The sequence below is a fragment of the Odocoileus virginianus genome, chromosome 31 (assembly GCF_023699985.2).
Source record: "Odocoileus virginianus isolate 20LAN1187 ecotype Illinois chromosome 31, Ovbor_1.2, whole genome shotgun sequence".
NCBI classification, from domain to species: domain Eukaryota; kingdom Metazoa; phylum Chordata; class Mammalia; order Artiodactyla; family Cervidae; genus Odocoileus; species Odocoileus virginianus.
Genome location: NC_069704.1, coordinates 30,598,737 through 30,670,825, shown reverse-complemented (window position 1 = coordinate 30,670,825; position 72,089 = coordinate 30,598,737).

The following is a 72,089-nucleotide window of genomic DNA, read 5'->3' as shown; positions in this document are numbered from 1 at the left end:
AGTAGTCTACTAATATTTAACCTGAGAGTTATAGAGGTACAACTGCTATTTTTCAAATCTTAATGTTCACACGTAACTGCTGTGGGTCTTGTTCAAAGGCAGATTCTGAAAGGTCTGGAGTGAGACTCAAGAATCTGTATTTCAAACAAGCTTCCAGATGATGCTGATGCTGCTGGTCCATAATCTACCACTTTTTAGAGTTGCCAAGTGGATCTGGTAATACTTGTGTGGAAAGGTATTAAAAGCAAATTTCAGTGTACATTATATCCCTCCTCTTATAAAGCCACCCTCCATTGTAATGTTGGCAAACTTTAAAGGGTCAGTTAACAACTATTTTAGGCTTTGCAAGCCATCTAGTCATTGTTGTAACTACTTTACTTTGCCATTATAACATGGAAGCAGCCATTGATAATATGTAAGCAAATTGATATAGCTATATACCAATAAAACTTTATTTATAAAAACAAGTCAAGGCCAGATTTGGCCCATGGACTGTATGTAGTGTGCCAGCTCCTTTTCTATTAAAAATGGCTTCCAAAACTTTGTAACTGTATACTCAGAAATATGCCTCTGTGATACTAGTACATTTATTTATAAGTTCTATACACATTCTTTTGCACTAATGCCAAATTGAAATGCAAAAGAAAGAAAATTGATGTAAAGACTCTAATATTTCTTTGTTCATCCAAGCAGAGTATCTTTACTACCCCCTGCATATGCACAATCACCTTAGAAATCAGTGATATGGAGAACTTTAAAATGTGTTTTTTCTCTGGAAACATGATCATAAAGATAATGGTAATATTTGGAGTCTTGACTGTCTTTGGAGTTCTAGGACATAGAACAACCATAATATATTGAGATCTTTACAGTAAGCAAAGTGAAGGAAAGCACTGTAAAGAATTATTTATGCAAATCAATAGAGTTAACAGTCACTCTGTCTTCTTTGAGGCTCATCTGTGAAGTCCTACATGCTAGGTGCTGAACTAATCACTCTGTACACAGTATCTCATTTAATGCTCACATCACTCTGAGGTAAGGGTGACTATTTTCCCATTTTTACAGAAAAGAATACTGAGACTCAGAGAGGCCAGTACAAGGGAATACAACTAATTAATACCTAAATTAATTCTGAATTTAGTTAGGTTGTCAGTTGGGGTGTAAAAGTCACCTCTAATTACAATACTCTTGCTCTTAACGGCTGCCATTTATAGTCTCATCAAATTATGACCATTTTCCAAAATGTTCCTATTTATTTCTGATGTGATGCACCACACTGATGGGAAATCCTGTTGGTTATACGAATGGCTTTAGCAGACCTCTCCCACCAATCCCTTTATTCTGTCAGAAGTTGCAGTTGTAGGTAGTGATAATACTAGGATTTGTGGTGAGAGAGAGGGCCAGCTAATTTCAACTCAATTGTTAGTTTCTTTAGTGAGTGCTTACTGGCTATCAAATGTACTGAGAAGTTATGTGCTGCAAACCCATTTATTTCTAAAACTCAATCAGAGATGACTAAGTTAGTTGAATGTCTATGAATGCCTATGACTCCCTTCTATGTTAGGAGGAGTTGAATTGTAAGGCTAATAATTGACTTGCTTTGCAGAGTTTATGCCAAAAGATCTGAATCAGTAAGAAAGAGGGCCTATCCAAACATTTCAGTCAAAACCAAACTATATATGAAAATGCATAGAAGTGTCTAGACGGCTACAAACCTAACTGGTAGCAGTGGCTGCCTCTGCCGAGGAACAGGGGCATGCAAGAAAACTCTAAGTGAGGGGGCTTTTTTTTTTTCCAGTTGATCTGGATTTTTTCCCATGCCAGTGTATTTTCATGAATGTTAACAAAATAAGTTAAATCAAAAAGTTTTCTTTTTGAAAATTTCTCTCTCACACACACACACACAAAAGCAAGTGAAGGAATGCACAAGGAAAGTGTAGAATTATACTATTAGAATATATATTATACATGTATTAAAACATAATACATGGCTCTGCATTTTAAGAGTGAAGATTATTGGCATACTGAGACACTTTTATTTCAAATAAATAATGATGCCTTGGGGTAAATGCATAGGAATTATATGCAGTAGCGCCAATATTCAGACTGAAGCTTCAGTCAAAAAGCTTTGGCCAGACCATCATCAATTGTAAATTAATAGTGAGGGGATGATTTGAGAGAATAGCATTGAAACATGTATATTACCATGTGTAAAATAAATGACCAGCGCAAGTCCGATGCAAGAAGCAGGGTACCCAAAGCTGGTGATCTGGCACAACCTAGAGGGATGGGGTGGGGAGGGATTTGGGAGGGGGTTCAGGATGGGGGGACACATGCCTGCTCATGGCTGATTCATGTTGATGTATGGCAAAAACCATCACAATATTGTAAGGTAATTATACTCCAATTAAAATAAATAAGTTGAAAAAAAGAGTGAGGGAACTATTTCAGTAAGAACGACATTGGGAATAAGAGTGCAGACAAATATAAAAACAATGAGATCGGAAACTAGGGCCATGAGATCCATGTTTTGAATTAAAAAATCAGGACATTATCTGCAGCAAGGTATGATACATATTACTGTTTTCAAACATTCTCTTAGTTAGATTATCCTGAGAAATCTAGGACATCTAATCACTGTTATCATTAAGAAAGCTAAACTACTTAAGACAACTCAAAAGTTGTGACACGGGCTTAGTTGCTCTGTGGCATGTGAAATCTTCCTAGACTAGGGATGAAATCCATGTCTCCTGCATTGGCAAGTAGATTCTTTATCACTGAGCCTCCAAGATAGGCTTCAAGAAAACTGGAGATATCAACGGGACATTTCATGCAAGGATGGGCACGATAAAGGACAGAAATGGTAAGGACTTCAGAGAAGCAGAAGGGATTAAAAGGAGGTGGCAAGAATACACAGAAGAACTATACAAAAAAGGTCTTAATGACCCAGATAACCATGATGGTGTGGTCGTTCACCTAGAGCCAGACATCCTGGAGTATGAAGTCAAGTGGACTTTAGGGAGCATTACTACAAACAAAGCTAGTGAAGGTGACTGAATTCCAGCTGTTTTTTCAGCTCATAAAAGATGATACTGTTAAAGTGCTACACTCAATATGTCAGCCAATTTGGAAAATCAGCAGTGGTTGCAGGACTGGAAAAAGTCAGTTTTCATTTCAATCCCGAAGAAGGGCAATGCCAAAGAATGTTCAAACTAACAAACAACTGCGCTCATTGCACATGCTAGTGAGGTTATGCTCAAAGTCCTTCAAACTAGGTCAGCAGTCTGTGAACTGAGAACTTCCGGATGTATAAACTGGTTTTAGAAAAGGCAGAGAAACCAGAGACCAAATGCCAACATTTGCTGAATCATAGAAAAAGTAAGGCAATTCCAGAAAACCACCTACTTCTGCTTCATTGACTGCACAAAAACCTTTGACTGTGTGGATCACAACAAATTGTGGAAAATTCTTAAAGAGATGGGAATACTAGACCACATTACCTGTCTCTTGAGAAAACTGTATGTGGGTCAAGAAGCAACAGTTAGAATCTTACAGGGAACAACTGGCTGGTTCAAGACTGGGAAAGGAGTACGACAAGGCTGTATAATGTCACCTAGCTTATTTAACTTACATGTAGAGTAAATCATGTGAAATGCCAGGCTGGGTGAAGCTCAAGCTGAAATCAAGATTGCTGGAGAAATATCAATAGCCTCAGACATGCAGATGACACTATCCTAGTAGCAGAAAGTGAAGAGGAACTGAAGAGCCTCTTGATGAGGGTGGAAGAGGAGAGTGAAAAAGCTGACTTGAAACTCAACATTTAAAAAACTAAGATCATGGCCTCTGGTCCCATCACTTCAATGTAAATAGAACAGAAAAAGTGGAAGTAATGACAGACTTTATTTTCTTGGACTCCAAAATCACTGTGAACAGTGACTGCAGCCATGAAATTGAAAGACACCTGTTCTTGGAAGGAAAGGTATGATAAACCTAGACAGTGTATTAAAAAACAGAGACATCACTTTACTGACTAAAAGTCCATATAGTCAAAGCTATGGTTTTTTCAGTAGCCATGTATGGATGTGAAAGATAAAGAAGGCTGAGTGCTAAAGAATTGATGCTTTCAAACTGGCACTGGACAACACTCTTGAGAGTCCCTTGGGCTGCAAGGAGATCAAACCAGTCAATCCTGGTTCAGGAAATGAACCCTGAATATTCATTGGAAGTATTGATGCTGAAGCTGAAGCTCCAATAACTTTGGTCACATGATGCAAAGAGCTGACTCATTGGAAAAGACCCTGATGCTGGAAAAGATTAAAGGCAAAAGAAGAGGGTGGCAGAAGATGAGATTGTTAGATAGCATCATTGACTTAATGGACATGAACTTGAGCAAACTCCAGGAGTAGTGGAGGATAGAGGAGCCTGTTGTGCTGTAGTCCATTGGATTGAAAAGAGTCAGACATTATTCAGCAACTGAAGAACAACCACCACCACCATCCAATAACTGGGACTTTAAGTGCCCAAGCACAATTTGTTTCATTAGCAAACCCTCTGTGTTTATGTTTGAAATGGAAGTTTTAGGTATATTGTTTCTGGAAAGAGAGAGAAGGAGAGTAGTCTCTGGAGGCCTTTCAGATTTAATTACATGTTGCAATGTGAACTCTGTTCACTGCACACAAGCCTCACAGATCACCAGACAGACCAGCTCATAGCAACATCTAGAAGATCAAAATAGAGGCCAATGAAACAAAACCTTGGTAAGTTTTTGTTTCTATTTCTAATTATACTTTATTTCAAAATTAAAAAAACAAAACAAAACACAGGGACAAATGGCAAATCAAACAAGATGCCATGAAAAGAGGCATTCATGGGGACTGTCCCCGGCTAAGAGGCACTTATGAGTAGCCCAGCCAGGTGGCAGGACTTTCCGAGGGGGGAGACTGATTAGCAGAGACTTGAGGTGAAGGTGTCAGTATCCCAGTGACCTCAGAGAGAAGCACTGCAGGCTGAGAGAACATTCAAGAGCAAAGTCCTCAGGAAGAAGACCAATGTGGCTGAGGCATGAATGGGAGAGGCACGGGTAGGAAATGAGGGTAGAGAGGCAGGTGCAACCAGGTAATACAGGGTTCAGGGGACCACTGAAAGGAGGCTCATTTTATTCTAAGTGAGTGGAAAGCCACTGGAAGAGGAGTGAGTGGTATAATGGTTTATATTTCAGAATGTTGATTCTAGTTACCTTATGGAGAGTGATCAGCAAGTGGTGGCAATTATAAGAACAAAAAAGAGAAGTCTTGGCAGTATTTGAGGCAATACTTGACGTGGCTAAGACCAGCGTGCGGTCAGCAACGAGAGGGAGAGGTGCTCAGATGTCGGTTATGTTTCAAAGGTAGGATCGAGAGACTTTGCTTATGGATTGGATGCAGGTAGGGGGGTTAGAGCAGAGAAGGCAATGGCACCCCACTCCAGTACTCTTGCCTGGAAAATCCCATGGGCAGAGGAGCCTGGTAGGCTGCAGTCCATGGGATTGCGAAGAGTAGGACACGACTGAGCGACTTCACTTTTACTTTTCCCTTTCATGCATTGGAGAAGGAAATGGCAACCCACTCCAGTGTTCTTGTCTGGAGAATCCTGGGGATAGGGGAGCCTGGTGGGCTGCCGTCTATGGGGTCGCACAGGGTTGGACACGACTGAAGTGACTTAGCAGCAGCAACAGCAGGGGGCTTAGAGAGGAGGTGAATACTCCAGGTTGTTTTGCCATGAGATTCTAGAATGCATGGTGTTGTCGTTGACTGGGAAGGGAAAGTCAGACATGGGAGCAGGGTTTATTTGCTTGCATGTTTTGTGGGAGGAAGAAATCAAGGGATTTGTCTAAGAAACTGGACAATGTCAGTAGATTCAGGCAAATGGATGTACTTGATAAAGAAGTGACAAAACCTGCCTATGATTATGATATTGAGAAAAAAGTGGAGGGAATTAAGAAAAATGCCCAGTGTTTTCTTGGGCAGATGAGTGGATAGTGACAGCATGAGAGCTTATGGCTTAAACGTCCAAATTTTCAAGCATGCCTGAGATATCCAAGTGGATAGTTTTTTAATGAAAAGACATGAAGCTCAAGGGAGATATGTTAATACACTGGAGAAATTTAGGGAGACCTCAGCATTAGGTGATGGATGGGAGAAGACTGTCTGAGAGTTTGTATGTTGAAAAGGGAAGAAGGGATGAAACATTGGGGGAAAGAGGAGAGACAGCTGATGGGTATCCAGAAGAGACTGCCTGGCAATTCAAACCGTTGTGAGGGTTAATGTAAGGCTACTTCAACGGAGAGAGAGAGAGAGAGTTAACTGCAAGCAACTGTGCTTACTTTAGTATTTTGTCAAAGCTGGTCTGAAGACTAGCAGGGATGATGGATGACAATTTATCTGTGCTTCTGAAGCTATTCTTTGCCCTCCTAGACCTACTGATTTGAGCATTACTTTACTAGCGTGTGAGATGAGTGCAGTTGTGTGGTTGAGCATTCTTTGGGATTGCCTTTCTTTGGGATTGGAATGAAAATGGACCTTTTCCAGTCCTGGGACCACTGCTGAGTTTTCCAAATTTGCTGCCATATATTGAATGCAGCACTTTCACAGCATCATCTTTTAGGATTTGAATTAGCTCAACTGGAATTCCATCACCTCCACTAGCTTTGTTCATAGTGATGCTTTCTAAGGCCCACTTGACTTCACATTCCAGGATGTCTGGCTTAGCTGAGTAATCACACCATCGTGATTATCTGGCTCATGAAGATCATTTTTGTACAGTTCTTTTGTGTTTTCTTTTTTTATTTTATTTTATTTATTTTTTTCTTCCATTTATTTTTATTTGTTGGAGGCTAATTACTTTACAACATTGCAGTGGTTTTTGTCATACATTGAAATGAATTAGCCATGGATTTACATGTATTCCCCATCCCGGTCCCCCCTCCCACCTCCCTCTCCACCCCATCCTTCTGGGTCTTCCCAGTGCACCAGCCCTGAGCACTTGTCTCATGCATCCAACCTGGGCTGGTGATCTGTTTCACCCTAGATATACATGTTTCAATGCTGTTCTCTTGAAACATCCCGCCCTCGCCTTCTCCCACAGAGTCCACAAGTCTGTTTTATACATCTGAGTCTCTTTTTCTTTTTTTGCATATAAGGTTATCATTACCATCTTTCTAAATTCCATATATATGTGTTAGTATACTGTAATGGTCTTTATCTTTCTGGCTTACTTTGCTCTGTATAATGGGTTCCAGTTTCACCCATCTCATTGGGTCATTTATTTTTCTGGATTTTGTGTTTTCTTGCCACCTCTTCTTAATATCTTCTGCTTCTGTTAGGTCCATACCATTTCTGTCCTTTATTGAACCCATCTTTGCATGAAATATTCCCTTGGTATCTAATTTTCTTGAAGAGATTTCTAGTCTTTCCCATTCTGTTGTTTTCCTCTATTTCTTTGCATTGATCACTGAGGAAGGCTTTCTTATCTCTCCTGGCTATTCTTTGGAACTCTGCATTCAAATGGGAATATCTTTCCTTTTCTCCTTTGCTTTTCACTTCTCTTCTTTTCACAGCTATTTGTAAGGCCTCCTCAGACAACCATTTTGCCTTTTTGCATTTCTTTTCCATGGGGATGGTCTTGATCCCTGTCTCCTGTACAATGTCATGAACCTCCATCCATAGTTCATCAGGCTCTCTGTCTATCAGATCTAGTTCCTTAAATCTATTTCTCACTTTCCACTGAATAGTCATAAGGGATTTGATTTAGGTCATACCTGAATGGTCTAGGGGTTTTCCCTACTTTCTTCAATTTAAGTCTGAATTTGGCAATAAGGAGCTCATGATCTGAGCCACAGTCAGCTCCCAGTCTTATTTTTGCTGAATGTATAGAGCTTCTGCATCTTTGGCTGCAAAGAATATAATCAATCTGATTTCGGTGTTGACCATCTGGTGATGTCCATGTGTAGTCTTCTCTTGTGTTGTTGAAAGACAGCAATATGTGAACTGTGAACTTCCAGATGTTCAAGCTGGTATTAGAAAAGGCAGAGGAACCAGAGATCATATTGCCAACATCTGCTGGATCATCAAAAAAGCAAGAGAGTTCCAGAAAAACATCTATTTCTGCTTTATTTCTATGCCAAGGCCTTTGACTGTATGGATCACAATAAACTGTGGGAAATTCTGAAAGAGATTGGAATACCAGACCACCTAAGCCAACTCTTGAGAAACCTATATGCAGGTCAGGAAGCAACAGTTAGAACTGGACATGGACCAACAGACTGGTTCCAAATATGAAAAGGAGTATGTCAAGGCTGTATATTGTCACCCTGCTTATTTAACTTCTATGCAGAGTATATCATGAGAAACGCTGAGCTGGAAGAAGCACAAGCTGGAATCAAGATTGCCAGGAGAAATATCAATAATCTCAGATATGCAGATGTCACCACCCTTATGGCAGAAAGGGAAGAGAAACTAAAAAGCCTCTTGATGAAAGTGAAAGAGGAGAGGGAAAAAGTTGACTTAAAGCTCAACATTCAGAAAACTAAAATCATGGCATCTGGTCCAATCACTTCATAGGAAATAGATGGGGAAACAGTGGAAACAGTGTCAGACTTTATTTTTCTGGGCTCTAAAATCACTGCAGATGGTGATTGCAGCCACGAAATTGAAAGACGCTTACTCCTTGGAAGGAAAGTTATGTCCAAACTAGATAGTATATTAAAAAGCAGAGATATTACTTTGCCAACAAGGTCCATAGTCAAGGACCATAGTCAACCATAGTCAAGGCTATGGTTTTTCCAGTGGCCATGTATGGATGTGAGAGTTGGACTCTGAAGAAAGCTGAGCACTGAAGAATTGGTGCTTTTGAACTGTGGTGTTGGAGAAGACTCTTGAGAGTACCTTGGACTGCAAGGAGATCCAACCAGTCCATCCTAAAGAAGATCAGTCCTGGGTGTTCATTGGAAGGACTGATGCTGAAGCTGAAACTCCAATACTTTGGCCACCTCATGTGAAGAATTGACTCATTGGAAAAGACCCTGATGCTGGGAGGGATTAGGGGCAGGAGGAGAAGGGGATGACAGAGGATGAGATGGTTGGATGGCATAAGCGACTCGATGGACATGAATTTGAGTAAACTCTGGGAGTTGGTGATGGACAGGGAGCCTGGCATGCTGTGATTCATGGGGTCGCAAAGAGTCGGACACTACTGAGCGACTGAACTGAACTGAGACCTACTTATTTAGAATTTTCTGGCGCAGGAGAGGAAATGGACAGCTTATTTCAATGGTGGACATTAAAGCTTATGAATGATAGTGCTAAGGTTCATGACTTTGAGGAAAGTCTCGGGTCCTTATGTGAATCACTTGAGCTGTTCATGCTTTACAGATACCGGGGACTCCGTACCATTGACTTATGGGTAGACTTGCTTTTAGATCATGTACAAAAGTCTATATCTCAATCCAGTAAGCCCTGAACTCATCTGATCGTAAGAGTCATCTGAGACCTTTGCTAAAAACACACATTTCCAAACCAATTCCCTAGAAATTCTGATTCAGTGATGCCTGGGTCTGTTCATTTAACCAGTAGTCCCCAGGCGATACTCATGATCCCGCAAGGTTGAGAAACATTGCTTTAGTTAAAGTATTTTTTGTCTCATATGTGAAAACCTAGGAGCAGATCAGAAGCAAAGGGCAAACAAGCCACCAGCTGAAGAAGCAAAATATTACCCAAAGTCTTCCAGATGTTTCCCTGTTTATGAAGTGAATTCTGGTTTCATTAGCTGCCTTGCTTTCACTTATGCCTCTAGTTGAGTCAAGCATTCAGATAATAAAATACTATACAGAGACAATGATGAGAACTGTCACTTAGATTATCAAAAATAAACAAACCTACAAACATAAAGAGGAAGCAAAAAAAGATGGGAAAGAAGGAAAGTAGGAAATTATATATTCATTTCATTAAAGAATAATTAGAAGGGATTTTTTGAACTGAACATAATATCAATGTTTCTCTGCTCTATGTAATCTCTTCCTCATTGCCACTCCCCAAGTCATTTCTCAGTTCTCTTACAGAGTGATAGATCTTTTCGTTAATTCATAATCCATTGCCTGATCACAGTTAAACAAAAATATCTACTAAGTTTTCTTAAATCTACACTGTTTTGTTCCAACCTTCCTTCTCCCCCATGAAATATGTACTTGTGAGCTGATTAAAGTATCCATCTCCTAGCAATATATTGAGTTCTGGGCCAATATGGACTACTCAGCCATCAAGTTTAGATAGCAAGAGAGGAAGTGTTATCTGAATTGATTTGATTCCTAAGTTTCAGAGAGCAAGCAGCAATTCTTTTACTAGGAAGGAATTTATCCAAAGCTGCTTTCTAATCTTTCTGGCTTTTAAGTGCAGATAGTAAAAGTTTGGAGAGCAAGAGTTGAAGGAACAAGGGATTACCATAATTTACCATCAGTGAACAGTATAGCAATGTGGTGTGAAGTATTGTTCATAAGGTAAATATTTGAGATTCGAGTCAAATTTACTTAAGTATTTGAGAGAACACTAAAATACTGTCATCTCTAAAATGTCCTTTTTTTTTTTTAAGTTGAAGCTAAAAACCACCCATTGGATTGTTATAAACATGTGTGAGCATGGAAGGAGAATACAGATGTTTGACAAATTATGGCTTAACACCTTGCCTATGGCACTTGCCTCTACCACACACAGAGATCCTGTGATCTTGAACTTCAGCTGTATTTGAAGACTGAATAAGTTGGTCTTCCATGCAAACTAATCTTAGACTTGGAGTTCTATGACATTTCTCCTTAATCTTCTTCTTTGAAATATCCTTATAAATACCCTTTCTCTCCTTCACATACAATATTACTTACACATACCCAGCTCTGATGTAAAGTATCCTTTATTTAAATGAAGTCGATGATTGATAGATTATGTAACACATACAGTGGAAAAATATTCATTTAGTGAGAGTAACAATGTAGATATATATTTATTGACATGAAATATCAAAAGCATATCATTTGGAAAAAGATACTTTATAACAATAATGAATCTATTGTTATTAACATATGTACAACTCATAATAAAGATTTTCAAATATATTTGCCTATTATTAATGTCTAGCTAGTCTAGATAGTAAGATTCTGAGCATGATAAATTTTCTCTATCCTTTTTAAAATTTATGATTTTTACCTTTTATGTAATTGCTTATTAAGAAAAATAACTATTTCTATTTAAATATTAAAATGAAGATTTCCTTGGGCTAAATTTTCATACTGACATCTATAAAAATAAGAAAAAGCTAATGATGTTGAGATAATGAACTCTTTCTGTCCCATCTCTTAGAGTATGTGCAGAAAAAGTTTAAGAAGCTCACATACTCACCATTGATTATATTACCTACACATTGGTCTGGTCTTGAAGGACAGTATTGTGAGAGACAACCAAAGATATGAAGCACAGTTTCTCCCGACACAGTTGAGTCTACAGGAATGAATAGATGCATGAGTGTTTCCTCAACTACAGAATGATAATGACAAAAAAATCTAGCTCCTGGAGTTGCTATAATGATTCAACAGGTAAATATTTTATAATATGCTCTATAAAAATTGTGAGATCAGACTTTTTTCTGTTGCTTATAACATGACTGAGAAGGAAGTCACACAGTGAATCAGACACCCACACTTATCTCAGGAAAAAAAAAGTGTGAATTACTGTGTTAATTGGTCTTAAGAGAAAAATTAGTGCATTAATTAGTCTTAAACATAAAAAAGATCAAACAAGTTTACACAAAAATTGAGAGCGTTGAAGAGAAAGCCTTGGATCAGAATGAATCAGACTTACAGTTCTAATACCTATGTCTCCAAACACATGTTTCTTTCTTTTTTTCATAATTCTTTTTCCTTTTTTAAGCTGACAAGCTATTGAAATGTTAAAAAGGAATCACAGTAAAAAGAAAATTAAAGGTAAAACCAAAGAACATTAAAAAAAGAAAGAATATGCATGCAATGTATATCCATATTTTCCTATCTAACGGACGATAGATACAGAGAGAGGCTGGAAATGAATAGAGATACAGAGATGAAGTGAGATTATGGATTGATTTGGCTTCATCTACTTGGTGACCACTAGACTGTTGGTACCTTTCCCAAATTTTATAGAACATTACACTGAATTACCACCATGAGGGCATTTTAATGCGAGATTTAAAAAATCAATACTTTTATTTTATCTCTTCATTCACGATTTTAATTCCTGAAATTTTAACTCACAGTAGGTAATATGGCTTGACCCAAACTACTTGATGTCTATTTTTCAACTTCCAGGGGTCCCATTTTTTACATTTTTGAGACCATAAACCATGAGAACCATAAACCAACATAGTAAGTATAGAATGATTGGTTAAGATATGTGAATGTTTCTCAAGGTATTCTAAAGACTTAAATGGTTTTAGAGCCACTTCCACTGATTTAGAGTTTGGAATAGTAGAGAATTATAAAATGTATTTTCATTTTTAATCCATATTGTATATTGCTAAATATAACAAAATACTTGATATGGTACAGTTATTTCCTGCTATTACTTCAAAGTTCTTTCTTTCTCCTTTTTGCAGTTTTTTATGATTTTGTCATTTTTGATGTCAGAAGGAAGCCAAGAGTTACAAGAACAATAGGTTATGTAAAGGTAGCTGATTCTGAAGAAGAGTCAGCTTATAAGTTCAAAGAAGAAAATAAGGTTAACCCTTTAGTGTTCCCACTGGTAATATTTTAATTATTTTGTATGCTATTGCCAATTTTTAATTTTTCTTACTGTTTGAAACTCTAGATCTCTGCTATTTATTTCCAGGTTCTTCATGTATTTATTTCTAGATTCTTCGTGATTTGAAATCAGATTTGTTTTTGTGTGTACATGCATGCTAAGTTGCTTCACTAGTGTCCAACTCTGCAACATCAAGGACTATAGCCTGCCAGGCTCCTCTGTCCATGAGATTCTCCAGGCAAGAATAATGGAGTGGGTTGCCATGCCCTTCTCCAAGGGATCTTCATGACCCAGGGATCAAACCTTTGTCTCTTACATCTCTTGCATTAGCAGGCAGGTTCTTTACCACTGAGCCACCTGGGAAGCCCATCTCTTTTTGTAGTTATGTTCAAACTACCATACAATCGCACTCATTTCACATCCTAGGAAGATAATGCTCAAAATCCTTCAAGCTAGGCTTCAATAGGACATGAACTGAGAAATTCCAGACGTTCAAGTTGGATTTAGAAAAGGGAGAGGAGCCAGAGGCCAAATTGCCAACATCCGCTGGATCGTAGAAAAAGTAGGGAAGTTCGAGAAAGACATCTGCTTCATTAACTAGGCTAGAGCCTTGACTGTGTGGATCACAACAAACTGTGGAGAATTCTTAAACAGATGGAAATACCAGACCACCTTATCTGTCTCCTGAGAAACCTGTATGCATGTCAAGAAGCAACAGTTAGAACTGGGCATGGAGCAACAGACTGGTTCAAAATTGGGAAAAGAGTATGTCAAGGCTATATATTGTCACCCTGCTTATATAACTTCTGTGCAGAGTACATCATATAAAATGCCAGGCTGGATGAATCACAAGCTGGAATCAAGATTGCTGGGAGAAATATCAACAACCTCAGATATACAAACGTTATCAGTCTAACGGCAAAATGTGAAGAGGAAATAAAGAGCCTCTTGATGAGGCTCTTGATGAGAGTGAAAAAGCTGGCTTAAAACTCAACATTCAAAAACCTAAGATCATGACATCCAGGCCCATCACTTTATGACAAATAGAAGGGGGAAAAGTAGAAACAAAGACAGATTTTACTTTCTTGGTCTCCAAATCACTGCAGATGATGACTGCAGCCACAGGATTAAAAGATGTTTGATCCTTGGAAGAAAAGCTATGACAAACCTAGACAGCATATTAAAGGCAGAGACATCACTTTGACAACAAAGGCCTGTATAGTCAGTTATGGTTTCTCCAGTAAAGTAAGGATGTGAGAGTTGGACCATAAAGAAGACTGAGCAGCAAAGAATCGATGCTTTCAAATTGTGGTGCTGGAGAAGACCTTTAAAGTCCCTTGGTCTGCAAGGAAATCAAACCAGTGAATCCTAAAGGAAACCAACACTGAATATTCACTGGAAGGTTTGATGGTGAAGCTGAAGCTTCAATAGTTTGGCCACCTGATGTGAAGAGCCAATTTATTGGAAAGGATCCTGATGCTGGGAAAGATGGAGGGCAAGAGGAGAAGGGGATGACACAGGATGAGATGGTTGGATGGCATCATGGACTCAATGGACATGAGTTAGAGCAAACTCTGGGAGATAGTGAAGGACAGGGAAGCCTGGTGTGCTGCAGTTCATGGGGTCATGAAGAGGTGAACACAACTTAGTGACTGAATGTCTGAACAACATATAAATTTTTAAGCATTTCAAAAAGCACTGTCAAATATTACTCAGGGGCTTATAATGTGACCCCATGGGCTGTAGCCTGCCAGGATCCTCTGTCCGTGGAATTCTCCAGGCAAGAATACTGGAGTGCATAGCCATTCCCTTCTTCAGGCGATCTTCCCAATCCAGGGATCAAACCCAGGTATCCTGCATTGCAGGTGGATTCTATACCATCTGAGCCACCAGGAAAGCTCAATGTAGGCATAAATACAGGATTTAATAAAGAAGATTTTTTTCAGATGCATTATTCCAAGCCATGAAAGGTTAAGCAATATACTTAGTGAAAATGAAAAAAAAAAAAAAAAAAGAATTGACTATATTATGGGTTGAGTAGTATCCCTCAAAGATATCTGTTGTAGTCCTAACACCCAGTGTATCATGTTGTGACCTGATTTTGAAGTAGGGTCATTGTAGATACAATTAGTTCAGTTCAAACGAGGTCACAATAGCAGTAGGTCATAAAACGTAGTCCCTAATCTGATAGGACTGGTGTCCTTATAAAAAGAGAGACACAGGGTGAAGGCCAGGTGATTCCCAGGAAGAGACTGGCATGATGCAGCTGCAAGTCAGGGAGGACTGAAGATTGACAGCAAACCACCAGAAGCCAGGTGACACCAGGAAGGAATTCCTGAACTCTTTTAGAGGGAGCAAGGCCCTGCTGACCCCTTGATTTCTGCTTTTTGGTTCCCAGAACTGTGAGATGATAAATTTCTTTTGTTTGAAGCCAAAAAAAAAAAAAAAAGAAACCAAAGAGCAGAGGCAGAGAGTAATTATTTGCTATTTTAAGCCTTGCCATTCTTTGTCCATATCTGCCTGGCATCTTAGTCTTACATTCTCATTCTGGTCCCCAAACTTCCTATAGCCCTTCTCAGCAGGCTGTTTGGAGTGCATTTAGCAAAATACAGCACAGAACAATGTGTTGAGCCTACCTGATTTGATGGTGTGCCCACAACACTAAGGTTGGATAGCTATTGCTTTGGTACACAGAAAGTGGAAACCTGAGGTAAAAGGAGCACAGAAATGATGCTCTGGGGAACTACACTCAATCTTTTGTAATTATAAGGAAAAGAAATCTGAAAAAGAATATATTTGTATCTCTATATATGTCTGAATCACTTTGCTGTATACTTGAAACTAACACAATGTTGTAAATCAACTACATTTCAGGAAAAAAAATTTTTTAAATAGTATGAAATGATGCATTTCTTATTATTCAGAGAAGAGTTCTGCAGCCTGGGATCTAGTTTATAATGTTCTCCTGGTATTAAACCCATCTTTTAATGAATAATCATTTTAAGGCTTAGCTCTATGTTCACAGAATCAATCAAGACATAGCTAAGTGCATGAGGCTTGGAAATGAGTTCTGAGTTCTTGGCGAGGTGACATCAGTCAATTTACCGCACTTCTCTTAATCCCAATTCTGTCACGGGTAAAAAGGGGATAGAAATTCCTCTGACATAGGATCACTGTGATGATTGAATATGACAATATCTACAAAATATTTAGCAAAGTGTCTAGCCCATGGAAAGCACTAAATAAATAGGATCTATCATTGTCACCATTCTTATTCAGTAACCACTGCAACATCCTTAACTGTTTTTCCTAGTTTAAGAGAATCCAGTTTCTAATGGATCAAATACAATCAATTTTCCTGCAAGGTATGGCTTCTGTAATGTGAAGAAGTCCACAAACACACGGTAAATAGGAAAATGCTATCAATGTAACAGGACATTTGTGTTCACACACAAATCTTCCTATCCAATGGGAAGCAAGAAAGGAAGGATAGAATTATAACCTTTCACAGAGAAGGAAAACCCCTCAATCTGGCTGTTGTACCTGAGGAAGGAGCCCCTTCAGCTAAGTTTTAAGAAAGTTCAAGACCCAGAGGGATGGGATGGGGAGGGAGGTGGGTGGGGTGTTCAGGATAGGGAACTCATGTAAATCCATGTCTGATTCATGTCAATGTATGGCAAAAACCACTACAATATTGTAAAGTAATTAGCCTCCAACTAATAAAAATAAATGGAAAAAAAAAAGAAGAAAGTTCAACACAAATTCCTGCCTTCTGTCTTTCCTGCCTCTCCCCTACTCTCCCCCAAGATACGGCTCCCTGCTGTGGGGCTGCTGTTGGCTCAGGGCAGGTTGCCCTGCCTCCCACCTTAGCAACAGGGCCCTTCCATCAGCCTGGTCTCAGCTCCTGCAGCTGTGATCCTATCCAATGGCTTGCTGCCATGTTCGCTCTAGTGGCTTTATTCATTTTTAATGTCTGCTGCCAGGAAAGTTCATGACATCTTCCCCAGGTTCAAGTCATTGCTTTGTTAAGGCTCTAGATATGCCTTGGCATCAGCACCCCTCTCCTTTAATTCATAAGCCCAGTTATTTTAAGAGCATGATTTTGCAGAATGTAAAGTTTTCAGTAGTGCCTTATTTCAAAAACATCTCAAGTGAGGTAGACACTTACAGATGATCCGCTGAGGAGTTACTTATCAAACTCTCAAACAAAATAACTCAATAGGCAAACTACAGGCTGCAGTTGAAGATCTTCCCTCTAGATCACTGACGTGACTGGGGAGGAACAGAAAAGATTTCAAAGAGACAACAGCATGAGAAAAAAAAAAGAAAGAAAGTATATCATGGACTGTCTTTCTAAAAGGTTGTCATAAATCTTGAAAACAATTTATTCCATTTTGCAACAGCATAGCCACAGACATTTTTTCCAGTTGACTTTTTGATTTGAGGGTTTGTGGGTCATTCACAGTGTGTGTGTGTCTGTTATGAGCTTGGTTCAACTAAAAATAAAGTGGGGTCAGAGTTAGCATTCTCACCAGGCAGCCTGAGAGGCTGGGACTGGAGCTTGTGATTAGTGGTCAGAGTTGCTGTCAAAGGAAACTGACCAGGTCATCATCTCAGGAATACAGATGCCTCAGCAGAAATAAAATGCAGGGCTTTCTCTGGCCTTTGGTATTCCTACTGTGTCAGGTTTTTCCCTAACCCAAAAGATATTTAATAAGTTGACCCTTAAACAACATGGGAGACTTGGGAATGTAGGGATTGGCAGAGTGTAAGGGTACCAGCCCTTCACTTGGTTGAAAATCCTGTGTAACTTATATTCGGCCCTCCATATCCACAGTTCCACATTACCAGATTCAACCAACTTGGGACCTCATAATATTGTATTATTTACTATTGAAAAAAGACCACATGTAAGGGGTAGACCCACACAGTTCAAACACCTGCTGTTCAAGATCAACTGTATTTACAGTTACTATTATCAAAAACTTCTAAAAGATTATCTTTTAAAGAATCAGTAAACTGAAATAAAGAAATACATCAATGTGTTTCCACCTCAGGGGTTTGGTCCTCATTCTCCCAGCTGCTGAAAATCTGCTTTGCACAGACATCTATTGTACACGACTACCTGCAGGGACAGTCACTGACTATCTTTCCCCAGGTGTTTCCCATCCTTTTTCTTGACTTATTCTTTTTCAGAACATTATTGCCACTTAATGCACTCTATGGAAAATGTGCTTGTTGATTGCCAGCAGTTGATTCAGAAAAAAATTCTTTACAAACTCTGATTCTATTCAAATTACAAACCCCACCAGTTTCCTACTTGATTTGCTGCAGGTGGGAAGATACTTTTTACCAGGAGAGAGAGAAAAAAAAAATGAGAGAAGGAGAGAAAAAGAAAGAAGGAAGGAAGGAAGGAAGGAAAGAAGAGAGGTGAAATATAATTGGAGAAAATACTTCAATGTGTATCCTTGTTCAAGTCTTTCTAAATCAATCTCAGAGGACACCTTGGACCCAAGAAGACATCATGAATATTCTTAGAAGAGGGCAGAAAACATCTTCTTAAAAGCCTTGCTTCTCAGGTATTCAAAAGTCTTAATAACATTTTTCCTGCTCTGGGGTCACGTTAAGATATAATTAAACCAAAGAGCTCAGCGTGGAGGATAAGTGGTGGTCACTGCAGTGAAAAGTACAAGGTTGTGTGACTTTGGAGCAAGCATGGAGGACAGGAAAAAGAAGACATGTCTTTATAGATCGGGCATGATTCAGGTGAAGAGATGATCTAAAGAGCTGTACTTGAAAACATCCTTACTTATAAAAATGAATGCACTTCCGATATACACAACATGCGTAAAGCTCACGTACATTATGCTAGGCAAATGAAGCCAGACACCAGAGGCTATGTAGTGTAGGAGCTCATTTATCTAACACTTGGACTAGACAAAACTATAAGGACAGGGAATTCCCTGGTGGTGCAGTGGTTAATCTCTGCATTCCCAATGTAGGGGACCCGTGTTTGTTCCCTGATCAGGGAACTATTAATAGATCCCACATGCCTCAACTAAGACCTGGCACCACCAAACAAATAAATGAGTAAATATTAAAAAAAAAAAAAAAAAAGCAAACAAACTATTCTGTAATAGGTCAGCGTTTTTACCAAGGTCAAGAGAAGTTGGATGTTGCTACTGCCCAGACTAGTGGAAATCTGTAGATGATGTGGCTGCAGGACTCAAAATCAAGCAAACTCTGGAGTCACTGGTGCAAGCACTACCAAAAACTTAAGAAATCAATGGTAGATATGCAAGGGCCTAGAGAACAAGAGTGAATATGGGGCCCATGCCCTAGAGTTGGGACAAGGTTGGCAAAGCTTGGCAAGAGACAGATGCTGCCACTGATGTAAGATTGTTGGGCCTCATCTTAAGATTGCTCATGGGTTTAAAACTGTGGTCTTAAATTCATGAAAGCCCAATCAGAAAGGATATTAAATTCTGTGGATTCTTGATTACCTGGAGCTGAGTGAATCATACGTGGATTATTCAGTGAGGAGCCTCTAATCAAAGCTGTTCTGCCACTGCCTAGTTCGCATGTACCTCACTGCAGCCCATCTGCTTCTGGGTAAGGGGCAGTGGTTGTGTTTTCTGTCTGAACCACAATGCAGGCTCTCTCTGCCCACCACCCCATTCACCCAGCACCCTGGTCAGCAGAAAGCCTATGCGCAGGGGAGTAGAGAATCTGAAGCAACTTCACCCTGACTTGGGGAGATTCAAGGTACACACTTTGCAAGGTGTGACTTTTGAGTTGAAACTTGGAAAATAATGTTCTGAGATGGGGAAGATATCAACAGAAGTACCTCCGTACTAGGAAGCTGTATACTCTAGTGTGAATATGTAATTATGAAGCTAAATATGGGACATTTTGAGAGAGATATCGTGTGTGTGTGTGTGTGTGTGTGTGTGTGTGTGTGTGTGTGTTCACAATGTGATTTTTTAAGAATATAAAAGTGGTGGAGAGATAGGGTACTTGGGGAGACCACGGAGGAACTTAATTACAATCCAAAGATTGCAGCTTTCTTTTTCTTCCTTCCTCTGACACTTCTCTCCTGGAAGGCAAGTAACATAATCAAAGTTTTGCTGATGTTGCATGAGATGGCGAGCCATCAGTTGTTCAAGGGTGAGTAAACTGCTAGTCCAATGCTGAATGGCAGAAACTTGTTTATATCTATGACTGTAATGGCCAAGAATCAGGCGCACGAGGTAAAAATATGTTAACTGAGTGAAAGTTGCTCAGTCATGTCCAACTCTTTGCGACCCCATGGACCATACAGTTCATGGAATTCTCCAGCCCAAAATACTGGGGTGGGTAGCCATTCCCTTCTCCAGGGGATCTTCCCAACCCAGGAATTGAATCCAGGTCTTCTGCATTTCAGGAGAATTCTTTACTAGCTGAGCCACCAGGGAAGCCCCAAAATACATTAAGTCAATGTCATTTTTTACATGGGCCAATTCTTAACCATAGCCACATTTTAAATTCCTATGTGTCTCTTCCCCAAGTTAATTAAAATTAACAGTGACTCACTGACCATCAAAGGGATTCATAAGCTTTAAAAGATGAGCCATTAATTAAGGCTTCTCTGTATCAGCTTCAAATTGATTTTTCTAATCTTGGCTGACTCCCACATATGCAAGCATGAAACAAGAGGATCACCATTTTCCTTAAAAAAAAGAAATCCCCAAATCAGAACTGGTTTAATTCCAGCATGATTTGACAAATTAAAGAGAGTTAGAAATAAAGGAGTATCACTGAATGTGAGGATAAAAAATTAACAGCTTGACTTTATTGAGGATGATTCCAAATTGGCTTATTTTAATCTTATATTCCAACCAAGGCAACAAGTCCACGTGAAACCAGTTTCTGGTATGAAATTCCTTCATTTGGTGTTATTTCCAATTTCTAAGGGTCGTCCTGTGAAGTGTGGATGGGGAGTTTTCTGTTGAAGTGCTCTGAGTATTGCTTGTTACAAAATTATAATTTAATAAAGACTCATAGCATCCAAATTTCAAAACCAAACTTAATGCTCATTACCTGAGCCTCACCATAAACCTATAAGTTGAATCATTCCCATTTTACTGATGAAGAAACTAAGCCTTAGATTTAATTCCCAATTATCCTAGGAGGACAATGCACATTTCTCCATCATAAGAAGTCTAAGGTGCTGCTCCTTTGTTTGCTTTTTTTGGCATCTAGTCCCTAAAATGTATTTCCTAAAAGATCTGTTTACTGTCTGTCTTCCCCATTAACATAAGTTCCCCAAAAGGAGGGGACTAGGTCTGTCTTGCTCAGGGCTCCATGCCCAAAGCCTAGGACAGTGTCTGGAAAACAGAAGGTTCTCAATATCTGTTGAATAGATGTATCACAAAACGTCCTTTAAAATAAATTCGTCCTCTTCCCAGCTACTTCAGTTTTTCTTACTATTTGAAGTTTAGCATTAATCAAATGGGTCCTTATACCTAGAAACCCATTAACAGGTTTATCTCTGAAGAAAAGCAATATAAACAAAAGTTTGGATAGTTTTGCTTGCTCTCCACACTGCCGGAACGAGCAAATTGGTGTGTACATTCTAAAGTTTCCATGAGACCTGAGTTTGAGTGGAGATGTAATTACTATGGTGATACTAGGCTCACACAGCCACAGCTGGGCTTATGGGAGGAGAGACTCTGAAAGTGTTGGTTGGATTCCACTTGCCTGAAGATTGCTGGCATGGCCCCGCCATCCCCTTTAATCCTCCCTTTGAGCTGATCTGTTTTGAAGGAGGAAAACTAAGAAAGGAGTAATAGCTTTCTGTGGTTGAGTATGAGAAATAGGATCACAAGGCAATTGTGCATTTCCAAATTGCAGAGAGAGACCCTATCTCATACATTTAAGGAAACACAAGCCTGGGGTAACTAATTTTTCACTAGGAATGATCTTGAATCCTTTTATTGTCAATGAAATCCCCAATCAAATTTGTGTATGAATTTAGAAACAAACATAAGTTTTCGTTAAGTTTAGTTCTGTTTTGTTTTTTTTCAGCTTTACTTTTGAAACTATCTTCTGAAAGGTCAGAAAGGTCTATATAAGGACTTGTGTCTTGAGACAAGTTTCGTGCCTACTGGCTGAGTCCCGTAAAACACAAGAGAAGCCACTAATGGTGGGCTGAAAATATAGAACTTTGCACCTTTACTTCAGTTGGGTTGATGTATTTAATTTATTTAGCCATCTGGACAAGGGAATTTAATCTCTTCATGCGCTCACACAGGGATGTGCCATGACCTACATGTAAGGGGAATATTTCACCGATTAATTCATGTCTGAAGGCAACACTCCCCTCCTTCCTGTGGTCATCTGCCTTCACAAGTGTAGATAATACACATGATACTCTTAACCACATGCCAGGGACTTGCTAAGTGCTTTACCAGTAATGTCTCACAACCACCTTCCAAGTTTTCTATTTTTATGATCTCAGTTTTACAAATGAGACACTAAGGCCAAGAGAGATGAATTTCTCCCAAGGTCACCCACTTATTAAGTGCTAAAGCAGAAATTTTGGTGTGTTTAGCTCCAGAACTTGGGCCTATAGTCATCATTTTGCACTGCCCTGTCTTTCTAAGCACGCATTGCTCAGAAATGGGGGCTTGTCTAGTAGCTGTATCAAAAGGACACTGGAGAGACAATTCTCTTCGGACAGTGATGTTAGGGGAAGCACTGAAACCGCCCACGTCAGCCAGGCACCATAGTAAACATTTGCATGCGTTGTTTTATGACAAGAGGTCCTGGTAAGGAATACGGGACTAATAAGCCACCACCAACAGGAAGAGTTTGGGAAAGGTCGAAAGGAGACACCGCATGTCTGTCCACTTCCCAGAATCCCTCTCGCAAGCATCCATCTTGGCTGAGCGATGCGTGCGCCACCAGGAAAGACTCCGAATTAGAATGATTGGCCAAAGACCACCCGGAAATGAATCCCGTCACCATAAATCCCGAGACAGCGAGCCATGCGGCAGAGCAGTTCTCCTGGGTTCCCTCACCCTCCTGCTCTCCACACCAGCGCCCTTTCCAATAAAATCTCTTGCTTTGTCAGCACGTGTGTCTCCTCAGACAATTTCTGATTGTTAGTCAACAGCCAGTTTCGGGCCCTGGAAGGAGTCCCCCTTCCTGCAACAGTGACAACGATCTATCTGAAGATTTACTTTTGTTGGCTCATCATCATCTCTAGCTAATGAAACATGACTCCCCTCAAATTGTGCTTTGTCTCTCTGGCTCACCAAAGGGATATCTTATAAGACACAACTTATAATAACAGCAAATATGCCTTGCTAAGAAAAGTGGGGCTGTCAACACAATCAGATATACTCAAGTTGATAGCTTAATTTTACTGTAAAAATTTAGAAGCCAAAATCCCTGCATTTGGGCTCAGGATACCTGTATTCCGATTCTAGCCCTCTAACTTTGGGAACTTATCCCTCCTGAGCCTCAGCCTCAGTTTATTCATATGTGCAATGGGGAATCATACTTGTTCTGCTGGTTTTCCTTTAGTTACTATGAGGGAAAAGAAATCCCAGCAACAGCAAACACCAAAGCTTAGATCAATGGGCCATTCACGTAAGAAATACTTTCACTGAGTGTGTACCCTGTGTGGGCACCATGCTATGTCTTGAGGCTACAAAGTCTTCACTCTGAGGGAGGAATATTCTGAAGTGAAACTCAGTTTGACTTGTGGGGTGGTTAATAGCATGAACTTTGTTGGATTTCTTTCTAGGACTCAGTATGTATTAATATAAACAGAATTGAGTATTTTGGAAAGTTCTGGATCTCTCACCTTATATTTGGCCGCAGAATGCGTGGAAACTAAAACAGAAAGCCAAGCAACCAAAGAGGAATGAATGGAACCCAGCCTGGATGCGGGTCACATCACAGGAGATCTTGGCTGTCAAGAGAGCGGCAGTTTCCATGACAGCAGCACGGTTGCTCTGCGATAACAGAGGGAAAACATTACTCTGCCTGAGCTCCGTCCCAGTGCTATATGGCCCAGACGTTCTGCCCTCCATGAACACCTACTCAGATCTGAGACTAGCCAGTTGGTCCTAGTGCCTGGTGTTTATGGGGTGGTGGAGGGGCAGGGGCAGGCATAGGCTTGCTCCATGGAAGGCGTTAACTTCTGCCACCCATAGCCCTTCTGAAACCCTTCTATTTCCTCCTATTTGGAGGCATGCCTTTTTATGTGCTAGATGAGTTTTCTAATTTCTGCGAAGTTCCTGGGAAGATCACCACTACCATAAGCATGTCGGTCGGCCAACTTAATTGGAAACAGGGCCCTGCTCTCAGGAGGGTCGCTCTTAAGAGTTCACTACTCTGAGGATGCCATCTTGCAATTTGTAACATGATCCTCGACTTGGTTTTATACAAGAAGTCTGATGGGACAACGGGGCTTGTGTTGGATCTTGAAAGCTTTTTCACACAAGGAGGCTTCCTGCTTCCTCTTTGCGACACACTCAGCCTTCTCCTCTCCACTCTCTGGAGCACTGGGTCTTCCCCGGCCTCCTTCAGCTCCCACCCAGCAAGGGCCTCAAGCGAGGAACTGGGAACAAGAATGGGGAGAGCTGGGGTGTCATATGATGGCCCCGCAGGCAGAGGACTCACTGAGGTGAAGGACCAGAGGAATTCTGCAGGCAGTAGGCTGCGCATGCGCACGTGCATATGCATACTCTGCGGTCAGGTCCCTGCGGGTCCATGTGAGTCCGCCCAACTCAGGGCATTCAGGTGCCCAGGCGGCCTGCTGTTAACTAGGAAATTAACACCAAGGCAGATCGAAAGAGGCCAAAAAAGAAAGGAAACGTTTTCTATTTTAACACCTTCCACAGCCCTGTTTGCAACAGAGCCTTGTACTTTCGTTTTGTGCTGGGCCGCCTTATTAAACTATGGAGGGGCCCTGCTAGGAAGCTCAGATTCCAAGGGTAAAGGCTGACTCACTTTTTAACGCTCACAGATTAAAACAAAAGACAAAACAAAGAGCTAACCAAAAGGACCCATCTCCCCAGTGAAGGGGAAAGGGAAAAGAGAGGGAAAGTTGCATTTACTAATGCCCTTCCCAGGCTGGAATGAGGCTGATGCTTTACTGACACCATCGTTTAAATCCCCGCAGAGAATCCGGTGGGGTGGGGGAGGGATTAGCTGCATATTCAAGATGAAGGAACAGAGGCTCAGAAAAGTTAACTGACTTGCCCAAGAAACTGAGTTGGCGTCTGATGCAGGGTCAGAATGCAAACCTGGGTTGCTGGGTGCAAAAGCCCACAAACTCTTTGTTCCCAGACCTGGTTTTTTAACTTTTACAAAGTTATTGTAAAAGGAGAAAAATGCCATGAACCTCAACTCAAATCATCCTTATTATGATGTCACTTAAATGTGTAAGAACATAAACCTAGGTATTAACTTTTTAGCTTTAATATAAAGTTCTCAGGTTAAATACAAAGGCAACTACACAATCAATTAAATTTGAATTAGCAACAGTAATGTAATAGATGGTGTTTTGATCAAGGCTAATTAAATTCAAATTAAATTTGAATTCATTAGTAGTGAATTTAATTGTGGAAAGATTATTCTATATTTAATTTCTAAGGTTGACTTTAATCATCCATACATAGGGAATTCTTGAACACAAAAGCATATAGTATAAAATCATATTAATAATTCAAAGTTGTTTTTATTATTTTGTTTTATTTTATTTCATTATTATTACTGTATTTCCAGATGAAGGTTATCAGACCTTATGTTTAAAAATCACCACTCTTGATGGTGAGTTGTTTGGTCACATAAAATCATACTGTTCATTGAAAGATACATTTATCATGACAATATTAAGAAATCTATTCCAATTATTTCTGGACTAGGAATTAGAACACTTTACTGCACATTAACCACTACACTTTCTGCTAACGAAATATTATAAATAGTTGAATGGAAAGGACAATGCTACTAACCAATAGGTATGGAGATAGTTTTACATCTGGAGATGTAAATATGGAGATATTTTAACATCTGGTTATGGTTGCACCATATTAGCTCAGTATTAGCCATGACTATTACAGAAGCTTACTCTGCCCTTGGCCATGGCCTTCCCAATCATTACTTATCAGAGAAAGCGTATAAATATGTGTTGCTTATGTTTCTGTAATGTGTAGGATTGTGTATGTTGAGTGTATATGTACAGATCTATAAATATATGTTTGTGAATATGTGTGTATGTACATGTCAGGAAATTTCTGAGCCTGGAGGGAAACTATGAAGCCTCACATTTTCCCTTGTTACTGAAGATATTGCATATAATGCTGCATCATCTGCATATAATGTTTTTGTTCCGTCATGCTGACTCTGCGATCCCAGCACACCAGGACTCTGGCAGCACGCCAGGCCGCCCCGTCACCATCTCCCGGAGTTTGCTCAAACTCAGGTCCATTGAGTGAGTGATGCCATCCAACCATCTCATCCTCTGTCATCCCCTTCTCCTCCTGCCTTCAATCTTTCCTAGCATCACAGTCTTTTCCAATGAGTCAGCTGTTTGCATCATGTGGCCAAAGTGTTGGATCTTCAGCTTCGGCATAAGTCCTTCCAATGAATATTTAGGATTGATTTCCTTTAGGATTGACTGGTTTGATCTCCTTGCTGTCCAAGGGACTTTCAAGAGTCTTCTCTAGCGCCACAGTTCGAAGGCATCAATTCTTAAGAGGTACACACAAAGAGAATAGTACTGAATCTTATGTTACCAGATGCTCTCTTTCTTAGGCATTAGTTTTCCCTTGGTTGTGGGTTCCCTACCAACTCCAACTTATCTAAGGATGGGAAAATAGCTTATATATTTACTTTATTATTACTGGTATTTTTTCAGTTTGTCCAATAATTCCTTGGAGCTTACTGTGAGTAAAAAAGAGTTCTAAAGCATTTTACAATACAAATTCCTTCATAGTTGCTTTAAGTTGCATTTCCCTGTGAAGAAAGTAGTTTGTTTGGGAGGTGACTCCAAGGAGTTTTTGTCAGGTTGGAGAATGGCATGGGGACGGGAAAGAAGCCAGGTGGGTACATTCAGGAGCGGTTACCATTGTGGGAAGATGGGCTTGATTCTGTTGGGGCTCTCTGAGAGAGGATGAAGAACACCTCAGAGTCTCCCCACAGGGGCAAGCACGCTGGAGTATTTCTTACCCATCTCTTCCTTCAGTAGCTAAAGGGGCAGCTCCCAGGTGCCATTAGCTCCATGGCACTTCTGGCCTGCCTCACAGGTGGCTGAGTGGTCAGAGAACCTCTTCCGGAGAGGCCCAGGAGGCTGCAGTAAGAAGCTAGTGTTTAGGAGGCGGTGTGCCCAGGGGCCTTAGAGGGACCATCAGCACCTGCTGCCATACTTGGAGCAATACTGTTATTACACACATTTGCCAGAGAGGAAATGGAGATCCAGGGTGGCTAGGGGCGTTGCCCCAGGTCCTAGAGGCAGCGAGTGCAGGAGCTGGGGTCCTAACCCCTGGTTTGGCCATAGTCTACCCTCTTCAGTACTATAAAGGGAATCAAAATTAATTTCATCCCTCTGAGTATTTTTCCCTAAAATATTCCACCTCAAATCATAAAGAGGTCTTAGCAATGCATATTTTCTAATTTACTGGAGAAGAAATCTGTTGATGATAATATATTCTTTCCTTTTCTATCACCTTTGAACAAATATTTCTGAATGTGCTTCTCCTTTTTCTTGGATGGTTCTTGGATGATTCTCCAAGATAAAGTCTGCAATGTTTCTATTAAGAGTGAAGGCAAATTATCTAAAAGGAAACAAAGAACATTAACTCTTTGAGAGAGATAGGAATGATGTTACAGTCAAGGGTGGAGTTATATGTCCCAAGGATCAGGGGATGAGACTGGGTAGCTCACAAAAAATAAGTTGTACTATTTACTTACAACAGTTGCGTAAAAGTAAAAGGGAGAAAGGCTCAGAGTCCAGGTGATGGGCCTTGATTGGGAGACGAAGTGGTCCTCCTGGGCTTCCTAGTGTCTCCCTCTCCAAGAACAAGGCTGACATGCCTTTTAGGGAACACCATCTGGAGTCATGTGACATAGAGACTCCATGGGTCTATGACTCATGGATCAAAGTCCTGGAACTAAATCACACATTTCAACCTAACTCAGACATGCTCAGAATGGGCCTAGCTCATGCATTTCACATCTGTTTCCTGTGTTCAGTGCTATTTGTCAGATGACATGAAAAAAGGCACAAGAAATGGCTCCAACTGCAAAGAACAACCCTCTATTGCAGGAAATGTATTGCAATTTTCTCTTGAGTCTGTTCTGACTACAGTCCTTTTCCCAACATCTCCATGCTTCCAGAGGGGCTCCTTTACCTCAGGGGAGTTTTGTGGCAGAGCAGAAAACTTAGCTTCTGAAAACAAGTAATCTGCCTCTTGTGGTCTTTATAAATCCTAAATTGATAAAGAAATTTTCCTGGGTATCCTTGAGACAAAGGACTGAAAAGGGTGTATCTTTAAGAGCAAAAGGAGAGGAGCAGAGAGGTACTCCCCACCAACCAGGAAGCAAGTTGAGGTGTTGAATTCTTGGGGAAACAGGCACCTGTAGGGTCTCAGGAACTGGAATCTCAGCCTCAGAAAAGATACTGAGCCTCATGTGTGGTCCCAAAACTCAGAGCCACCGTGCTGTATCACAGTGACTGCAACCAAAGGGATGTGAGAGACCCTTCCTTCCCCCCAAACGTCAAAAACAAGTGCCTCAGATTCTTAAAAAATCTGGAGAGAAGTCACAGTTCAGTTCAGTTCAGTCACTCAGTCGTGTCCAACTGTTTGCGACCACATGAGTCACAACACACCAGGCCTCCCTCTCCATCACCAGCTCCCAGGGTTTACTCAGACTCATGTCCATCGAGTTGCTGATGCCATCCAGCCATCTCATCCTCTGTCATCCCCTTCTCCTCCTGCCCTAAATCCCTCCCAGCACCAGGGTCTTTTCCAATGAGTCAACTCTTCACATGAGGTGGCCAAAGTACTGGAGTTTCAGATTCAGCATCAGTTCTTCCAATGAACACCCAGGACTGATCTCCTTTAGGATGGACTGCTTGGATCTCCTTGCAGTCCAAGGGACTCTCAAGAGTCTTCTCCAACACCACAGTTCAAAAGCATCAATTTTTCGGCACTCAGCTTTCTTTATAGTTCAACTCTCACATCCATACATGATTACTGGAAAAAACCATAGCCTTGACTAGACAGACCTTTGTTGGCAAAGTAATGTCTCTGCTTTTAAATATGCTGTCTAGGTTGGTCATAACTTTCCTTCCAAGGAGTAAGCGTCTTTTAATTTTATGGCTCCAATCACCATCTGCAGTGATTTTGGAGCTCCCCAAAATAAAGTCTGACACTACTTCCACTGTTTCCCCATCTATTTGCCATGAGGTGATGGGACCAGATACCATGATCTTAGTTTTCTGAATGTTGGGCTTTAAGCCAACTTTTTCACTCTCCTCTTTCACTTTCATCAAGAGTCTTTTTAGTTTCTCTTCCCTTTCTGCCATAAGGGTGGTGTCATCTGCATATCTGAGGTTACTGATATTTCTCCCAGCAATCTTGGTTCCAGCCTGTGCTTCTACCAGCTCAGCGTTTCTCATGATGTACTCTGCATATAAGTTAAATAAGCAGGGTGACAATATACAGCCTTGACGTACTCCTTTTCCTATTTGGAACCAGTCTGTTGGTCCATGTCCACTTCTAACTGTTGCTTCCTGACCTGCATACAGGTTTCTCAAGAGGTGGGTCAGGTGGTCTGGTATTCCCATCTCTTCTTGCTTTTTCAATGATCCAGCAGATGTTGGCAATTTGATCTCTGGTTCCTCTGCCTTTTCTAATACCAGCTTGAACATCTGGAAGTTCACGGTTCACATATTGCTGAAGCCTGGCTTGGAGAATTTTGAGCATTACTTTACTAGTGTGTGAGATGAGTGCAATTGTGCGGTAGTTTGAGCATTTTTGGGGATTGCCTTTCTTAGGGATTGGAATGAAAACTGACCTTTTCCAGTCTTGGGGCCACTGCTGAGTTTTCCAAATTTGCTGTCATATTGAGTGCAGCACTTTCACAGCATCATCTTTCAGGATTTGAAATAGCTCAACTGGAATTCCATCACCTCCACTAGCTTTGTTCATAGTGATGCTTTCTAAGGCCCACTTGACTTCACATTCCAGGATGTCTGGCTCTAGGTGAGTGATCACACCATCATGATTATCTGGGTTGTGAAGATCTTTTTTGTACAGTTCTTCTGTGTATTCTTGCCACCTCTTCTTAATATCTTCTGCTTTTGTTGGGTCCATACCATTTCTGTCCTTTATTGAACCCATCTTTGCATGAAATGTTCCCTTGGTATCTCTAATTATCTTGAAGAGATCTCTAGTGTTTCCCATTCTGTTACTTTTCTCTATTTCTTTGCATTGATCGCTGATGAAGGCTTTCTTATCTCTCCTTGCTATTCTTTGGAACTTTGCATTCAGATTGGAATATGTTTCCTTTTCTCCTTTGCTTTTCGCTTCTTTTCACAGCTATTTGTAAGGCTTCCTCAGACAGCCATTTTGCCTTTTTGCTTTTCTTTTCCATGGGGATGGTCTTGATCCCTGTTTCCTGGACAATGTCACAAATCTCCGTCCATAATTCATCAGGCACACTGTCTATCAGATCTAGTCCCTTAAATCTATTTCTTGCTTCCACTGTATAGTCATAAGGGATTTGATTTAGGTTATACCTGAATTGTCTAGTGGTTTCCCTACTTTCTTCAATTTAAGTCTGAATTTGGCAATAAGGAGTTCATGATCTGAGCCACAGTCAGCTCCCAGTCTTGTTTTTTCTGACTGTATAGAGCTTCTCCATCTTTGGCTGCAAGGAATATAATCAGTCTAATTTCGGTGTTGGCCATCTGGTGGTCAACAGAATCTTCTTTTGTATTGTTGGAAGAGGGTGTTTGCTATGACCAGTGCGTTCTCTTGGCAGAACTCTATTAGCCTTTGCCCTGCTTTATTCCATACTCCAAGGTCAAATGTGCCTGTTACTCCAGGTGTTTCTTGACTTCCTACTTTTTCATTCCAGTCCCCTATAATGAAAAGGACATCTTTTTTGGGTGTTAGTTCTAAAAGGTCTTGTAGGTCTTCATAGAACCGTTCAGCTTCTTCAGCATTACTGGTTGGGGCATAGGCTTGGATTACTGTGATATTGAATGGTTTGCCTTGGAAACGAACAGAGATCATTCTGTCGTTTTTGACACTGCACCCAAGTACTGCATTTTGGACTCTTTTGTTGACCATGATGGCTACTCCATTTCTTCTAAGCAATTCCTGCCCACAATAGTAGATATAATGGCCATCTGAGTTAAATTCACCCATTCCAGTCCATTTTAGTTCTCTGATTCCTAGAATGTTGACATTCACTCTTGCCATCTCCTGTATGACCACTTCTAATTTGCCTTGATTCATAGACCTAACATTCCAGGTTCCTATGCAATACTGCTCTTTTCAGCATCAGACCTTGCTTCTATCACCAGTCACATCCACAACTGGGTATTATTTTTGCTTTGGCTGCATCCCTTCATTCTTTCTGGAGTTATTTCTCCACTGATCTCCAGTAACATAGTGGGCACCTACCGACCTGGGGAGTTCCTCTTTCAGTGTCCTATCACTTTGCCTTTTCATACTGTTCATGGAGTTCTCAAGGCATGAATACTGAAGTGGTTTGCCATTCCCTTCTCCAGTGGACCACATTCTGTCAGACCTCTCCACCATGACTTGTCTTGGGTGGCCCCACACGGCATGGTTTAGTTTCATGAGTTAGACAAGGCTGTGGTCCTGTGATCAGATTGGCTAGTTTTCTGTGATTATGGTTTCAATGTGTCTGCCCTCTGATGCCCTCTCACAACACCTACCGTCTTACTTGGGTTTCTTTTACCTTAGATGTGGGGTATTTCTTTACAGCTGCTCCAGCAAAGTGCAGCCGCTGCTCCTTACCTTGGACAAGGGGTATCTCCTAAAGGCCACCCTTCCTAACCTTGAATGTCGAGTAGCTCTTCTTGGCCCTCCTGCGCCCGTGCAACCGCAGCTCTTTGGAGGTTGGGTAGCTCCTCTCGGCCTCCGCTCCTGACCTCACACGTTGGGTAGCTCCTCTCTGTTCCTCCTGCGCTGTCACAGCCTGGCATTCTCGGTCACCCCCCCACCACCAACCCCGCCCCCCGACCTTGGGTGAGGGGAGCTACTCACTGCCACAGTAGCATCTAAAAATAATGCTGCTCAGTAGGGTGAGGGTGAGGGTGAGGGTGGTTTTAAAGATACTTTTTACTGCTTGAATTTGTCAAGTGTTTCAGACTCTGCACTGAATAACAGCTAATATTTAATGTGCATTTCAGTGTTCTACAAGCAGAGTTAAGTACTTTGCATGAATATCTTAAACAATCTTCCCAGCAGCTCAGTGGGTTTGATGATTTTGCTTTCCCCATTGCACACATGAGGAAAATGAGGCTGAGAAAGCCTGTGACTTAGCTCAAGCTAAGACCCTATTGAGTGAAATATGACCCAGGCCAGCTGACAAAAAGTCATCTGTGCATTTAATTCAATGCTGTAAGTCTAGATCATAAAATAATTAGGACATCATTCCTGAGAGTACATGGGTAAAGTTTAAGTTCAGTGTTTCAGCTGTAAATTTACAGTACTTTGAAAGAAAGAGAAACCAATGAAGGCTGCAGACAGGAATTTCAGCACCATGAAGGCTGAAAATTTGGTTGATTTTGTTCAACAGTGCATCCCAGGTGCCTAGAATAGCACCTGGCTCATAGTAGGAACTTAATATTTGACAAATGAATGAATGAATAAATGTATGAATGCCTTTTATGACAAGAGGGCTTTTGAGAATCCAAAGGAAAGCCATTTCTGGTGGGGTAAACCCCACTTTGCTAAATCATTTTGAAATGGTTAGGGATTTGTATGACTGAACACTTCTCCACACATTTCCAGAATGGGCTCATTATCCTTGCTTGTCTCCTCTACCAAGCCCTGATCACTTTAGTGAAGGGGAAGGAATTCTTCCTGATTCTAAAATGCAAATAGACTCCATCAGCAAAGTAGTATTTTGGGTAGAGTAGAGATAAGCCCAGGTAAATACCTGGATTAATGACAACAGATCCATATGTTTAGCATAGACTTATGTTTTGATTGTCCGTAAGCATATAACTGCTCATTATGTCTTCATTAAAGAGTTTCAAGGGATCCTGGGGTGAATTATAATGATTAAAAATAATGCAAAGCAAAGAGCTTTTTGGATCTACCTCTTAGAACACAAAGACTCTTAGAAGGAGATGGTGGCTTGACTCTAGAATTCTCATAAAACAATCTAAGACAAGAAGTCTATAATAGGGAGTTTTTAGAGTAGAAAACACAAGGATGTGAATTCAAGATTCATTTTTAAATAAAACTATAAGTCTATGTAGCAATGTGTTTCAGAGATTCTGACAAAGTGTTTATTTCTGTTTTACTACTGAGGCAAGTCAGCCCCAGAGCACTTAAGGGATTTTCCCTAGGATAGCAGATCCAAGCCTCCTAATACCATCCTCAAATCTATGGAGAGACAGATCGAAGGAGAAATCACCTATTAACATTCTGGGACAGTCTGCAGCCAAAATTAATGGTGAAATGGAAAAGTATATACATACTGCTCATTTCCTATATGAACTCAAGAGACCTTCTGGCTGCTCTAAATGAGAAGTCTGACGTTTCCCTTGGCAGTATTGCTGGGGAGATAAGATAAATTGGAATTCCTAAGATGATCTGGGATACTTATCAGTAGAAATAGCTTCAGGGGAAACGTCTGCTTTCTATCTCTTGAAAATTAAGAAACCACTGACAGGGAGAAATTTTGGTATTTGATAATAAGAAGGCAGCATGTACCATGACATTCTAGGGCATATATGCTCAGTGTAAATAGAAACCGATCTGCGTAGCGACTGAGACTCGCTGAAACATGACTGCCTGCCAGCCTTAGCCTGCAGGCCTTAGCCACCTGCAGCTTGGCTCCTCTGTCTAGCCAGAGCAGCAGTACTGTTAGGTCAAAGGCCCATTGTCCTGTTTGTGTCCACTGGGGCCACTGATGTAAAGACTGGCACTTCTCTGACATTTGCTCCAACAGCAAGTAGAGCAAGGGAAAGAAATGTTGGTAGTGACTCTCAGCATCTAGGAATATAGTTTACAATGACAGTGGATCTGTTCCACATTCTGGACTTTAGGGTAATGTCCCCAACTGCCCCCACTGAGACTGCCTATGGGAGTGACATTGGCAGTGCTCCACATAGAATATGTAAACTTTTTGGTTCTTTCCCAACATCAAATTTAATCCCCAAAGACAAACACTCATTTTACTTCCTCACTTTCTTAAGACTCTGGGCTAAAAATTCCAGCATGTTTTTCTGCTGTAAGATTTGAAACTTTTACTGGATTTGGAGGTATCAGGAAAGGTACAAAAGAACCCTTGCTTGCAGTACCAGCTTCAAAAATTTTGTGCTCAAAGCAGGAGACTCAGAAGCATCAAATACAAATGCTATTTTGATTAAGACAAATTTTTGCACTTGTGTTTGCATGTGAATTCTGATGGCAGGATTAACACTAATTACATAGAGAAAGATCTCTATGGAGGTAAGATAACTCTGCCTGTTTTCAGAGAGAATGGCCAGCATGTGCTGCACAATTGGGCAATTACAGTGGCCTCTCTGAAACACAACTCTGACTGTTTAACCTGTTTAAAACCTTGCACTGGTTCTCTTTGACATTAATGAATAGTCATCAGGATTCTATTGGTAGCAAGGCACAAAAACCTAGCTTAAAATGGTTTAGGTAAAAAGTATGTCTATTGGCTTATGTAGTTAAAAATCCCAAGGTATGGGACAGCTTCCAGAAGGATCCAGGGGTTCAAATAATACTGCCAAGAATTCATCTTTCTCAGGGCAGGGCAGCAGGGAGGGAAGCTCAGCATTTAGGTTGCAGGTTTGGAGACAACTGAGTTGTGTAAATGCTGACCTTGAGAGCCAGAGCCTGCTTACCGGGATTTGTCTTCTTATGTTCGCACCTTAGGCATCCTGCTGGTATCATCTGTCAAGGCCCTGGGACATCTCCACCTCTCAGCTCTTATTTTCACATTAACTTCTTTTTCAGGTAGTTCTCTTGCAGTGACCATAAGGTCCAGGCATGATTCTATCATTTTAGTAAACTTTTCCCTTTCCACATATGTCTCCTTCAAAGCACTTTTCTTGTAAATTCAAGAAAGAACAGTTCGAGAATTTGGCTCTGATTAACCTGGGTGTGGCAGAATCATTTAATACTATGTGGTCCCCCAATTATTTCCTTTTCTTCCTAGACATACAAGTTAGCTAACCTACATTTCCCAGGTCTCTTGCATCTCGGTTGGGTCATGTATAGTGATCTCCACATACCCTCTGTCTCCACTCATTGACTGGCTGGAACAGATGACTTAGCAGATGGCTCCAGGGTCCCAGAGGATTCCGAGGTCCCAGGATATGACAGAGCCATTGTTGAAAGGAGCCTGGATCTCTGGGTCACCAGGGATGGAAGAAACCAGCCTGATGAGACACTTGATAATGAATGCTTGTGTTGGGTTTTTTGTGAGTGAGAAGCTGAACATTGCGATTTCAGGGTGTTGGTACAAAAGTTAGTGATTCTTGTCCCATTTAATCCACTGGGTATGTGCTTGTTCATGAACATATTACCGCTGTCAGAAAGGATGGGGTATTCTGACCAGCTAAGCCTGGGTCATGCATACTTCTTTGGGGCTGTGGGTTAAATAGAGCCCTGCCCCAAACCACACAGATGTAGAGTGAGGAAGGAGCATATCTGTAGAGGACACTCAAGATGCTGTTACCAGAATAGAGAAGGGAGATGTTGGACAGACAGACAGACAGACAAGCCAGAAGTCCCCTAGAGACCTGCACAAAACCCTTAGGATTGCTTCTGTGATGTTATGCTATAAGAATGCCCAAAGTGGTGAGTCATTAATCATGTTATCAAAAACCATGAAATCCCTCAAAGCAGGGGTGGGCGTCATCATCACTTCATCCCCAGCTCTGAGCATAGTCCTTCCACCTGGAGGAAATAGGCAGATGAATGAAGAAAGGAATATAGTCCAGCTATGAACTAAACTCACCTTCCCAGAGGGTATTCATAGGATATCGAGATCAGCTTTTTCATTTATATCATTAAGTAGCAGATTTACTAATCAAAAATGGTCAGTAGCATGAATATTTCTGAAACCATTTATCTGCTTTACAAATCTTACTATGTTAATCTAAAGGATAACTTTTGAATATAAGGTACTTATAAATTTATTTCAGAATAGATGTATTATGATAACTTAGTTACATTAAGAACTTACCTGCCTTATTTATTCATGTGTGCATATGTGTATTTCAAGGGAAAAACAGGCTAAAAAACAAATTTTAAGTGAAAACTAATTTTGGAAGTAGAATTTATCCTTTGTCTTATTTTTCTTTCCTTCTCCCACTGTTTGGGGCTTTATAGAAAACCAGTATCCAACATATGGCTGATATGAGGATGAAACTGTAAGCAGTGTCTCAGATTTTATTGTGATCTTTCTTTCTCTCTTAAAGATAATGTCCTCATTGTCTGATTGAGACAGAAACTCCCCACCTCTCTATTAAAAAAAAAAAAAAAAGGCAGCCCTGACCAAGAGGTTTCTGAAGCCTCCATTGATAACACACAATGGCCTCTTCTTACAGGAACATTTCACGGCCCTTAAGTAAGTCACTGTTGGCTCATATGATGAGAGTGAAAGATGGAAAAAGAGAACCTGAGGGCTCATCAAAGCCTGGCCTTGGCAGGGGATTGTGGGTATTAGCAAGAATCCATAAATAGCTGCCTGGGCTAAGAGATGCCAATTTTGTACCTAAATGATGAGAAAAGACAAATCTTCAAAGTAAATATTTTCCTGCATCTTTTAGCTTGGGAGAGGGAAGGGAAGGGAAGGAAAAAGAGAGGACATGAAGAAGCACTGCCATGGATCAGAACCAGTGCTCTGGGTAGCCCACCCACTGTCCGCCCCGTAGGCTCTCTGATGCCAGTTGCCACTGTCCTGGGCCATAGCTGGGACCATTTCCCATTGCACAGAGGTGAAGGACACTATGCAGTTGTATTCTGCTGAGCTATATTCCCTAAGCTCCATGCTTAGTGTAAAAATAAGATTGCCACTTTTTGTCAGCTTGACCTAGTGCACATCTACTGTGATTGTCCCCACCCTAATTCCTGAAGCTTGCTGTATTACACAGTTCACCAGAGCTTTTATTAATTCTTTTTTTATATCAGAGGATATTTATTATTAAATTGGTTATGGGAGATGAGAAATCCTACAATCTGCCATCTGCAAGCTGGAGGAACAAGTAATCTGTCCTTGTTTATAGTTCAGTCTGAATCCAAAGGTCTGAGAATAAGGAACTCCGATGTCCAAGGGCAGAACACGGATGTCCCAGAAGACAGAATTCACCCCTCCTCTGCCTTTGTCTGAGCCCACAGCAGGTTGGGGAGGAAGATTTTCTTGCTCATTCTACTGGTTCATATGTCATCTCTTCTGGGCACAACCTCACAGACACATCCACAAATCATTTTTTATCAACTTTCTGACAGTCAAGTTGACATACAAAATTAACCATTGTACCTGCGAATGTTTTACCTTATATGGCACAAGGGGGTCTTCTCTGGTGGCTCAGAGGTAAAGAATTTGCCTGCAATGCAGGAGATGCAGGAGACATGAAACAAGTTCAATCCCTCAGTCAGGAAGATCCCCTGGATGAGGGCATAGCAACACACTTCAGTATTCTTATCTGGAGAATCCCATGGACCGAGGAGCCTGGGGGGGCTACAGTCCATAGGGCTGCAAAAAGTCAGACACAACTGAAGGGACTAAGCATGTATGCATGACACAAGTGGCTTTACAGGTGTGCTTAAGGGAGGTGATTCTGGGTTATCCAGATAAGCCCAATTTAATCATGTGAAAGCCTTTCCTAGTGAGTCAGAGAGAGAGATGTGACAACAGAACAATCAAAGAGATGCCACGTTTCAGACTTTGAAGACAGTGGGAGAGGCCACAAGCCAAGGACTGTGGAGAGCCTCTAGAAGCTGAAAAAAGGCAAGAAATGGAGTCCCCACCCCCTCAGTCAGAGCTCACAGAAAGGAGAACAGTCCTGCCCAAACCTTGATTTCACCCTGTTGAGACCCACGTCAAACTTCAAATTCGTGTTAAGTCTCTAAATGTGTGGTCATTTGTTATGGCAGCTGTAGAAAACTAATATATTCACTAACAACTCTTGAAAAGAACTAGTGACCAGAGTCCAAAGAAAGTTGGTAGTCTGCTTGTCTACCAAGCAGTGGTAGTCGGTAGTGGAAACTGAGAAGTAAGCATTAAATTGTGTGTTCTATGACTGACTTCTAGCCTAATTCTGTTCAGTGATAAAAATATGTAGCAAGAGAAGGGAGATTGGGAGAAACAACCTGGGTGTTTATTTACTGACTCGGAGCAGAAGAAGATGCTGAAGGTCAGTGCGAGAGGAGTTATCTCTGACCACTTAGGACAAATGCAAATCTGGATAGTCACAGAATTGTGAAAATTATATCTTAAAATCAAAGTTGGGAGGAGGGAATCAAAGTCAGATTACTTTTGTTCAAGCTCCAGGATTGTAAATTTATTAAAATGACCAAATAAGATGCATTTGAAATCTCTTTGAAGGTTATACAGTACACGGTGCAATGAGCTGGATGGTAACTACCCAAAAAGATTTATCCATGTCCTCATCCCTGGAAATTTTGCATGTTTATTTGAAAACAGTTTTTTTTTTTTTTCCTTTTCTGAAGTGATTAAGTTAAGGATCTTGATAAGAGAAGCTCATCTGGAATTATCCAGGTGAACCCTAAAGGCCATCACATGTCCTTGTAAGATAAACACACAGAGAAGAAGACATCCAACCAAAGAGGAGGTTGTGGCTATGTGACCACAGGAGCAGAGACTGAAGTGATGCGACCATGAGTCAAGGAATGCCAGCAGTCTCCAGAAGCTGGAAGTCAAAGAATAAAACCTCTCCTTGAGTTCTGGAGGAAGTGTAGCCTTACCAACACCTTGATTTTGGTCCTCTGGACTCCAGAACTCTATAAGAATACTGTTCTATTGTTTTAAGCCACTCAGGTTACGGTAATTTGTTATGACAGCTTTAGGAAACTAAAATATGTAAGCTTATAGACTAAGCTATAAAGCATAAGTATTGGTAGAGATTATAGCATATACCTTTATTAGTGCTATTAAGTTGTCCAGAGACATCCCCCTATCACAGAATGATTATCAGCATGTGAGCCCCAATCCAGTCAATTTTAAATTCTTGATTAGCTGGTAAAATCTTTAAGGATTCTTATCACCTCCTGTTGCCACGCCCCCCGCCATAGAACTGGGTGCCAGATAGGTGCCCAACAAATATTTTCTAATCTGTATCACATAAGAGGAAGTAATTCATCTAGTGAGGAACTCCTTGGGAATGCAGAGAAGTCATACTGCCAAGACCAGAAGAAGTGACTCAATAGGATCCCAGTCCCCCATTTCTCTTGGAAGCTACTGAATTCTCAGGAAAGACCTAAACCAGGTCTAGGGACTTCAGGGTCATCCGAGAAGCACAGTGAGCCCTCTGTAAATGTTTTCCTGTAACTCCTGATAAGAGGAGTTTCTGGTTGGAGGCCAAAGACAAATTGGCCTGATGAACCCACATGACAGAAATGGATGGGGGTCAAGTTACTATGGTGATGTGATCTGAAGCCTCCCTGCCTCAAGGGTGTCCTACCAGGGTCATTTCTCACTGGCCTCTACCCAAACCCGAGTCATACTGCACTGTGAATTTGAGATGACTTCTGGTCCTCTTGCTGCTGCCTCATTTCTTTCTAGGAATCTCTAGGGAGTATCTAGAAGTTCCTTGAACATTTCTAGAAATAGTTGCTTTGTATGGAAACATCCCAGGGTCCTGTTCTGGCTATCTCTGGCTCATGCCCTTCCTCCTGTCACAACACCTCCCTTCAAATCAGCGTGACAACCATCTGCCCTTGAGGCTGAGGCCAAAACAAATATGATTATCAGGCTATCTTCAAAGTGTTGACAGCACCCTTGGTGTTGGATGAACTTGCAGCTCTGGTCACTGTGCCAAGTTTGGTTCCTAGGGACTGCAGAAACTGAAAGGAGAGAGAAAGCTTTATACGTTTGAATGAGAAACATACTTCCATCAGCCCATTTCCCCACCCAGTTCAGCAGTATGAGAAGTCACTAAAGAAACCTGCATTTTTCATTACCAGTTTGGTAATCTTTCATTTATCACTATAGAGGCCCATCGTACCCAGAATATGCTCGAGTCAAACTCCCAAATCTCTTGTCTCTCTCATGGGTGAAATCCAAAATTTCTTCAAATGAGATTTTCTGTGCCGTGTGGCACAGCCACTTCCTTCCATCTTTAACATGCCACTCACCCTAGTATATGGTAAGAACCCTAATGTCTCACTCAAGAAGAAGGAACTGTTGTCCTTTCTCAGTTGAGGTCCAGGACAGTTATATTGTACCACATAGTAGCACCATGTCTGGAAGCATTTGAGCTGATCAGAACCAGAACCATGGCTAGCCTCCCACTCCCCACCACCGCCCTCCTGGGGTTTGGGGCCTTAGTAAGGAGCAAGTCGTCCCCGGACAGTTTGTTTTCAACTTTTCAGCTAGGTTTGACTTTCAGGTCGCTTTGTGTCTTGAATTCAGCATTTTTTTTTTTAACTTTTTATTTTGTTTTGGGGTATAGCCAACTAACAATGTTGTGATAGTTTAAGGCGAACATCGAAGGGACCCAGTCATACACATACATGTATCCATTCTCCCCCAAACTACCCTCCCATCCAGGCTGCCACATGACATTGAGCAGAGTTCCATATGCTATACAGTAGGTCCCTGTTGGCTATCCATTTTAAATATAGCAGTGTATACATGTCTATCCCAAACTCCCCAACAGTCCTTTCCTCACCATCCTTCCCCCCAACAACCGTAAGTTCATTCTCTATGTCTGTGAGTTTTTTTCTATTGTGTAAGTAAGTCCATTTGTATCGTTTCTTTTTAGATTCCACATATGAGGGATGTCATATAATATTTCTCCTTCTCTGCCTGACTTACTTCACTCAGTATGTCAGTCTCTAGGTCCAATGCTGAGACTCCTACACGGTGGCACTGTGGTCCCTGAATGGGGTAAGGTCTGTGTACTGTTGCCCATCTCTGCACTGTGTCGGATGACATCAGAGCACCCATGCAGTGTGCCCACACAGTTCAGCAGACCATGGAGGAAGACGGGAGCAGGCAAGACGAGCTCTTCTCTAAGATAAAAGCATCACTCCAAAATGAGTCCTGGCAAGATACCTAATCTCACTTCACCTTCCAAACAGGGCTGTGGTGAAGATGGACTAATAAGATGACATATAAAAGCACAAGAAACTTATTTATCAGTGAAAGTCAGTGTGGCCACTGTTATAAGTACTTGTCTTTATTTTACTGGTCTCTCTTTATGTTTCTGCAAAACGTGGACAAGTTGCCATATATAATGTAATATAACTGAACTAATCTGGGATATATTTGCTAATTCCCCTCTTTCAGCCAAATGGTTCGCCCAGATGGACATGGAACCAAGAGGCAGATCCCATATTGACTGTGCCAAATGAATAAATGGAAATAGATTTGAAAGGTGGGAACTTTGAATGGAAAATTTTCCCCTTTCCTAGCTTTCCAACCTGAGTTCTGCTGAGAAGTGTTAGAGAGCTCTTGAAATTCCACTGTGGGAGAGCAGGATTTCAAATGGAAAATTTTATTTTAAATGCCAAGAGCTTCTCGTCTCTAGGATAATGTTTTGTTTTTTCTTTCTTGAATTCTCTGGCTTCTTCCTTTCCTTTGATGAACTATTTCCAGCCAGCTTACTAATATTTATCTATTGTAATGGACACATTTTGGTTTGGAATTTTTACAGGTTTTGTTTTGTTTTGTGGGCATGCAAAATAAGGTTAAATCTTGTACTTTGTAAAATTTATCCACACATTCCACAAGAAGAATTTACCACCACCCTCAAGGTTGGTGGTAGGGAAAGGGAGGCTGGCCACGGTTCTGATTCTGGTCAGTTCTGATGCTTCAGGACATTCTCCTCCTCTGGGATTTGGGGCCTTGGACATTTTCTTTTCCACTTTTTGACTAGGTTTGATTTGCTGGTCATTTTGTGTCTTCAATTCAGTATTTACAGTAAGTAGTCATAGTTGGGCTGAACACTTCACATTGGAGTTCAAGTTGTAGCTATCTTGTGTAGTTAATGGATGTGTTTATGGGATAATTCATGCAGCTGAACACTATATATGCATCTGGTTTCAAATTAGCTAGCCTTACACAAAAGGGCACAGCTATGTAAATAGGAGAGAAACAGGAAATCTTTAAAGTTAGCACTGGTGGCCAACTCACAAGATTGATAAACTGAAAAGAATATCCATGCCAAAAGAATCCTTAGATCCCTGGGAGATGATCTTCTTCTCGTGGGCTCTGATATATGACCATTTGTGACTTCCCAGGGGGAATTATCTGGATGAAATGGTGGTCTTCATATAGATTACCAGGCTATTAATTATTCTGGTGATCACATAAGGAAGGGGCTTACAGACCAAATTAACATCCTTTAATCATACAATACATTAAATCAATTTAAAATATACAGACAGAAACAAGAGATGGGGTAAGAATTTAACATACTTATGGTAAGGGCAGAAGGACCACACCTCCAGAAACCTCTGTTATACAGTGTTTTTACATCCTGACTCTCTCTTCCTCTTTGCTGCATCAGCCTTCCCATGACAGCCATGTTGTAAAGACCAGAGTTAAGGCTTCAGTGAGGGGGTTCAATGAATGGAAGGGCCCAGAGCCAACAATATACACTTGATTTATTGGAGAGCTGCAAGCTATGCAGTTAGCCTGATAAGCGACTTTGGATTTTATCTACCTTTCCTGGGGACAGGACATGTGGGGTCATATTGGATGTCACTAATAGGTGGCTGATGCAAGAGTGAATAGTGAGTGCCTGTGTGTTTCATGTATATTTCAGTTCAGTTCAGTTCAGTTCAGTCGCTCAGTCGTGTCCGATTCTTTGCGACCCCTTGAATCGCAGCACGCCAGGCCTCCCTGTCCATCACAAACTCCCGGAGTTTACTCAAACTCATGCACATCGAGTTGGTGATGCCATCCAGCGATCTCATCCTCTGTCATCCCCTTCTCCTCCTGCCCTAAATCCCTCCCAGCATCAGGGTCTTTTCCAATGAGTCAACTCTTCCCATGAGGTGGCCAAAGTACTGGAGTTTCAGCTTCAGTCCTTCCAATGAACACCCAGGACTGATATTTAGGATGGACTGGTTGAACCTCCTTGCACTCCAAGGGACTCTCAAGAGTCTTCTCCAATACCACAGTTCAAAAGCATCAATATTTTGGCACTCAGCTTTCTTCACAGTCCAACTCTCACATCCATACATGACCACTGGAAAAACCATAGCCTTGACCAGACAGACCTTTGTAGGCAAAGTAATGTCTCTGCTTTTTAATATGCTGTCAAGGTTGGTCATAACTTTCCTTCCAAGGAGTAAGTGTCTTTTAATTTCATGGCTGCAGTCACCATCTGTAGTGATTTTGGTGCCCCCCCAAAAATAAAGTCTGACACTGTTCCCACTGGTTCCCCATCTATTTCCCATGAGGTGATGGGACCAGATGCCATGATCTTAGTTTTCTGAATGTTAAGCTTTAGGCCAACTTTTTTACTCTCCTCTTTATATATGTATAGTGTAATTATGCAAAATCTTATATATCTCATGAATATTTGATGTCTCTTAGTCCTATCCCTCCTTTCTGTCTTTATTTAGTACACATATACTCTTCTCATTATATATATGTATATATCCCAGATTTCCACCTTATCTATATTTAACATTTCTTGAGTTTCATATATTCTTCATGAGCCCAAACATCCATCCCATTGATTTTCTTGTCTTCTATAGTGTAGTGAAAGTTGCTCAGTCATATCCGACTCTTTCGACTCCATGGACTATACAGTACATGGAATTCTCCCGGCCAGAATACAGGAGTAAGTAGCCTTCTCCAGGGGATCCTCCCGACCAGGAATCAAACCAGGGTCTCCTGCATTGTGGGCAGATTCTTTACCAACTGAGCTATGAGAGAAGCCCTATAGTGTAGGGAAAGAGCAAATTAGCCAAGAGGGTGGTGGTCAGGCTCTCTCACTTCATATCCTCTCGCTCTCTCCCCACATTTTATAAATAATGAAGTAACAGCTGAGATCATTTATAGCACTGCACATGCGCCTCATGACCTATATATACACCACCTGAAAAACCCCTGTGGCTGTGTCTGTGGGGTCAACTACAAAAGAATGTAGCATATCTGCTGCTGTTACCTTGCTTCTGCACCAGCCAGAAGAGAATAAATATGTTTGCAGTTTCTACAGCTCCTCACATCTTCCAGCTTCCCCGCTCAGTCCTTGCCTACCGTGGGTTCAGTGAAGAGGGAGACATTTAGCAAAATCAAATATTCTCAAATACCACAGCCAACGCAAATTACAGCAACATTCAGAATTGGTTGAATGATGTAGTAGGAAAAAACAGAATTAATAGAATTAATAGACAATCAACAAAACATTTATTGGTTGGAGATATATTTTCAGACAAACACCTTCCTATTTCCCACAGAAACAATGGAATCCCAGAAATCTCTGAAACAATTCTCTCATTTCAATTAATAGTCTATTATTTTCCCAGTGGCTCAAATCCCAAATTGTTTCTGTTGCTCAGTTGCTAAGTTTTGTCTGACTCTTTGAGACCCCATGGACTGCTGCACACCAGGCTTCCCTGTCCTCCATATTCTCCCACTAACTTTGGAGTTTGCTCAAACTCATCTCCATCGAGTCGGTGATGCCATCCAACCATCTCATCCTCTGTCATCTCCTTCTTCTGCCTTCAATCTTTCCCAGCATCAGCGGACAGGCACCGTTTGAGCCAAAGCACTGGAACTTCAGCTTCAGCAACAGTTGTTCCACTGAATATTCAGGACTGATTTTCCTTAGGATTGACTGATTTGATCTCCTTGCTGTCCAAGGGACTCTCAAGAGTCTTCTCCAGCACCACAATTCGAAAGCACCAATTCTTCAGCACTCAGCCTTCAATATGGTCCATTTCTCACATCTGTACCTGACTACTGGAAAAACCATAGCTTTGACTATGTCATCCTTTGTTGGCAAAGTGATATCTCTGCTTTTATTTTTTTATTTTTTCCATTTATTTTTCTTAGTTAGAGGCTAATTACTTTATAATATTGTAGTGGTTTTTGCCATACATTGACATGAATCAGCCATGGATTTACATGTATTCCCCATCCCGATCCCCCCTCCCACCTCCCTCTCCACCCGATCCCTCTGGGTCTTCCCAGTGCACCAGCCCTAAGCACTTGTCTCATGCATCCAACCTGGGCTGGTGATCTGTTTCACCCTTGATAATATACATGTTTCGATGCTGTTCTCTTGAAACATCCCACCCTCGCCTTCTCCCATAGAGTCCAAATTCTGTTCTGTACATCTGTGTCTCCTTTTCTGTTTTGCATATAGGGTCATTGCTACCATCTTTCTAAATTCCATATATATGTGTTAGTATACTATATTGGTCTTTATCTTTCTGGCTTACTTCACTCTGTATAATGGGCTCCAGTTTCATCCATCTCATTAGAACTGATTCAAATGAATTCTTTTTAATGGCTGAGTAATATTCCATGGTGTATATGTACCACAGCTTCCTTATCCATTCATCTGCTGATGGGCATCTAGGTTGCTTCCATGTCCTGGCAATTATAAACAGTGCTGCGATGAACATTGGGGTGCGTGTGTCTCTTTCAGATCTGGTTTCCTCAGTGTGTATTCCCAGAAGTGGGATTGCTGGGGCATATAGCAGTTCTATTTCCAGTTTTTAAAGAAATCTCCACACTGTTCTCCATAGCGGCTGTACTAGTTTGCATTCCCACCAACAGTGTAAGATGGTTCCCTTTTCCCCAACCCTCTCCAGCATCTTGCTGTGATTTATGTCAGAGAGTGTTTTGCCTATGTTCTCCTCTAGAAGTTTTATAGTTTCTGGTCTTACATTTAGATCTTTAATCCATTTTGAGTTTATTTTTGTGTATGGTGTTAGGAAGTGTTCTAGTTTCATTCTTTTACAAGTGGTTGACCAGTTTTCCCAGCACCACTTGTTAAAGAGGTTGTCTTTTTTCCATTGTATATTCTTGCCTCCTTTGTCTAAGATAAGGTGCCCATAGGTTCGTGGATTTATCCCTGGGCTTTCTATTCTGTTCCATTGATCTATATTTCTGTCTTTGTGCCAGTACCATACTGTCTTGATGACTGTGGCTTTGTAGTAGAGCCTGAAGTCAGGCAGGTTGATTCCTCCAGTTCCATTCTTTTTTCTCAAGATTACTTTGGCTATTTGAGGTTTTTTGTATTTCCATACAAATTGTGAAATTATTTGTTCTAGTTCTGTGAAGAATGCCGTTGGTAGCTTGATAGGGATTGCACTGAATCTATAGATTGCTTTGGGTAGAATAGCCATTTTGACAATATTGATTCTTCCAATCCATGAACACGGTATATTTCTCCATCTATTTGTGTCCTCTTTGATTTCTTTCATCAGTGTTTTATAGTTTTCTATGTATAGGTCTTCTGTTTCTTTAGGTAGATATACTCCTTTAGGTAGATATACTTCTAAGTGTTTTATTTTTTTGTTACAATGGTGAATGGTATTGTTTCCTTAATTTCTCTTTCTGTTTTCTCATTGTTAGTGTATAGGAATGCAAGAGATTTCTGTGTGTTAATTTTATGTCCTGCAACTTTACTATATTCATTGATTAGCTCTAGTAATTTTCTGGTAGAGTCTTTAGGGTTTTCTATGTAGAGGATCATGCCATCTGCAAACAGAGAGAGTTTCACTTCTTCTTTTCCTATCTGGATTCCTTTTACTTCTTTTTCTGCCCTGATTGCTGTGGCCAAAACTTTCAACACTATGTTGAATAGTAGTGGTGAGAGTGGGCACCCTTGTCTTGGTCCTGATTTCAGGGGAAATGCTTTCAATTTTTCACCATTGAGGGTGATGCTTGCTGTGGGTTTGTCATATATAGCTTTTATTATGTTGAGGTATGTTCCTTCTATTCCTGCTTTCTGGAGAGTTTTAATTATAAATGGATGTTGAATTTTGTCAAAGGCTTTTTCTGCATCTATTGAGATAATCATATGGTTTTTATCTTTCAATTTGCTAATGTGGTGTATTACATTGATTGATTTGCAGATATTAAAGAATCCTTGCATTCCTGGGATAAATCCCACTTGGTCATGATGTATGATTTTTTTAATACGTTGTTGGATTGTTTGCTTGAATTTTGTTAAGGATTTTTGCATCTATGTTCATCAGTGATATTGGCCTGTGTTTCTTTTTTTTTTTTTGTGACATCTTTGTCTGGTTTTGGAATTAGGGTGATGGTGGCCTCATAGAATGAGTTTGGATGTTTACCTTCTTCTGCAATTTTCTGGAAGAGTTTGAGTAAGATAGGTGTTAGCTCTTCTCTAAATTTTTGGTAGAATTCAGCTGTGAAGCCATCTGGTCCTGGGCTTTTTTTTGCCTGAAGATTTCTGATTACAGTTTCGATTTCCTTGCTTGTGATGGGTCTGTTAAGATCTTCTATTTCTTTCTGGTTCAGTTTTGGAAAGTTATACTTTTCTAAGAACTTGTCCATTTCTTCCAAGTTGTCCATTTTATTGGCATAGAGCTGCTGGTAGTAGTCTCTTATGATCCTTTGTATTTCAGTGTTGTCTGTTGTGATCTCCCCATTTTCATTTCTAATTTTGTTAATTTGGTTCTTCTCCCTTTGTTTCTTAATGAGTCTTGCTAATGGTTTGTCAATTTTGTTTATTTTTTCAAAAAACTAGCTTTTAGCTTTGTTGATTTTTGCTATGGTCTCTTTAGTTTCTTCTGCATTTATTTCTGCCCTAATTTTTAAGATTTCTTTCCTTCTACTAACCCTGGGGTTCTTCACTTCTTCCTTCTCTAGTTGCTTTAGGTGTAGAGTTAGGTTATTTATTTGACTTTTTTCTTGTTTCTTGAGGTAAGCCTGTAATGCTATGAACCTTCCCCTTAGCACTGCTTTTACAGTGTCCCATAGGTTTTGGGTTGTTGTGTTTTCATTTTCATTCATTTCTATGCATATTTTGATTTCTTTTTTGATATCTTCTATGATTTGTTGGTTATTCAGAAGCGTGTTATTTAGCTTCCATCTGTTTGAATTTTTAATAATTTTCTTCCTGTAATTGAGATCTAATCTTACTGCACTGTGGTCAGAAAAGATGACTGGAATGATTTCAATTTTTTTGAATTTCCCAAGGCTAGATTTATGGCCAAGGATGTGATCTATTCTGGAGAAGATTCCGTGTGTGCTTGAGAAAAAGATGAAATTTATTGTTTTGGGGGTGAAATGTCCTATAGATATCAATTATGTCCTGCTGGCCCATTATGTCATTTAAAGTTTGTGTTTCCTTGTTAATTTTTTGTTTAGTTGATCTATCCATAGTTGAAAGAGGGGTATTAAAGCCTCCCACTATTACTGTGTTACTATTAATTTCCTCTTTTATACTCATTGCCTTACATATCGTGGTGCTCTTAATTTGGGTGCATATATATTTATAATTGTTATATCTTCTTCTTGGATTGATCCTTTGATCATTATGTAGTGTCCTTCTTTGTCTCTTTTCACAGCCTTTATTTTAAAGTCTATTTTATCTGATATGAGTATTGATACTCCTGCTTTCTTTTGGTCTCCGTTTGCGTGAAATATTTTTTTCCAGTCCTTCACTTTCAGTCTGTATGTGTCCCTTGTTTTGAGGTGGGTCTCTTGTAGACAGCATATATAGGGGTCTTGTTTTTGTATCCATTCAGCCAGGCTTTGTCTTTTGGTTGAGGCATTCAACCCATTTGCATTTAAGGTAATTATTGATAGGTATGGTCCCATTGCCATTTACTTTGTTGTTTTGGGTTTGCGTTTATACAACCTTTCTGTGTTTCCTGTCTAGAGAAGATCCTTTAGCATTTGTTGAAGAGCTGGTTTGGTGGTGCTGAATTCTCTCAGCTTTTGCTTGTCTGTAAAGCTTTTGAACTCTCCTTCATATCTGAATGAGATCCTTGCTGGGTAGAGTAATCTAGGTTGTAGGTTATTCTCTTTCATTACTTTAAGTATGTCTTGCCATTCCTTTCTGGCCTGAAGGGTTTCTATTGATAGATCAGTCGTGATCCTTATGGGAATCCCTTTGTGTGTGATTTGTTGTTTCTCCCTTGCTGCTTTTAATATTTGTTCTTTGTGTTTGATCTTTGTTAATTTGATTAATATGTGTCTTGGGGTGTTTCACCTTGGGTTTATCCTGTTTGGTACTCTCTGGGTTTCTTGGACCTCTATAGCTATTTCCTTCCCCATTTTAGGGAAGTTTTCAGCTATTATCTGCTTGAGTATTTTCTCATGGCCTTTCTTTTTGTCTTCTTCTTCTGGGACTCCTATGATTCGAATGTTGGGGCATTTCACATTGTCCCAGAAGTCCCTGAGGTTGTCCTCATTTCTTTTGATTCTTTTTTCTTTTTTCCTCTCTGCTGCATTTATTTCCACCATTTTATCTTCTACCTCACTTATCCTATCTTCTGTCTCTGTTGTTGTACTGTTGGTTCCCTCCCGAGTGTTTTTGATCTCATTTATAGCATTATTCATTTTTAACTGACTCTTTTTTATTTCTTCTAGGTCCTTGTTAAACATTTCTTGCATCTTCTCAATCTTTGTCTCCAGGCTATTGATCTGTAACTCCATTTTGTTTTCAAGATTTTGGATCATTTTTATTATCATTATTCTAAATTCTCTTTCAGGTAGATTCCCTATCTCCTCCTCTTTTGTTTGACTTGGTGGGCATTTTTCATGTTACTTTACCTGTTGGGTATTTCTCTGCCTTTTCATCTTACTTAGATTGCTGTGTCTGGAGTGGGCTTTCTGTATTCTGGTGGTCTGTGGTTCCCTTTTATTGTGGAGGTTTCACCCAGTGGGTGGGGTTGGACGATTGGCTTGTCAAGGTTTCCTGGTTAGGGAAGCTTGTGTCAGTGTTCTGGTGCGTGGAACTGGATTTCTTCTCTCTGGAGTGCAATGGAGTGTCCAGTAATGAGTTTTGAGATGGGTCTATGTGTTAGGTGTGACTTTGGGCAGTCTGTATGTTGATGCTCTGGGCTATGTTCCAGCATTGCTGGAGAATTTGCATGGTATGTCTTGCTCTGGAACTTATTGGCTTTTGGGTGGTGGTTGGTTTCAGTGTATGTATGGAGGCTTTTGGATGGTCTTTTATTACTTAATGTTCCCTGTAGTCAGGAGTTTTCTGGTGTTCTCAGGTTTGGGGCTTAAGTCTCCTGCCTCTGGATTTCAGTCTTATTCTTCCAGTAGTCTCAAGACTTCTCCAACTATACAACACTGATAATAAAACTTCTAGGTTAATGGTGAAAAGATTCTCCACCATGAGGGACACCCAGAGAGGTTCACAGAGTTACATGAAGAAGAGGAGAGGGAGGAGGGAGCTAGAGATGAGCAGAAGGAGAAAAAGGGGGACTCAAGAGGAGAGAGACAGATCTATGCAGTTCTTTGTTCCCAAAGTGTTCTCCATATCCCAGACACCTACAGAGATTCACAGAATTGGATTGGGAAGGGAACGGGGAGGGAGGAAATAGAGGTGATCTGAGGGAGAAAACAGAGAGTCAACAGTGGGAGAGTAATAAACACACTCCTGAGTAAAAATGGGTACTGAATACTGGATTCTTAAATGTCCAATATTGATATCAAATACTGATAAACAAAGATTAAAAATCTAGAGTGGAGGTTAGACTCTTAAAAATACAATATTAAAAACAAAAACACAAAATATTTTAGAAATATATATGAAGTTTGGTTTAAAAATAGGGCCTCTTCTTTTTTTTTGCAAGGTTATAGTGAAATGAAAATGAAAATTAAGGAGTAATAGCGGACTTTAAAAGAAAATAATAAAAAAAAAATTAAAAAAGAAAAAAAATTTTTTCTAATTAAAGAAAATAGTAAAAATATATGAAAATGAAAATGAAAGTTAAGAGTAATGGAGGAGTAATAGGGAATTTTAAAAGAAGAGAAAAGAGAAAAATTTAAAAAAGAAAGAAAAAAATTTTTTTTAATTAAAAAACAAAAAGTAAAATTATATCTAGGAATTCTCTGGAGTTGTTGTGGTCAGTGTGGGTTCGGTTCAGCTTACACTTCTCGATATCTATAGGCCCCTTCTGGTGTAGTAGGTGTTACCTACAGGGATTTTAATCTTTTGCACCCGTCACTTCTGAAGCGGTTCCCTTTGTTTATTTGGCTTCTGTTTGCTGGTCTCTTCAGTGTCTAATTTCCGCCCTGACACAGGTGGGCGGAGGTGGTCTCTTGTTTAGGTTCACTTGTTCAGTCGAGCTGCGGGGAGGGAGGGGCGCTGCAGACAAATGTCACTGGTGTGTGCAGGGAACACTCCCAGTGTTCCAGCCACACTGGGCTTGCCCCTGCTCACGGCACGTGTGCTTTCCCCATCTACACTGCTCAGGCTCCCAGCTGCTCTATAAGGAGCGGGCCCTGTGTTGCGTGCAGTTCCAGTTTTCCAGTATTCCACAAAAGCTCGGACTCAGTTGGGCCTGCATTTTGTGCCTTCCCCGCCCGAGCAGCTCAGGCAGCCAGGAGCTTGACGGGCGCACTCTCCCTCGGTGCGGTGAGCCTCATCCCCTCCGCCGTCCCAGTCTCAGTTTCCGCCCGTGCCAGTCAGGTGCGCCTTGTGTCTGTTCTTGGGAGCTGGCCTCTAGCCGCGACCCTCCCGGCGGATGTCGACCATCCAGAGTCTCAGGAAGTCTTTGGTTAGAAACTGGGAGCCTGTTTGCAGTTTGGTAGGGGGTGCTGTCTCTGGGGCCGAGTTTGCCCCTTTCCTCTCCCCCCTGCCTCCTGCTTCCGGCGGGGATGGGCCGGTTCGCCGCTGACTAGCTCTTCTCTGGAATTGCTCAGTCCCTTTGTTCTGCGAACAGCCGGCAGTGTGTTCAGGCCAGTTAATTTTCTCTCTCTCTCTTGCTATCCCACAGTTTAAGTTGCTATCTCACGTTAGCTCCCTCCAATTGCCCTCAGGGCATTTGGGCCCGGTCCTTACCCTAAGCAATGCTGCCCGCCCCTCTCCGTTCCGCCCTCACTTGCTGGTGGCAGATGCAGGCATCTGGGGTACTTTTCTGCTGGGAGTTGCTTTTAGGCATGTAATCTGTGGGTTTTATTTATTTTTCCTCCCAGTAAGTTTGCCCTCCAAGATTCAAAATCTTCCCCCAGACCCGCCAGTGCAAGGGTTTCCTGGTGATTGGAAACTTCCTCTATTACAACTCCTTTCTTGGGACGGGTCTCCATCCCTAGCTTTTTTGTCTCTCTTTTTATCTTTTATATTTTATCCTACCTCCTTTTGAAGACGATGGACTGCTTTTCTGGGCCCCTGATGTCTTCTGCTAGCGGTCAGAAGTTGTTTTGTGAAGTTTGCTCAGCATTTAAATGTTCTTTCGATGAATTTGTAGGGGAGAAAGTGGTCTCCTCGTCCTATTCCTCCGCCATCTTAGCTCCTCCCCGATATCTCTGCGTTTAATATGCTGTCTGAATTCGTCATAGCTTTCCTTCCAAGGAGCAAGCATCCTTTAATTTCATGGCTGCAGTCATCGTCCATGTGATTTTGGAGCCCAAGAAAGTAAAATCTGTCACTTCCTCCACTTTTCCCCCTCCTATTTTCCATAAAGTGATGGAAGCGGATGCCATGACCTTAGTTTTTTGGATGTTGATTTCAAGCCAGCTTTTTCACTGTCGTCTTTCACCCTCATCAAGAGGCTCTTTAGTTCCTCTTTACTTTCTGCCATTATGGCGGTATCATCTGCATATCTGAGGTTATTGATATTTCTCCCAGCAATCTTGATTCCAGCTTATGATTTATCCAGCCCAGCATTTTGCATGATATACTCTGCGTATAAGTTAAATAAGCAGGGTGACAATATACAGCCTTGTTGTACTCCTTTCCCAATGTTGAACCCGTCAGTTCTTCCACCTCCAGTTCTAACTGTTGCTTCTTGACCTGCATACAGGTTTTTCAGGAGACAGGTAAGGTGGTCTGGTATTCCTATCTCTTTAAGAATTTTCCACAGGTTGTTATGATCCACACAGTCAAAGGCTTTAGTGCAGTCAATAAAGCAGATGTTTTTCTGGAATTCCCTTGCTTTCTCCATGACCCAATGACTGTTGGCAATTTGATCTCTGGTTCCTCTGCCTCTTTGAAACCCAGCTAGTACATCTGGAATGTTGTTTGGCCATAAAAAGAAAAGAAGTTCTGACATATGCTACAATATAGATGAATTTTGAAGACTTTCTGCTAAATGAAAGAAGCTAGTCACAAAAGACCACACATTATATAATTCTATTTATATGAAATGTTCAGAATGGGGATATCTATTGATTCAGAAAATACATTAGTGATTGCATAGAGCTGAGGAGGTGTGGATGATGTGTGGAGAAGAGGGAAGTAATAGTTAAAGAAGACAAGGTTTCCCATTGTGTAAATGAAAATGCTCTAAACTTGACTGCGGTTTGTGCATATCTACCAATATATTAAAAATGAATTCTGTACTATAATTGAGTAAATTGTATGGTATAAGAATTATATATCAATAAAACAGTTGCTTTTTTTTTTTTTTTAAGTATGGTCAGTGGGCAGGCACCATTGAGCTATCTGGGAGTTTGGAGAAATGCAGACTTATTCCCTCCCCAGATGCACTAAAGAATCTTGTTATGAATCCCAACAACCCTGAGTTTTAACAAGTACTCCAGGTGACTTTTGTGAATAAAAGTATAAGAAATACAGAAATAAAATGACAATTCCATAGTAGCATGTCTGTTAGACCCTACACAACCTTTTTTCTCTCTCTAACACCAACTCACACCCCAGCCACACTACCTCTCCTCTGTGTCATCAACAGGCCAAACGGCTTCTCCTCTTTGGGCCTTGGAACACTCAACTCCCACTACCTGGAGGACCTTCCCTGAGATCTTAATGTGTCCAAATTCTATTTGCCATTCAGTTGTCAGTTTACATGTTGTTTCCCCAAAGAAGGCTTCCGAGACCACCCTAGCTAAATTGGCCTTCCATTCATCTGGTCACTTTCCTTGTTGTATTTGCTTCACCATACTTATAGAAATGTTTGCTATCTTCTACTTTATTTGTGGGTGCTCTGTTTGCCTTCCTGGAGTACAAGCAGGTCCATCTCTCTCAGTCAGTCAGTTCAGTCGCTCAGTCATGTCTAACTCTTTGCAACCCCATGGACTGCAGCACTGCAGCTCCCCTGTCCACTACCAACTCCCAGAGCTTGCTCAGACTCATGTCCATCCAGGCAGTGATGCCATCCAACCATATCATCCTCTGTCACCCCATTTTCCTCCTGCCTTCAATCTTTCCTAGCATCAGGGTCTTTCCCAATGAGTCAGTTCTTTGCGTCAGGTGGCCACAGTATTGGAGCTTCACCTTCAGCATCAGTCCTTCCAGAGAATATTCAGGACTGATTTCCTTTAGGATGGACTGTCTATCTAGTAGACACTCAATTACTGCTGGATGATGAGGTAACACACTGAACCCAAGTGTCCTGGAATATATGTTTTACCATTCACTCTTTATGACCCATGCCTAGTTTCTGAGACCCATGTGTCTTGCCAACAGACCGTGTTGGGAATTGTTGCATCAAAATTAGGAACATTTTCTGGTAACACGAAAGGCCACCCTAATGACTTAGCTATAAGCTAAGGATGGCAGAGAGAGATAAGTGAAATGGAGGAGGAAACTATTCTTCACCAGACTAAATGTTCCTCAAGAATGTCTCCAGCGACTGCTACAAATAAATGTCCCTAGTATATTTGCCTGGGGCTTCCCATGTGGCTCAGTAGTAACGAATCTGCCTGTCAATGCAGGAGGTGCAGGAGACACTGGTTCAATCGCTGAGTCAGGAAGATCCCCTGGAGTAGGAAATAACACCTGCTCCAGTATTCTTGCCTGGAAAATTCCATAAACAGAGGAGCGTGGGGGTGCTACAGTCCATGGGGTTGCAAAGAGCTGGACATGACTGAGCGACAGTGCACAATATATTTGCCTAACTCTTGAACTAAATACTTGGGAAATAAAAAGCATTTCATTCTTGCTTTATAACAAACCAAACCCTTAAGAGATGCTTCCTAGACTCCTCCAAACCCATGGAGAGTCACCTAAATACCCTAAATACCCTGTTCCTTTTCTCATTCTTTCTGTTAAATGAGATATTTGTGTTTTAAATGAAATCCATTATTGACCTATCACTAGTAGAAAAGAAACAGTGTGCATGCTTTCCTCATGTAATAAGAAATAAATCCCTTAAGCCTATAATTTGCTCCTACTGGTATAGGATTTTGAAGCCCAAGAATGCATCTGCCATCGAAGAGGTTAATTCTGGGGCTGCTGGATCTGCAGCAATGTATGTGGCCATTGTTCATGATGGAGGAACGGTCTGGAGGAGATCAATGCTCTGTTCTCATAATGAACCTTATGTTTCTAAACACAGGTGCGTTTGGATTATAGACATTTGTGTCATTAAATGGGGTAGGGGAGAGAAAGAGCACAAAAGCAGCTCAGAAGCAGGCCCCTTGGAAATGCAAGATGGTAATTTTGTAGTAGCTCTTATCAACATAATCGTTGTTTCTTTGATGATGTATCATGGTTCAGAGATAGTGGTGAGAAATCCAGTCTCTCACCACCATGTTTTCACCATGCTACCTTTTACTAAGTGGTGAAGGGAACTCTTGCTAGAATTCACCCTATTGAAAAGAGTTGTCAGAGGGCCCCTGTTCCATCCTGCAGTCATTTCAATCTGCTTTTTATTCCAACTTTGTGTTTCATCTCTGCTGTCTGATGCATAAAAATGAAAGAGCTCCTGGGAAATGCTTGCTCCTGATGACTCTGATAAGACAGATGTCCTCGGAAACTATCAGACATGTGCAGGGCAAAGAAAGGAAGGCTATCCAATGACTCATCATCATTCTGTTGCTCCCACCCACCACTAATTCAGCATATATGCATCCTGCATCATAGTCCCAGGATTCCTGCAAATCAGACATGTATAGCTTTTCAAGATAACCCAACTCTCACGATAAATAATATTCTTGGCTGTGTTACAGGCACATATGCAGTGGGAATTTTTGAAATTATCATATGACATGCTGTCATTTGCCCTTATCTTATCTTGATGAATATTTTAAAAAATTATGACAGAAGTCTACTCCAATATCAGTAAACAAAGTCAGGTTCAAAAAGGCATCTTAGATGGGCTCATTTGACTAAAACAATCTCCAAGGTTTTCACTATGTGTAAGACTGTGAGTGAAAATATTGTCTCAGTAAGTTGTAAATGCTGTAGTGGCATTTTACTGACTGCCTCAAACTTTGATCTGGAGCTTCCAATAACTGTCATCTGATCTAACAAAACAGAGTTACAGCGAATTGGGTGATGTGCCAAGGGCACAGCCGGGTGGCTGTGAAGATCCAGGCGGCAGGGTGAGCATCCAGTCTCCTGACTTAAAGTTATTCTTGCTCTTAAACCATGTGTATCTATCAGGGAGCAGTTAGGGAAGCAGAGCCACCATGAGTGATGTGGACTAAGGTTCAGGCCTTCCCCAATAGTATGAACTGGTGAAGGAGTCTTTAAGAGGATGTTGCTCTGTGTCCAATTTAGACCTGAAAGGGCTGCAAGTCAGGATGACTTGAAGTTGGGATGGAAAAACTGGGTTTCAAGTGCAGAAGACCAAGGACAAACTGGAATCCACGAGAACAAACTCTGACCTGCAGCTCTCTCCCCACTTCCAACCTCAATGAAGTGGGTAACATATAGGAAGAAGTTGGCAACCTTCTATGCCAAACTACACATGTACTTGGCGGAGGCCACAGAGTGGGGAGGAGGAGAGGAGCATGAGCTGAGGCATCGGAGGCCCAGTTGCAGCCTCTGACAACGTGGGAAACAAGCAGATCTGCACCCACAGGTGGAGCTGCAGTTGGCCCTTGCTTCACCACCACCTTCCAAATCACACAGAAATGTCTTTTGCAGTCAACTCTATCTAACCCAGATTATTAATAGATAAATAAAAAGCCTAACTAAGCAAAAAGCCACCATAGTGCGTTATAGCCTGGCAATGTATTTGCAGATGCCTTTGATTTTTCTTTATGACACCAAATGCAGAATAATTCAAATATCCAAGAGAATTTGAATTTAGAAAGTTTCTATGGTTTCCTTTATGGAATGAGTAGTTTTCTTCTGCCTTGAGTACCCAGTCCTTTTGGTTTATTTTCTTGCCATGTACTTTATGAAATGAATTTAAATTACTGTAATAAGTAATATTTATATATTATATATATGAAAATTTGGATCTATTGATTATCCTTGCAGCAATAGCAAGTCCTCTAATGTGATGTATGTCATCTAAATGAGGGTTAGACAAACTTCAAGATCCATTTGGCACTATTATCTCTGTATCTTTGCACTTATGTATTTATATATCTGGGTAATATATTTGTATTTGATCTATATATCTACCAATCTCCTTGGAGGAGGAAATGGCAACCCACTCCAGTATTCTTGCCTAAGAAATCCCATGGACAGAGTCTGAGTCTGGTGGGCTACAGTCTATGGGGTTACAAAGAGTCAGTCACAGCTTAGCAACTGAGCACACATCTATCTACCTATCTATCCAACCATCTGTCTAACCAGGTAGTGCTATAGAGACTTAGGAATAGTTTTGATGAGTACACAGACAGATATTCTAAAAACTGACAGCTGAGACTGAAATACTTGTGTTGTAACTACTTAGTGGGAGAAGGCAATGGCACCCCACTCCAGTACTCTTGCCTGGAAAATCCCATGGATGGAGGAGTCTGGTAGGTGCAGTCCATGGGGTCGCTAAGAGTCGGACACGACTGAGTGACTTCACTTTCACTTTTCACTTTCCTGCATTGGAGAAGGAGATGGCAGCCCATTCCAGTGTTCTTGCTTAGAGAATCCCAGGGACAGAGGAGTCTGGTGGGCTGCCATCTGTGGGGTTGCACAGAGTCGGACATGATTGACGCGACTTAGCAGCAGCAGCAACTTCTGATTAATTGTTTCAACTACTGACCACCTGTCACTAATCCAGAAGTCAAAAGAATTGACAGTTATGTAAAATGTTTCTTTACTTTGGCTTCTTGAGATAGTGCTTGAGATAGTTCTATCTTAGTTTGGCTTCTAAGATACAGATAAGAAATGCAGAAACAGTTAAAAAATATCTAACCACATATGATTTTTGAGAACTTGCCACGCTCTCAGACTTTCAGCTTCTGCTTCTCTGCGTCCTTCTTAGATTCTTTAGCCTTGTAGTTTGTTTTACTTCTCAGAGTCAAGTCCAGCAATGCTCCTTTCCTCTGCTTTTGCTTTCAAGGGGGAGAAAAAAAAGACTATAGGGGGAAAAAAATCAACAAATAAATACAGCTTTGTAAATATATTGAGATAATAAACTTTTCAGGTTTTCCCATCAGGGAAAGAGGTGAGACAAGTGGTTTCCAACTATTTGATAAAATACAGAGGGTGTTTGGGGGAAGAAATAATTCTGGTTTTTGGATCTAGAAGAACTGGATTCATCCCATTTATCCGTCTGTGTCCTCTTTAGTATTTAACTTATTAGCATTTATGTTTCCTCTTCTGCAAAATGCCTGTCCTCTATTTGCTTCCCCGAGAAGTTCCAGGGTTGAAATTGTTCACCTTCTATCTTCCTTCACCTTTACCTGCAATGACTCCATCCATCTCATATGACTGACATATACAAGTGGGATTATGAGTGGGGTCACATTATTTTTACATATTAGAGAATTAAGCCTTTATTAGTTTTATTAATAAACTTTAATTAACTTTATTAAATAAGTGGAAATGTTAAAAGAACTTATATTTTAGTCTGATGACCACAGTTTATCTTGCTTAATTGAAAAAATTGAAGCAACCAATTTTTTCCTATGTCACAAAAAGAATGTAAAAGATTGAAATGGTGAAAAGATCACTAGGTGTTTTGTATAGGTAATCCTTCTGGGTTAGCTATGTCTTTTATTGTCTTGGAGCTATTCTACAACTTGTAATCTGCAGACAATTAATGCTAATGCTAATGCAAATGATTCTTCTCGAAAGACAAATACAGTCAAGTCTCATTAGTCATGGTAGTTATGGTCTATAAAGTGGCCATGAACACTGAATTAGTGAATACAGAGCCATGGCTTTCAGGGAAAATACAAGTTAGGCTCCTGCGACATTCTGATCACAACATTTTTATCAACCATTCAATACATAACCTTGACTTCTGTGTGTTTCTGTTAAAGACAGCTTCTTTAATATAATTGTTATTTTGTTAACATTGAATTCAAGGTCCACAATATTATAGCTCATGCCTAAAAGAGCCGCCTCATTGGAAAGACCCTGATGCTGGGAAAGATTGAGGGCAGGAGAAGGGTGCAACAAAGGATGAGATGGTTGGATGTCACCACCAACTCAATGGATGTGAGTTTGAGCAAACTCATGGAGATAGTGAAGGACAGGGAAGGCTGGCATGCTGCAGTCCACAGGGTTGCAAAGAGTTGGACAAGACTTAGCGACTAAACAACAACAGATCAGCAAATAATGAGAATGAACTGTATGGTGTCCAGTGGATACAGAATGGATTTATCTCCCCACTTTCCCAACAAGAAGCCAGTTTTGCAACTATGATGCAGATTTATTTTGGCCATTTCTGACCACCTATGAACTTCTGAAAGATAAACTGGGGCTGGGGCACTTTAAAATTTACAAGAGTTTATTTGAGCAAATAGCACTTCCACCCAAAAGTGGTTTGAGGCACTTCACCAGCTGGAGCTAGGGGAAAGGCTTTTAGGAAGAAGACATGGAAGCAAAGCAAGGAACATCATTGGACTGGCTATCACTTAGAAAGTGAAAGTGAAAGTGAAGTCGCTCAGTCGTGTCCGACTCTTTGCAACCCCATGGACTGTAGCCTACCATGGTCTGGCATCCATGGGATTTTCCAGCAAGAGTACTGGAGTGGATTGCCATTTATAACTTAGGTGGTTGCCTCATTTGTGCTTTCCTAAATATTAGACTGTGTGGATCACAATAAACTGTGGAAAATTCTGAAAGAGATGGGAATACCAGACCACCTGACCTGCCTCTTGAGAAACCTGTATGCAGGTCAGGAAGCAACAGTTAGAACTGGACATGGAACAACAGACTGGTTCCAAATAGGAAAAGGGGTACATCAAGGCTGTATATTGTCACCTGCTTATTTAACTTATATGCAGAGTACATCATGAGAAATGCTGGGCTGGAAGAAGCACAAGCTGGAATCAAGATTGCCGGGAGAAATATCAACCTCAGATATGCAGATGACACCACCCTTATGGCAGAGAGGAAATCTTCCTCCTTATGAAGAAGAACTAAAAAGCCTCTTGATGAAAGTGAAAGAGGAGAGTGAAAAAGTTGGCTTAAAGCTTAACATTCAGAAAACTAAGATCATGGCATCTGGTCCCATCACCTCATGGGAAATAGATGGGGAAACAGTGGAAACAGTGGCTGACTTTATTTTTTTGGGCTCCAAAATCACTGCAGATGTTGACTGCAGCCATGAAATTAAAAGACACTTACTCCTTGGAAGGAAAGTTATGACCAACCTAGAAAGCATATTAAAAAGCAGAGACAGTACTTTGCCAACAAAGGTCCATCTAGTCAAGGCTATGGTTTTTCCAGTGGTTATGTATGGATGTGGGAGTTGGACTGTGAAAAAAGCTGAACGCTGAAAAATTGATGCTTTTGAACTGTGGTGTTGGAGAAGACTCTTGAGAGTCCCTTGGACTGCAAGGAGATCCAACCAGTCCATCCTAAAGGAGATCAGTCCTGGGTGTTCATTGGAAGGACTGATGCTGAAGCTGAAACTCCAATACTTTGGCCACCTCATGTGAAGAGTTGACTCATTGAAAAAGATCCTGATGCTGGGAGGGATTGGGAGCAGGAGAAGGGGGCGACAGAGGATGAGATGGCTAGATGGCGTCACTGACTCGATGGGCATGAGTTTGAGTAAATTCCGGGAGTTGGTGATAGACAGGGAAGCCTGGCGTGCTGCGATTCATGGGGTTGCAAAGAGTCGGACACAACTGAGCAACTGAACTGAACTGAAATAAAGACTGTTTGTGATTAGCTGTTCTTAAGTTTCAATTTCTTAACTTTGAGGCATTTCTAGGAATTGACTTTGGCTTAGGGTCTAGTTTGCTTACATAGGTGCAGAGGCAGGAGAGACACCTCAGTCTAATATCCTTGTGTTTCATTATTCGAATAATGCCACATGTTCCACACTTCAGATTTTCCTTTAAACTGGTTGTCCCATCTGACTGGTTCCCTCATTAATTAATAGTTACATGAAAATTTTAGCCATGCATTCTTTTTAACTTTATATGAGTTGCAATTTTACCTTTGACATTTTTTATTCCTTAACATTTGAAATATAGTTGAGACTGAATTATCATCTTCAACTAGGGTAGTTTTATGTAATTTTATGAGCCCACCTTCTCAGAGAACACTTCAGAACATTACCTCCAATGAGTCATAATTCCTTTTGGGGAGTCTTGTATCTGCTATTCTATGGATTCATGAGGTAAGAGAGTGCTTTTACAATCTATTTATCTGTGAATGAGTATCTTATTTAATCATGGCAGCCTGTGAGGAGTTATTGTTCTCTCTATTTGAGGCTGAGGAAATTCACACTCAGAAAGCTTCTGTGACCTGCTCAAGATCACACACACAGAAAACCTTAGTTCGACAGTTGCCAAGAGTTAAGAGGCAGGAGTTTAAATAATATCAGATTCAGTGCCCTTCATGTAAATTATACTGAACTCAATCCCAAACACCACAGGGACTAAAAACCTCTCCCACTTTTTGGCATTTAAAAGAGTAATGTCTGTACCTGAGCTTTGTTATGTAGATCATGGAAGTGAGAACATTATTGAGGGGTGGCGGTGTTGAAGGCATCAATCTTGACTTGCTTGATTTAAAATGGGAAGAGTAGAAAGTTGCTCGAAGACAAGAAAATATTGGATTCTCACTCAGAGCTAGTGAAAGGAGTGGAAAACAGAACCCAAGAAGCCCAGGTTCAGTGCTTGACTGGGAGTCGTGAGAAGGGAGAAGGGGGCAGATGGGCAGTTTTTCCTATCATGATGAGAAGGGCTTTGAAAAAACAGGAGAGAGAGGTTTTGTATTCTGCTGAGTTTGAGAGACTTCAGTAAAGCTCTAAAATACATTTAGGGAATGCCAGACTTTTTTTTTTTTTTTTTTAAGTACAGCATCTTGCTAAAAGACTGAAGGGGCCTAGTTTTGTCTGGGTGTGGATTATTACTTTCCTATGAGTGGAAGATCCTTATAAGGAGAGATGAGGGAACTCTGGCCCAGGACTTGAAATCTGGCTAAATGTTAAGGTGTTGGCCACTGACTCTGAACTCCTATCTTTAAGACATCACTTGATCAGCTGTTATAATTATTTACTACTTCTTTGTCAAGGGTTGTAGAATAAGATCAGCAGGAAATAAATGAGAAGAAACAAAACTTTATTGGCTGCAATAGCAGGAGGCTTGGTCTGGCAGGTAGCAGAGATTTTATATGTTACAGGCACTTAGGCTGGTCTTAGACAAAAAGAAACAAAACAACAAGCACTTGATATGTGGAGCAAAACTTATTTTCTATTATTAGTTCTTAAAATGCCTAAGCCTAAGGTGGCACAGTGTTAAAGAAATGAAAATTGCTCAGTTGTGTCTGACTCTTTGTGATCCCATGGACTGTAGCCCACCAGGCTCCTCTGTCCATGGGATTTTCCAGGCAAGAATATTGGAGTGGGTAGACGTTCCCTTCTCCAGGGATTCTTCCCAACCCAACCATCTGCAGTGCAGGAGACATAAGAGACATGGGTTCAATCCCTGGGTCTGGAAGATCCTTTGAAGTAGGAAATGGCAACCCACTCCAGTATTCTTGCCTGAAAAATCCTATGGACAGAGGAGTCTGGTGGGCTGCAGTCTGTGGGGTTGCAAAGAGCAGGACACGACTGAGAGATTGAGTACAGCAAAAAGCCTAAGGCAAAGTACATCTGGGAAAGTACTTTATTAGGACTTCTGACAATGAAAATGGTTGCTTTATTCATGTAGGACATGCAAAAGATCTTAACTTTTTATCCTTTGACATACATGTATGTCCTCACTCCCTCATTTCTACAATGGAGTATTCTCTAATTTTTGTGATATGGCAGATATATGATAGGTCAATCAGAAAAGTCAGTTATGATGGAGACTCACTAAAAAGTGATATATGCTTTGAATAACTTATTAAATCAAAATGTGTGCATTACATTTATATAGGAACAAGGGTTATTCTTTGAATTGGGGACATCCAAATGGAATTCTGCATTATCTTTCTTGCTTCCCCTGTGGCTAAGCTGGTAAAGAATCCACCTGCAATGTGGGAGACCTGGGTTCGATCCCTGGATTGGGAAGATCTCCTGGAGAAGGGGAAGGCTACCCACTCCAGTATTCTGACCCTGGACTATACAGTCCATAGGGTCTCCAAATGTCAGACACAACTGAGCAACTTTGACTTTTTTTTCATTATCTTTCATACATGAGTCATAGCAGTTAAACATATTCTATCCTTACCAGTTTTCATTTCTTTTTAAAGGGAGCACAGTCTTAAATTAAAACCAATGACACAATCAGCACACAAAATTTTTTTAGATTTTTAGGATTTTTTTCCCTTAAACTTTATAGTTCTCCTATAATTATTCAAAGCATTTAATTTTCATAGAGAAAATTCTCTTACTAAATTCATCTTTCACTTATTTAGATTATATCTAATATAATTAGATAGTTATAATAATAAAGACAACTGACGTACACAGGTTTGGGGTCCAATCCTCTATGCATCTATCTCATGTGGTAAAGGAATCATTTACAGGATAGTTCAGTAGCATCCAACATGGCAAATATTTAGCATGCTGTGGACAGCAGTTAATATGCCTAGAAAAGAAATTGAAAATGGATCGACCACGGTAAGTCAGGTTGGCCAGGAAGAGTCAGGTATAAGTTCAACTCCAGGGTAGAATAAACCTTACTGGCATATGGAGATCAGAAAGCTAAGAGACCTGGATTTCCAGAATTTCCCACCCTTCCCACCCCACCCAAACAGCCCTGCAGTGCCTGTGAGCAGCTGGGAAGCCTGGAGGGTTGAAGGGAGAAGCAGGAAGAATCACCATGTCAGCTGACCGTGTGGCTTGGGAGCATCCCTCACACCTTGGCTATTGCAGCTTTATCATCTGCGAAAAGTGAAGTTTGAATCAAAACAAAACCACATGGATCCATTTCATCTCAAAAGTCAATGATTTCTTTGTTTATTTGTTCGAGCTGTTGGTTGTTTCAGTTTGATTTGTAAAATACCCAAAATTAAAGCATTGTTTATATACAGCCGCAATAACAGTGTTGTAATTAAGTGGATGCTTTACAATTCACTTTCTGGCCTCTGGAGTGGAAACCATTGCTCGGGGCCTCTGACAAGAGATTTTATCAATTACTTTTGAGTAATGCATAAATGGGCTTCCCAGGTGGTGCTAGTGGTAAAGAACCCGTCTGCCAATGCAAGAGACCTAAGAGACACAGGTTTGGTCCCTGGATGGGGAAGATCTCCTGGAGGAGATCACAGCAACCCACTCCAGTATTCTCGGCTGGAGAATCCCCTGGGCAGAGGATCCTGGAGAGCTACAGTCCATGGGGTCTCACAGAGGCAGACATGACTGAAGCGACTTAGAACGCATGCATTGTGGCAATGGGGACACAGGCTGGCAATCTCTGGCAAAGGAGACGCCCAGGGAGAGCCAGCAGTGCCTGCCCAGTTCTCAGCATCTCCCCTGACCCCGCTTCTGATGGAGGAAGAAATCCTGAAGTTGAAGACCCCTGACTTCCCTCTCACTTTGAGCTGCAGTGTTAGCACCATCAAGCCTATGGAGGCCACTGTCCAAGGCTGGGTGCCAGGGGCTTCCCTGGCACAGGGAAATGAAACCTGGCGAGTCCTTTTGCCCTCTCCCCTGGGCTGAGGCAGTAAGGAGGGGGCAGGCTGGCAGTTCATTTCTACTGTGCCTGCTTTCTGTGGGAGCCCCTGCAGCTGGAGAGACTCTCAGATCCAACCTGCTATGCTGAGGGAAAGCTGAATGGACCCAGGCGCTCTGTGCCTGGCTGGAGAAATCCGCTGTGCTCAAAGGAGAAGAAGAGGACAAAGCCCGAACAGACTCTGGTTAGGTCTTTGAATGTCATTTAGGATAATTCATCTGAATAACCATAATTAACCTGGATGATCAGCTTATGAGCCAAGAGGATACTTCATTGTCTCATACCTATATCTTGTCTCCAGGTGTTTTGGAAATATGAGTGTAGGATTAATAGTTCAAGGGAAGAGTCCAAGGTTCTTCCTCCTCATCAGCCTCCCTCTCTCCGCCCTCCCTGTCTCTCTCCCTCTAATTGGCCATTGCATGAATTGAAGTGGATTTTGAGTCCCTATTTGGTTTTTTGGAAAAGCTTTTTATATTCCTTGTTTGTAATTTTAAAATCAGTTGAGCATGACATTTCAGATATCTTTCTCTCAACCCAAACAAAACAGGAGAAAATGGAGTTCCGTTGCTTTTCTAATTCCACATGGTTATGATTTTTTTTTAAGTAGTTCAGTTACTCTTAATAAAAACTTTCCCAATTCCTGTTAAAAAAGAAAAGGGAGGAGTGTTCCAAACATAACAGTCTAAGGTAGCACAGAAAAATAGATAATAATGCAAAGCTACATATGTAACTTTAAATTTTCTAGTATCCATATTTTTAAAAGGAAAAACAGGGAAATTTAATTTAGTGATATATTTATTTAACCTGATATAATAAAAATATTATTATTTTAACATGTAATCAATATTGAAAATCAGTAATGAGATATTTCACCTTTTTGGTAGAATTATGTCTTCAAAATGCAAGGTGTATTTTGAACCCACAGCATATCTCAGCTTGCACTGGATACGTTTCAGGTACTCAACAGCCGTTAAGTGAGTAGTAGGTACTACATGGAGCATCGTTGGTGTACAGATTCTTTTTAATACGCTGACAACTAACTTTTCTTTCATTTCCATTGACTGTTGTGTTTTCAAGCAGAGAAACCATTTAGAATCCAAGTCTTTTGTCAAATGGGGAACTGTCAGAGCAGTTCCCACGAGGTATAAAATTCACTCAAGCAGCAGCTACTTCTAGTTACTTCACTTCTTCCTGCAGAACGACCTTCAGTGTAGAGAGTGAGCAGAGAATGTCAAGCAAAACTACTTAATTTTGCTCATTTCAGCTTTCAGTTCAGTTCAGTTGCTCAGTCGTGTCTGACTCTTTGCAACCCCATGGACTGCAACACTCCAGGCTTCCCTGTCCATCACCAGCTTGAGCTTTAAACCTCTGAAAAATCAGATTATTCCAATCAGAAATATCACCACTCATTACCCAACAATGAAAAAATTGTATACTGTCTTTGCAATGTTTCTAAATGTGCATAGCCCTTCCATAATTGTGTGCCATGCTGTGCGTAGCTGTTCAGTCATGTCCGACTCTTTGTGACACCATGATTGTATAGCCACCTTGCAAACTGCTACAAGCCCACTTACTAGGTAGAATTTTCCAGGTGAAGAACACAACATACACTGTTAGTTCCTGACATGTGAATGTGGAAGGCAACACCACCCATCATGGCTTTCCTCAACTCCATTGTGACTGGGGACAGGCATCCCCATGCATTCCTCACGTTACTGACAGAATTTCTACTCTTGTTCATAAAATCTGGTACCTGCACCATGTAACCATCTCATTACTTTTATTATAACATTTTTCATACCTTATCTCTATGTTTAGGATTTGTGCAAGTTAAAAAAAAAATCAAACCACTAAGATTCATTACATTGCCTCTCCCAACAATGTATGTGGCACTTAGGACAGAAAACATTCCTGATTCTTCACTGTGTCTGCCTGAACCTGAGCAGCGTTGCCTGGTGCATTGTTGATGCTCAGTGCTTTTTCATTGAAAGCGGGAAGTTTTGCCTTGTTCATTGACCATTTTCCCTTGATTCTACACTTTCATCAAAGACCTGAGACCACACTGGTATTTCACACTGATTTTCATTCATTTAACAAATGTTCGTTGAGTGCCTGCTTGAAGCTAAGCACTGTGCCGGAGGAGGGTGGTGAGAAACACAGATAAACTTCTTAAATTCAAGGGGAAGAGGCAAGATGTGGAAAAAAATAAATGTCATAGGCACTGTGGTTTTGAAATACCTTCCAGTGAGTTTTCCTTCTGGGTCATCTGCTTTGTTGTGTTTATGTGTTTTCCCCCCTGTAACCCATTCCCTATTCAGCCTGAAGGCGCAGAGTTTTAGGAAGGAGATCCAGGTACTACTTGGAACAAACAAATTAAAGTGTAGGGAAGGAGAGGTCCCCAGGAGACAGAGAAGAGAAACAGACCCTCTCTGCTCTTTCAGTGGGGCCAGCATGGAGGGAGTGTGGAATTGAGAGAGGAGGTGGGAGGCAGAGAGGGAGGAAAAGAGAGGGAGGGAGATGTCTTGCCCTGCTTGCCATATGCAAGGTCTACGAGCTGCTTTCAAGTCTCCTCGGTGCCAGTTGGAAGGGAGTACTGAGTCTCAGGATTTAAACTGCCCTGGACTAAGTTTTACAGTATAAAAGACTAAAGAGTGACCAGCTATCTCTAAGCTACTGAGTTGCCTGCTACCTGTAGATGGTGACCAACAAAGAAAAATGGATAGCAGAACTGTAACCAGAAAGCTTCAAACAGATCTGTATTTGTAAAGTTCTGAGTTGGGAATGTCAAACCCATGATGGCAAGGGATGAAATTCTCAGCCAACTACTCCTCATGTGGCTCTAATTCTTTCAGAAATGACTACTTCTTTTTTTGGATACATTGTTGGAAGTTCAACTTGGAATATATCAGATGTAAGACAACAAACAGTCAATTATTATAAGAAAACTAACATGTAGTATTTAATCTATAATACTTTGTGAGTGGGTGAATTTATAAGTGGTCTATAAATGAAGAGAAAATGTCATTTTTCAAATTTCATCTCTTCAATAAGTTCTCAACAACTATTGTAATTCATTACCTAAAACTTCAAATGCAGAAATGCCAGTAATTGGTGTTTTTAATACTTAATCATTAAAGAACTTCTGTAACTTTCTGTTTTAGAAAAGCCTATGCTTAGATGTTCACCTTCTTAAAAGCATTTTCCAGACATCTGTGCATATTTTTAAAAGCTTTATATCTTCCAAGGAACACAAGGAAGAGTATATGGATTTTGGAATCAGACACATCTGGGCTCAAGTCATAGCTCAGTTATGGTGTAGCTGTGACCATGAACAAATAACCCAACCTCTCAGAGTCTTGGGAGTCTCAGCAGTCTCAGCTGTGGAAGAAAAAAGAGAGAAGGAAGGAATCGGGAGGGAAGGGAGAAGGGAGAGCAAAAGAAAGTAAGAGGGAAAGAGGGAATAGAAAGGAGGACAGGAGGAAAGGAGAAAAGAAGAAGGGGAGGGAGGGAGAAACAGAGAAATTGGAAAAGAGAGAGGTGGGAGGGAGGAAGGAAATGTCCTTCTTTCTCAGTAGGTGTTGGCGGAAGCATGAGTTACAGACAACATAAGAATATCTGGTATGGGTCTTGGCACTAAGTGGATATTCAGAAATTGGTTATTATCATTAGGGCTTCCCTGGTAGCTCAGCTGGTAAAGGATCTGCCTACGATGCAGGAGACCCCGGTTCAATTCCTGGATCCGGAAGATCCCTGGATAAGGGATAGGCTACCCACTCCAGTTTTCTTGGACTTCCCTGGTGGCTCAATGGTAAAGAATCCGCCTTCAGTGCAGGAGACCTGGGTTCGATCCCTGGGTTGGGAAGATCCCCTGGAGAAGGGCATGGCAACCCACTCCAGTATTCTTGCCTGGAGAATTCCATGGACAGAGGAACCTGGTAGGCTACAGTTCATGGGGTTGCAGAGTGACCACTGGCTAGATTATCATCCCTGAAATGCACAACTGTCATCCCCTTTCTGAAAACATACAATTGCTTTTTGTCTATGGTCATCACCAAAGTTACCCCTCTGTTGTATCTCCTGTGAGGATGATCTGAGTGACATTGGCAATTGGTAAGTTAGTCTTTGCCTCTAAGGGGTGGATTTCCTCCTGGCTCCTTCATCATGTGACTCACTTGTTTTTGAGCAATGGTCCAATGACTTTCCATTGTCCTCTGCAAGAACCTCGCCTTCCAAGAGATGGCCTTGGGAGGGGCAGAGAGTGAGTGAGCATGCAGGTCAAAACCTCACAGGATATTGTAAGGATTAAAAATAATCATTGAATAACATGGCTCCAAGGTCTTCATAAACAGCATCAGTGAATAGCATTGAATAATTAGTCAGGGTGTTGGCCATCCAGTGGGCTGCTGCAGCTAGTAACATCAAAAATGGCCACGGGGAGTGATGGGGACTTTTTCAGATCCTGAAGCAAAGGATGAAAATCCAGAGTAGGGCAAGAATGTGAGAGATACCCAGAAGAGCAGGGCTGACCCGGACAAGGAAGAGGAAAATGAACCCATGGCAGGTGCAGATATGGTTCTCCTAGACTCCTGGCCTTCTCACCAATTCTTTCATGAAAAGAATCTCCCATCTTGATCTCCCTTCTCCACAGAATCATTTTCTAGTTTGCATGGTTATGCTGAAACTAAATTCTAGCAAAATGGTAATAGTTATCACTCCAGAATCTAGATCAGACTGTACTCAGCAAAGTCCGTAACTCAGATCTTTGTGAAGACAATGCAGAACTGCATTAGACACTCATGAACCAGCAAACCTGGGTGGAATGGTCATTACCTGAGGTTTGTGTTGATGTTTCAGTGCCCAGAATATATGTATTTTACCCTGGGTCCCTCTAGAAGATGATGCTGAGATAAAAATTCAAGTGCAAGCAGTCTGTTTGGGAGGTGAAAACATGATACACTAGAAAGGGAGCAGAGAATTGACGCAGGGAGGGGAAGCACGGAGAGTTATTAAGTGTTTACAGTGGGGGCCCCTGGAGCTTCATCCTGCTGGGAAACTCCAGGAGCCAGTGTGGAACCACCACTTGAGGGACTGGGAAGCTGGAGTATTTATACACCAACACTAGGTAGTCATCGGCTGACAGCTGGTCCCAAGGAACTTTAATTCCTTAAGACTATTGGTCATATTGGCCATCATATTTCTAATTTTTATTTTAAATGAAATGAAGATTGGGTACAAGCATAGAGAAAGAAAGGAGAAAGTGAGTGACAGGTAGGCAGCAACTTAGACAAAGATGCCAGAACTCCCCAAGGCCACCTTCCTTGCTGCTGAGGGATGAGCGAACGTCTTGCTCTCTGTCTTGCCCCACTCTGTACGTCAGGGCCTGTGACACATACTGCAAAAGTTCCCTGAGCTCCTCAGACATGGTTTGTTTGTTTGTTTTTCCATCCAAGGAAACCAGCTTCCATAATAGAAGATATCTTCCGAATATGTGTCTTCTGGACACAGTATACACATTTCTTTTAATATTTACAAATCAAAATCTAAATTACAGTGCCCAGGTAAGTAAAGAATATATACCAACAAAGTACTTATAAACACACTGCTTCTTTCTTATTACATGAGATTGAACAGAGGTCTTCCCTGTAGCAGTCAAGCAACTAAAATTCAAATTTTGTTCCAGAAACGCCTTCCATTCCCCCGGCAGCCACGTGATGTGCTCTGACCCCCAGGTGACCCCATGTAGCTCAGTCTCCCCAGATGCATGTTGTCCTGTCCTCTCAGATCGTCCTCTCCCCCGTTCCCACCCTTAAGAGCTCTTGGACACTTTGGGAGTCCTGCCTTTGGCTACTGTCCAGGGAACAATCACTTCCTAAAGCATGCTTGTGACCCCAGAGAGTTCATGGGAGCCTCCCAAAATAGGTTCCTTTATTCCTGGGTCTGTGAGACCTGAGATACATAAAACTTTAAGCTCAGTTTCCCCGTTGAGAAGGGAAAATGAGTGATTTACTGAAATTACAGGCATTGTCTTGCTGCCTGCAGGAACAAGAAAAAAAAAAAAAAACTCTCTCTGGCTACACTGAACTATGCAACCTGGGGCTTTGGCATCCCACATAGTTTGAAATAATGAAAAATTCTGAGCTCACAGAAGGAATCCTTTCTTCTCTGATTTGAACTACCTGTCTCTTGTGTGGAGAAATTCAATACAACCATGAAGGCACGAGGACTCAAACGGGCCATTGTAACTGATGGAGAGTTTGGACTGAGACCAAGGCAGAAGGATCATCTCTATCCAGGTAAGGTGCTGAGCACGGGTGCAGGTCTGACTAGACAGGCAAGACTTCTCAGAATAATGACACTCAGTCTAAAGAGGAGTGCCATTGACCTATCTTTAATGGCAGACTTCTTGAACGCTCTCAAGTATACACACACACATTCACACTAAGAGGAAGTGAGAGGGCGATCTCCTTTAATTTCTCATATTTGGTTTCAAGCTAGAAGAGAAATTTTTTGCTGGGGAGAAAGACGACAGATAAACCATCTGTGTCTGGGAATTTCAGTACTTTGAAAAATGATAATGTCCAGAAGAAAGTTTTTTCTTTACTGTATTTCAGTTTTTATTTTTTTCCCTCATCTGTAAGAGAGGTCCTATAAGAGAGATTGTCCTTGTACAAGGTCAAAATTTTATGCATTTAGTTTTCATGTCAGATTGTTGATAAACATAAAATTCTGGATTTTGTGGAGGTCCCATATTTTAGGGAAATACAGATAGAACCCCATATACTTTTG